Genomic DNA, 72,089 nt, shown 5'->3' with positions numbered 1-72,089 from the left:
GCAAGGCTTCACTGATCTTGTGTCTACCTGGGACACTGTCAGCAGTATTCAGGTTCAACCCTCTTTTTCTTATCAGAATGTTTGTCTGGTGGTGTTCTTGCAGATTATCTTTTTCTGCTGAATAACTTGCAGCAGGGCTGCTAATCAAGAGAGAAAAGAAGCTGCCTTTGGTGATGAAAATTGCTTTCCAGTGACTGATTGTGCTAATCAATCTTCTACAAGGGAAATCAGGAGTAAAAGATAGCCAATAATTGCAAACACTGCTGCATACATGAAGAAAAGTAACCGACGCACAAAGCACAGAAAAGCAACTCTTGCGAAAATGTTGCAGTTGGCTATTTAAAAAATATATGCATTGGAAAGCAGTTTTTCCCAGTTTAACACCTAAGCCTTATTTTTAATATGTAGGTGAGAACTCTCCCTACTTTACTCTGGCATTATAGTATTTGACGACACTTCATAAATGGCGAGTAATCTGGGATTTCTCATTTGCAATCTGAAAACTCATTGAAAGTTATAAAAATTATCAAGATTATTGATGCACAGATTACATTTAGCCTCTGATCATGACTTTTGTGTGTGATAACCACAACTGAATTAACAGCAGAAAATCTTTATTTCTAATGATTCCAACATGTCAGTGCAGCTCACAAAATGATTCATAGTATTTCAGTCTCTTTGTTTAGAGTTTGCTTGTAAATTCATTGTGATATCACAAGTACGAAATCCGACGTGATATTGACTCTATAGCTAGTTTTATGTAGACATTGTAAAGTAGAAAGTAAAACTTCTCTTCCCCACTAAAAAAAGCATGAATTGTTTTTCCAATCTGTTGTGCATTTAAACCAATTTTTTAGGACTCTATATAACTTAAGAGTCAGCTGTATAAGAGATCCGGAATCATATATGTGAGTAAAATGTGTGCGATAATACCTGAAATTTGGGAAATCAATTTTGGCTGCTTAGAAGCACATACAATGTTTCTTCAAAACTAAGAGATTACCAATTGTAAGACTCATTAAAACAATCAAGGAAGAAATATGTCACAAATTAAATTATGATATACTGCTTTAATGAAAGTCTGGCATGACACATCATCTGGTCACACTAGCCTCTTTTGCTTTGAAGTTTTCTCTTCTCTTTCCAAGTGACTTGGAAATTTCTCCAGCCTAGAGTGACATTACGTGGAGTATATTAGGCAATTTCAAAAGAATGTAACAAAACCTAAAACAGCAATGTCTATTTATGATGAGAATCTCTCTAAGATCTCATGAAACATTTTTGTAGTTCTTTGCACAAAATCATGAAATTGTGTTTAGTCCCCCAAAGATAAATATTTGCTTTAATAGCATCAAATTTGTGCCCTACTGCTGTATTTGCATGGCCAAGTGATTCTATATTTCAAACCAAATGATATTGTAATTACTGATAACATTGTAAAGCAATGACACTCAACATGTTTCGTAACAGAACTTGACTGAAATGATATTAAAAGCTATGAACCAGAGTGCATATGGGTAGACAATGAGAAGTACGACATCAGTGCTAGCTGGACAATGGTGGCTGTAAGATACAGACACATTCTGATTTCAGAGAAGTTAAAATGTGGGAAGTGTGCATCTTAGAATTGATAGAATACAGTAATATGTCACAAGGTGAAACTTTAGAGATAACAATGTCCAATTCCTTCATTTTTCACAGTCGCTCCAGGAGGCATAATGAAGAAAAGCTGTCTCAGGTGGTAGTAGAAACTAGACAACAATTCTAATATTTAGGAAACTTATACTCTGTTAATTCCATTTTGGTGATCTGCCCCTTTTGAATGATTTGTTACTTTATGATGTTCTCATTTTTCTTATGCACAAAGCTGTTATTTGATTGAAGACTGGTTTAACTCACCATTCTTTTTTCTTTTAAGATTTTTTTTTTTTCCTTTTTCTCCTCAAAGACCCCCGGTACATAGTTGTATATTTTTAGTTGTGGGTCCTTCTAGTTGTGGCATGTGGGATGCCGCCTCAGCATGGCTTGATGAGCAGTGCCATGTCCACGCCCAGGATTTGAACCCGTGAAACCCTGGGCCGCCGAAGTAGAGTGTGTGAACTTAACCACTTGGCCACGGGGCCGGCCTCTAATTTGATATTTTAAGTCCACAAAAAAGAAAAGTTGGGGGGCCGGCCCGGTGGCACAGTGGTTAAGTTTGCACGTTCCGCTTCTCAGCGGCCCAGGGTTCGCTGGTTCAGATCCAAGGTGTGGACATGGCACCACCTGGCACACTATGCTGTGGTAGGTGTCCCACATATAAAGTAGAGGAAGATGGGCATGGATGTTAGCCCAGGGCCAGTCTTCCTCAGCAAAAAGAGAAAGATTGGCAGTAGTTAGCTCAGGGCTAATCTTCTTAAAAAAAAAATAATAAAAAGTAAATAAAAAAATAAAGATACTTTGAAGTCCTGGGCATATTTTACCAATCAATTGGGTCTGTGCTCATCTGAAGGTATTTCAAATGACAGCTTTTCCAATCACAGATTTCTACTTTAAGGAACTAAATCTACAGTTATATTAATCCAGAATTAATGTATTGTAAATCTCACTTCACCTCTCCATACTTCCAACTTATTTTGTCAACGATGTCTGCAACTCTTAGAAAAACAACTTAGGTTAGGGAAGAAAACCATGACCTTCTTATTAAAATAAAGCATCCAATAATAATGAAATGAGAATTTCCCAGAGGGAAATCACCATTCTACATCAAAATTCCAAAATACTTTTTGAAATTTATTTTCTGTTTGTGTTTCTTGCTAGTTACTATAGAGACCACCATATTGGCCAGGGGTGGAAACGGAGATTGGAAGAGAGACGAGTAGGGAAACTCCCTAATAGCCACAAAACTCATCTCTGAATATATTACAGCTCTGCTGACTTTATTAAAGGTTAAAGTAGTGGTTTCAATTTGTCATTTTTAAAAAATTTCAATCAACACGGAGCTTCTCCAGATAAAGCAGAATCAGGGATCCTAGGGCCTACCTTCTGGAGGAGGGTCTTTCGAACGCCTAGACTTTTCCACAGAACAGAGCTTTGAAAAGACCAGAGTTAGAGGGTAACCAAATGGAAATAAACACAGAGGGAAACACAAACCTAGATACTCTGACTTACAAGGTGCAGTTTGCCTGTTTTCGATTTGAGGACTTGACTTGACTTTACTGAAAAGCCTCTCTATGAAACTCACGACACATTTCCATGAAGCAAAACTTGAATATCTGTCAAGAAAAAGAGCCCATGCATAATTCTAGATTGCTAAAGGTCTAAACTCAACAAAGCAAAGTCCAAAATGAGGTTCTTTTGCTCTTTTTGACCCAAATTTGACTTTCTTTCTAAGTTCTTCTTTCTAGTCTAAGGACTTAACACATCCCAAGCATTGACATAAGTAAGGCCCAGTCTCTGAAGGAAGGTTCTGCAGGACAACCTTTTTGGAATACACTGTCAGACTCCAATATTGCGTACCCTAGATCCACACCTACCATATCAGATATGGATTCCCAACACGATATTCCCCATCCCCTCAAAAGTCTAAGTGCTAATTTTGTTTACCACCTATTCTGGTCTATTGGGATTAGCTGATTAACAGAATGGTCATTATGCAAAATCACCCCATCTCCATTTACTAGTGTGGCTCAGTTTTGATTTTGCAGCACTCCATACGATGTAAAGAATGCCAGCTAGTGATTCTGTGTGGAAATACCAAATTATTTTGATGCTATCAGGACCTATTAATTGGAATATTTCCAACTTAACTGATCATCACCAGAAGATTGCACAAATATATTAAATACGAATGTGAGGAAATATTTAGAGATACTTTCCTTAGGAAATACTAAGAATGTTTAAAATTATGATGCACGATCCAATTTTAAGTTTTTTCCTTATATTCTCACAGAGCTCTTCTTTACTGTAGAGACTGGGTGTCTTATAAAAACGCAAACATGATCTTTTCATCTTCATTAATGTCAATAATTAGAATATTTTTACTGAGGTAAAATTGATATATATGTTATATTAGTTTCAGATGTATAGTGTAATAATTTGATATTTGTATACACTACAAAGTGATCACCACAATAAGTCTAGTTACCATCAGTAACTAGAATTTTTTCTCTTTTTTAAAGATTGGCACCTGAGCTAACATCTATTGCTGATCTTCCTTTTTGTTTTTCTTCTTCTTCTCTCCCCAAAGCGCCCCCAGTACAGTTGTAGATTCTAGCTGTGAGCGCCTCTGGTTGTGCTATATGGGACGATGCCTCAGCATGGCCTGATGAGTGGTGCCATGTCCGCGCCGGGGATCCGAACCAGTGAAACCCTTGGCAGCTGAAGTGGAGCGCGCAAACTTAACCACTCGGCCACGGGGCCAGTCCCTAGATTTTTTAAAAGGTAAAAATCTGTTTCAGTCTAGAGTCAAATCTGGAAAAAAATAAAATCTTTGTTTCAGTTGATATTTTTCAATATGAAATACCTATTTTTCTTGCCATCTTAAAGGAAATAAACATTGAGAAATGTTATTAACATTTAATGAATGATTAATAGCACTGCCGTTTACATAATAATTTATTATAAGAAGTGTTTTATCATGTTCAAGAGAAGTGTAAATAATTCTATGCAATGCCATTTATAAATGCTTTATAACAGGTTGATGGAACATTATTTAGAACTTGTTTCAAACATGAAACAGGTAAAAACAAGCCTCCTAATGACTGAATCTTAAAAGTCTGTGTTCTCATTAATCAAGCTTCTTAAATCATTCTAAATGTTACCTCAATTTAAAATGCAGCTGCCATTTCTTGTTCAGTTTCGCCCTCAAGTAGGAACAGAACAAATCTACGGCACTCAAGCTGGAGTGAGCACCGTGGCGTAGAATTGTTCGGGGGAGTGGCGGCAAAGGTTCCAGAGAATTGCCTGTCATCAAAGCCTAGAATATTGTTACTGATTTTAGACACAGTCTAAGTAAGGGATATAGTAGGAAGGAGTTTATGACATGTTTTTAGATAAACCTTTCAAACTAATTTACTGATACTAAATCTAGCTTTAATGAATGCCACCTATCAGTGGAAAACTCCGGTTTTCCAAATTTGGAAATTTCCAAATTTCCAACCATATGTGGCATTTTCCTCCTCTCCGGTCTCTTGGTGGAAACTTGATCTAAATTCTGCAGTTGCAGATCCATGGAATGTAATAAGCACTTCCAGAAACTGAGATGAGGAAAAATTCTCACTGGCCTCTCCTGGAGGTAAGAAGTCCAGACAGCCCTAGCTCAGCTTGGGCAGGTGGGGTGGAATGGAGGAGAGGGGAGCGACTCCTCAGAGGTTGATACCTCCTTAGCCACCGGTCAGAAATTAGATTAGAGGAATTTAAGACTATGTTTTCATTGTAGATCCTTTTCTTCTTCATGCCCTTCATCTGCTTTTTGGGGATCAAACCACTGGCTAAATTCTTGAGCATGTACAATGAGAAATACCACATTCAAGTGATATAGGAAAATATATTTATACACATCCAGATAAAATAAACAAACCAAAATAAATAAATAAGAAAATAATGAAACTCCTACAGTGCTGTAGTGAACACTAGTCCAAAATTTGACAAAAGAAATTTTACATGTAAAAAGGTCTATTTAATACTGTAGTTGCTGTTTTGTAAATAGAAGAGAGTTGTCTAGCAATGTCTCCATGCCTTGTGCATTCTCCCTTGGTTATCTCTTTACCATTGATCTTTTTCTCATCACCATCCCCCCGTTTGTATTTTGCTCTTCCTGCCTCCAGCTCCTCTCCTTTCCACTCTATCTTACACATATCTGCTGGATTCTATTTCCTAAACATGACACTGGTTCGGGTACTCGTCATTCCCTACATTAGCATGTCTCACCCAAGATCCTCAGAACGTATATGTCTCTGGACATGTTACATGGTCTTTGATGAAAAAAGGAATCTGTGACCAAATGTACGTGAGAAATAGAGTTGAACAGAGTAAATAAAGCCAGTTTCTCTACCTTCCAGAAACTTTGGTATCCCGAAAACTCCATGTGAATTTCCAAGTTAGAGCTAAGATATGAAGTAATTCTCAAATTAATTCATGAGAATCATTTTTTGCAGAACATCGTCCAACATCTTGAAGGACACTCAAGAACACTTTTGAGATATTGGTCAATAACATAATGACTCCATTCTAAATCTGATCATCCATGAACTTCACAATAGGGCCCGGTATTAGTTTCCTGGGGCTGCCATAACAAAGTACCGTAAACCGGGGGGCTTAAAACAACAGAAATGTATTCTCCCATGGATCTGAATGCCCAAAGTCCAAAATCAAGGTGTCTGTAGGGCCATGCTCTGAGGTCACATTCTGGGGTTCTAGGCAGTCATGAATTTTGAGGGTACACTATTCAACCTAGTACAGGCCCCAACCATCTTTGTAGTATTTTCCCTAACTATTCTTTTAGTATTTCCTACATTTCAACCAACAAGGTTTAGTTACTGCCCCCTACAGTATACCTTGTGCTTTCCTTCCTCTGTAGTTCAGACTTGCAGATTATGTGCTGGGATGACTTACCCTTGAGGCAGATCCTATATGTTGGCTCACTCAACAACTATACCAACTCTCTCACTTTCCTCTACTGTTGAAGCTAGAAAGGGAAATCCTTGACTTCTTAGCCACACTTGCAGTTAGAGGTGGCCGTGTGACAAGTCCCACACAAAAGTCCTTGGGGAAGGTTATCATCAAAAAATAAAAATGCAAATCATCATGAGAAGAACCTTTCCCTTTTTATTTTATACTTTTCCTGTCCTCCTACATGGAAAATGGGGAGACGTGATGGCTGGAAGTGCAACAGCCATCTTGTGCGCATAAGGGCAAAAGCCATACACAGGAAGACCAAAGGAGCTTGGGTGCTTGAAAAGAATATTGAGCCTCCCAGTAACATGGATTGCCTGTTCCTAGACTTTGTGTGTGCATGAGCCACTGTTTGGAGGGTTTTCTTTAGCTAGCCGCCAAGTATAATCCTGATTAATAAACCCCTTCCATTTATTAAATTTAAGTTCTATCTATTCTCTATGTTAAGACACTGCTTTTTACAACTGGAAAAGGACATTTCTTCTCTGAATTGACATAATGACTGATTTCTGGGATTCATTTATCAATTAACCCTGCCCTGCCAGCCAGGATTCTATTCTACTCGAACTGTTATTTCAATATTTGATGTACCTTAACTATTTTCGTATTTACCTATATAACTAAAGATAACAGTTGTCTCATATGACTCACAAATATATAACATGCTTAAGAGAAAGTATGGCTTCTTATATTTCCTTCTACTTCATAGCATACAATAGCTGAAAATATTTTATCAAAACATGTCTACTATGTTATTAAATTTTGGGTTTGTAACTCTCTGTAAAGACGTTGTCTAATATTGTTTTCTCAAATAGTCCTTTTTGCTGAATCTTCTGCTACATCCATCAGACTGTGTTACTGACATCCTGCTGCATAATGAACCTGGAGGCAAACATTGCAGATATTTTCTATAAGGAAGACTTAGTCTATAAATTGATTTCTTTGAGAGAAGAAATTAAGAAATTAAGTGTCTGGTACTCATAGGGTCAGTTCAGAGTTTGTTTTTTTGTTCAAACTATAACTTCTCTCTTCTCTTGGAACTTGACTCTTGGCAGAAAGACAGACGGGCCTAAAATGTTTTTTTAGGAGTCCAGAGAGCAGGAGCCAGAAAGGACTGATGCTGATGTTTGCAATAAACTTTGAAGAATTTGGTAAATGTCCCATTTGTCCTAAGATGACCTTTTGACAATCTTAGAGAAAACTCCCTTTATCATAATGGATTCTGAAGATAACTATATGTGTGTGCTTAGGCCTGGCCCCATAGCATAAACAGAGCCAAGCCTCTACTTAGTACTTTTGCTAGACACACACACTTTCATAAATATATACAAATACCCAACACACACATATACATTCATGAATATTCACATATACGTACGCAGACATTTATAAATACACACATGCACACACATTCATAAACAGGCACACATTCATAACACACATATATCTGTAAATACACACACACACAGACATTCATGCACACACGCAAACTCTGCACCAATCCTTACATATCTCAAATATGCCAGATCTTCCAGGTAAAATGGAGAAAGAAATGTCCACAGTGTTTTCAGGATAAAATTTATAACGAGAAGTTTCTGTTGCCTCACCCCTGAGATAAGGAGCACCATGAACTAGTGGCACCTAATTTGCTTTTAAATAGGATGAGAAAAACCCCAGACCTCAGATCCCTCAACACATATTGTTTTAAAAGAATGCCATGCCATACCCTCTCCCACTTAACCTATGTGAGCCGCCCACACCGTCATTTATTTAGTTCCTTAAATGCTCTACCATCTTCCTTCCTGATTCAGAGACTTTGTTCATGTTGTTCCTTTCCGTCACCTAGTTAACTGGTACCTTTCTTCCAAATTCCAGGGTAAATGCCCTCTCCTTAGGGAAAACTTAACTGGAACAAGTACCAAGTGAGTTCCTCCTTTTATAACACTGAGTATATTTCTTATATTGTGCTCATCAAAGGTTGCAATTGTACATTTATTTGTGTGATCATTTAATGAAAGATTGTCTCCTGCACTAGATCGTAAGCTAAGAAAGCAAGGGTTATCTAATTTGTATAATATCATCTCTCCTGAACCTAGTAGAGTGACTGGCACATACATAGTAGATGAACGATAAATATTTGTTGATTTCACGGAAGGTTGTCTCTGAAAGATCAGACAGCACAAAGCATCCCTGCCTTGTGTCAGAATGCATTCTGTTGCAAAAAGACAAGCTGAGTATGGCCCAAACAATAAAGGAAACTTATTTGTTTACGTAGCTAGAAAGTCCAGATGTGGGGTGAATTTTAAGGATGGTTGAATAGGTCAGTGGAGTCTACAAGAACCCTGATCCTTTTCATCTCTCTCCTTCTGCAGCATCATCTTAGACCTGGCTCCCCACCATGGTCCCAAGATGGCTGCCAAAAACTCCAAAGGTTGCCTGCTTTCTTGTCCATATTCAGGAGGAAAAAATATCTGCCACACTAAAAGAAAGAAACCTAAAAGTTCACAATGATTGGGCTGACACAGATCATATGTCCAGCAATGCACCAGTGACTGTGGCCAAAAAGAATGGAATATGCTGACTGAGCTAAGCCAATTCAACCTTACTTGTTGGTGCTAATGATCCCATAAACAGGTGGATATCTGAGGGAATATCTTGGTAGTCTGAACAAAGGGAAGAGACAAACGGTATTGAATAGACATCCAACTAAAATGTGCCATACTAAGGCTATGTGACAGTGCAGTACATATTGAGGTAGAGGACATCAAGAGGTTACAGGTCAGTGAAAATAGAAGTCATGGAGTGTTAAGGACTGAATTGTGTCCCCCCAAATTCATATGTTTAAGCCCTAACCCCCATAACTCAGAATGTGACTGTATTTGGAGATAGGGTTTTTAAAAAGGAAATGAAGTTAAAGTGGGGTCATTCAAATGGGCCCTAATCCAATATGACTGGTGTCCTTATAAGAAAGGGAGATTAAGACACAAACGACATAGACAGAGGGATGACCACGTGAGTTCACAGCAAGAAGGCAGCCATCTGCAAGTCAAGGAGAGAAGTCTCAGAAGAAAATAAACCCGCCTACACCTTGAATAGCTCTACCCTACAAAACTATGAGAAAATACATTTCTCTCATTTCAGCTGCCCTGTCTTTGGAATTTTGTTATAGCGGCCCTAGAAAACTAATAGATGGAGATAATGTCATTTCCAAATTAATGAGCCAACTATATAGAACTTAGTGGAAGTACAGTGATAACACAGGGTTCCTTCAGGGGTATCGCACATGGGCTTTTCACCGGAATCTGGGTTCCTCCATCATACACAGCTCCTTGTGGTACTCTCATGCAAGCAAATTCCTGTCAGAGTCTAAAACATTCAAATTCCTGCTTTTTTATACTCAGGCTTGTATATTACTGCACTTTTATAATCAGGCTTACATCATCCTCTTAGAAGACTTAAGAATCTGTATGTTTCTATTTAAAAGATGTTTATAAATACTAGATAGTCTTGTCTCTTGAATAAAACTGAACAAGAGCATGTTCACATTATATATTCAGCAAGAGAAAGTAAGGTCTTCCTAAACAGGTCTCCCGAAAAAATACCCAGGCCTCAGCATCCCAGGGTTCTGAAAAGCCAATAGCCCCACAGTCTAACTCCAAGGGCTATTGTCATAAATCCGTCTCTTCAACAGATGTTCCTGCTTCAACAATGGGACTATTAGTGAATGTGAGGTAGGAGCTGACATTTTCTGACAGTTGGGGAAAGATAGACAACTTCAGGGCCCTGCATCTACATAGACTCCACAGGGGTTATTACAGAGACTTCTGAAGCAGAAGAGGAAACGACTGCAGCACAAAACTACTGCTCTTGAAAGAATTGAAACCCAAATCCTCTGCTTTCCTTCTCTTAATTTAGGGTTCCTATATTAGACATGAACATAGGGCCATCAACTCAGCTGTGCCAGAATTGCAGATTTATTTATTGCTTTAGAGCTCATTTTAATTTCGGTAATGATCTTCTATTCTACTGCTGTGCTGATTCTACTGCTTTTTCCCCACCAGATCCCTTCTCACCTCTCCCCTGCTTGCTTCTGTGCCCCAGGAGGCTGACCTCTACAGACTGCATTTCCTAGACTCCCTTGTTCCCTGGCTTCCAGGTGGGTTGGGCCAATGGATTGAGAACGCAGGAGGCAGTCAGTTCCCCACCTCACTTCTTCGCTGCTAGGCAAAGAACCGAACAGGGTACAGGAACGTTCTGCTATGCCGGCTACACTTTCTGCCTTACCGGATTGTGGGGAAATCCAGAAATTCCCATGTAAGGATATATCAGGCAGACTGGTGCAAGGCAGGTGGGAGATCCACATGGAAGTTTGTGGCAAGAGGAAATGACCAAGTGGCACAGTAGTATTTCCAAATGTTAACAATCATTTTAGTTGAAGCGGTTGTTACTGACTGAACATCAGCCCTGGTTCTGCTCTAATCCATGGCCCTGCCTGCGGGCGTGAGTGGGACGCTTCTGCTGGACTATCCTGGGGCCTAAATGAGGCACACTGTTCTCACAGAATTATAACCCAATGTTCTGTGAAAGAAAACTACAATAAAACTTTGATTCTGTAATTTCAATAAAGAACTTAACTATTTTGAGCCTCAATTTCTTCAACCAAAAATGGAGATGGTATATACTTCCTAGGATAACTCTAAAGGTAAATAAACTCAGCGTGTGTAATATGCTCAGTATTGAGAATGACACCTAGTTTAAGGATGGTACTGGAACGACCAATCTATGATGTTAATGAGGAAAAGTGACATACACACTTTTGTGTGTGTGTGTGTATATATATATATATATGCATATATACACATACATATATATATATGCACACAGAGATGTATATAATATACATATTATATATAGCGTATAATTTATATCAATATATATATCAGTACTTTGAATTTGTAATCAATATAACAAGTATATACTTGCTACAGCAGTACAGAAATCATTACTTTTCAAAACAATTGGAAATACTTTCTCTTATCTTATTCTGTTTGAATTGATTTTCTCCATAGGAAAATCAGCATGGATCCATCCCCTCTTTGTTATAAGATAGAATTTTGTGAGGTTGTTCTTTCAACCTTACCCCGATCCAACCCTTCCCACTCTCAACAGTTGCACTTTTGCTGCGCTAGTTTTTCTCCTCTTAAATCAGAGAAGAAAATGCTTTCTTTTAAATTTTGGGAAGTCTTGAAATAGGCAGGAAAAATATTTTTACACTGAAATAAACCATCTGGCCACTTTATCCTGTTCTACGTCCTACATCCGGAGTTACTCTAACATTTATTTATTAAATTCTTTATTCATGAAAGTGATATTGCAACTACAAATTGCCATGAGTATACAGCTACTGCGTTTAATGGTTTCTTTTCCTTCTTTAAGAAAAATCCTCTTTAAGAACTATAATTAAGAAATGTTAATGAAGGGGCTGGCCCCGTGGCCGAGTGGTTAAGTTCGCGCGCTCCGCTGCAGGCGGCCCAGCGTTTCGTTAGTTCGAATCCTGGGCGCGGACATGGCACTGCTCGTCAGACCACGCTGAGGCAGCGTCCCACATGCCACAACTAGAAGAACCCACAACGAAGAATACACAACTATGTACCGGGGGGCTTTGGGGAGAAAAAATGAAAAAAAAAAAAAAGTAAAATCTTAAAAAAAAAAAAAAAAAAGAAATGTTAATGAAAATTAGAGTGTCGATTAAGAAATCTAGATCCAAACCTTAATTCTGCCATTAACTAATTTTGTAATCGCCAACAATTCACTCAATTTCCTCACCAGTCAAATGTAGGATTGGGATAGGTGATCCTTAAGGAATCCTTCGAATTCAATGATCATATCTTGGTATTTAAGGTATTTTTAGCACAAAATAGCATGTAATATATACTCAGCAATTATATCTTGGGCCATGAGCATGTGATAATCACAGCAACCCTACTTTGCAGATAAGAAACAAAACTGTGAGGTTAAATCGCTAACTCAAAATCATATAGGTAGCCAGTGGAAGAGTCATAGCTTGAAATGGGCATTTTGAATCCAAATCCTATAATTCAGTGAATATTACCTTATTTTTATTATGATTTTCCAAAATAAACTAGAAGCTTAAATGACTGGAAAAAAGTAAGGTTTCACAAGCAATCAGTCAGCCAGTAAGTAAATAAGCATCAGTTTTAGCAAATTTGAAAGACTGATAGGTATTCAAAATGTGTCAGTTAAGAAATGTGGAGATATTTTAAATCTATTTATAAATAAACTATAAATGTAATTCTGAATTTCTAGGGAACAGAACAATAACAGCTAAAAGAAAATAACACCCTTTTTCTGCCTCAATGGAACCAGGGGTGGTTTTACTCCAAGCGAATTCCAAGATCGTGGCACCTGCTGCCTATTTTCCTGCTGGGCTTCCTGAGCAGGTGTTTCTTTGCTGGGTGCCTGTGAAATTCGATGAATGGTTTGCTCATAATCTGCAAATCATTACTTACATATTTATTTTTATAGTCAGTAGATTGTTTCCTCACTAGATTATAAAACCAGTGACTCTGAAATTCCTACTGGTGGAAATTTCAAAAAGATTCACAAGTTAGGAGTGTTTTTAATTGTTTTATAAGTAGAAAAGACTAGAAATATAAAATAATCTTAAATGAACACTTAAAAATTTTATATATATTTTAAGTTAACTTAGTAAAAGGAAATGACAATAGCCATCTCTGTGGCAGTATCGCAAGGATGATAGGAATGATATTGACAAAACTTCTTTTTTTTTTGAGGAAGATTAGCCCTGAGCTAACATCTATTGCCAAGCCTCCTCTTTTTGCGGAGGAAGACTGCCCCAAGCTAACATCCGTGCCCAGCATCCTCTTCTTTATATGTGGGACACCTGCCACAGCATGGCTTGATAAGCAGTGCCTAGGTCCACACCCGGGATCTGAACCGGTGAACCCCAGGCTGCCGAAGCGGAACGTGCGAGCTTAACCACTGCACCACTGGGCTGGCTGCCAACAAAACTTTTTTTAAATGTGAGATGATATTGCTTTTGGTGAACTACTAATCTCATTTATAAAGTCTTTAATAGATATACCTTTTTGAGGCATCAATAACATTTCCCTTCATACTATGCAATACTTGTCTGCATAGAGTGCTATAAAAATTAATCTTTGAGGGGAGATAGAACTTGAATTTCACTTCTACTTATTGATGTGAAAGCATCAGTAAATAGAAACGTCAGTAATTAGAATCAGTAAATGCAAACGACACGTCACTTCTATTTGGATATGATCTGATGTCAGTTCTGACTCACTGAAATTAAATCTCAATGTACTTCTTCCCCTGGATAGAGCAAGAGAAAAAAAATTCACTATCAGTTGATCAAGATCGACTTTTACAACCAATGCTGGAGTGTCAGGGGCCCTGACAATTAGGCATTTCAAAACTATTATATCAGGGCTGGCCTGGTGGTGTAGCGGTTAAGTTCAAGCACTCTGCTTTGGTGGCCCGGGGTTCGCAGGTTTGGATCCTGGGCGTGGACCTATGCACCCCTATCAAAATCTCAATGGTATTTTTTGCAGAAATTGAAAAAAAATCCTAAAATTCATGTGGAATCTCAAAGGACCTTAAATAGCCGAAACAATCTTAAGAAAGAAGAACAAAATTGAAGGTATCACACTTCCTGATTTCAAAACATATTACAAAGCTACAGAATAAAAACAGTGTGGTACTGGTATGAAGACAGACAAATAGACCAATGGAATAGTACAGAGATCCCAGAAATAAACCCTCACATACATGGTCAAATGATCTTCAGCAAGAGTGCCAGGACCACTCAATGGGGAAAAGACGGTCTCTTCAACAAATGGTATTGGGGAAACTGAACATCCACAGGCAAAAGAAGGAAAACAGACCCTTACCTTACACTATATACAAAAATTGAATCAAAATGGGTTAAACACCTAAATATAAGACTTGAACCTATTGAACTCCTAGAAGAAAACATAGAGCAAAACTTCATGACATTAGACTTGGCAATGATTTCTTGGATATGGCACCAAAAGCACACACAACACAAGCAAAAATAGACAAATGAGACTACATCCGCCTTCAAAAGTTTTTGTGCATCAAAGGAAACAATCAACAGAGTAAATAGGCAACCTACCAAATGAGAAAAAAATTTACAAATCCTATATCTGATAAGGGATTAATATCCAGAATACATAAAGAACTCCTACAACATGACAACAAAAAATAAAATAACCCAATTAAAAAACGGACAAAGGACTTCAGGAGGCCCGCCCAGTGGCGTGGCAGTTAAGTTCACACACTCTGCTTTGGAAGCCTGGGATTCACCAGTTCGGATCTCCGGTGTAGACCTATGCACCACTTGTCAAGCCATGCTGTGGCAGGTGTCCCACATATAAAATAGAGGAAGATGGGCACGGATGTTAGCTCAGAGGCAATCTTCCTCAGCAAAAAGAGGAGGATTGGCAGCGGATGTTAGCTCAGGACTAACCTTCCTCAAAAAAAAAAAAAATGGAGAAAGGAATTTAATAGACATTTCTCCAACGATGATATATAAATGGCCAATAAGCATATGAAAAGTTGTTGAACATCACTAATCATTAAAGAAATGCAAATTAAAACCACAATGAGATATTACCTCACATTCATTAGGATGGCTACTATTTAAAAAATAGATAATAACACGTGTTATTGAGGATATGGAGAAATTGGAATGCTTGTGCACTGTTGTGGGATTGTAAAATGGAGCAACCGCTACGGAAAACAGTAAGGAGTTTCCTTAAAAATAAAAAATAAAGCTACTATATGATCCAACAATCCCACTTCTGGGTATATACTCACAGGAATTGATAGCAGGGTATCAAAAAAATATGTGTACCCACGTGTTCATTGCAGCATTATTCACAGAGGTAGAAGGAACTTAAATGTCCGTTAACAGATGGATAAACAAAATGTGGTATATACATACATCAGAATATTATTCAGTCTTGAAAAGGAAGGAAATCCTGTCAGATGCTGCAACATGGATGAAACTTGAAGACCTAAAGCTAAGCGAATTAACCCAGCCACAAAAACATATATATCATATGATTTCACTTATACAAAGTATCTATAGTAGTCGAATTCATAGAAACAGAAAACGAATGGTGGTTATCAGAGGCTAGGGGAAGGGCGGAAAGGGGAACTGTTATTCAATGGGTATAGAGTGTCAGATTTGCAAGATGATAAAGGTCTGGAGATCCCTTTCACAACAGTGTGAATATGCTTAACACTACTGAACCGTACTCTTAAAAATGATTAAGATGGTAAATTTCATGTTATGTGTTTTTTACCACAATTTAAAAAAATTATACCTAGATCAGCTCAACAAGAATATTGTCAATTCTAACCATCTTCTTACAACAGAATATAGTTCCTAACAACACTTCATAAGTTTCACCAACAGCAACAGCACTTGCTTAGCCTATGAAATATATTTTTAGAGCATTGATCAGAGGAAATGTATTTTCAAATGAGGAGTGAACGACTGTCACCCTCAGTGTGTACAGTAGAAACACAACAACACTCATGGTGATTATTTGGCTGTCAGTCCCACCAAAAGTAACATTCAAGCTCATTTTCCACACTATTTCAGCCATTGTTAGAGAAAGAATACTTGGAGTGTAGCACATCTTTGTCTCTAAGAAAAATATTTAAAAATTAAAAACGACCACTGTAATTAAGGCTACTAATCTTATCCATGGTTAGGTTTGCTTTTCACATCATGACAAAAATAATCCTCTCCTGCCTAAAGGGCCATTTATTCCTGGGTTGGAAGACTTTACCTGCCAAATTGCCAGTAAACAAAATACTATACTCCCTGCCATTGAACGATGTCATATTTTAGCGCTTTGGCCACAAATGAGTGTACCAGTTTCTTGGAAGAAATTAGTGCAATTCAGGGTTCATTTCTTTAATTATAACTGTGGGGATAAAATAAACTTCAGAAGCTTTTCTGCCACTGTTAAAATAAATGCCTCAGCAACACTTTATGCAATAAAGAGTTTTATCTTCTTTTAAAAATATTGCTTATAAACGTGCATCTTACTGTTAACCAATGGTAGAAATGTTGGAGTCATCCTTCACATTTTCTTCTCCCTTAGAAGAAATCACCACCGTCTGCTCACTTTACCAAATAATGTTAACAAATCCATTCTTTTTGACCAACAGCTGGTGTTGAGCTTGTTAAGAGTGTAAACTCTGGAACAAAATATCCTGGGTTTGGGTCCAAGCTCATCCACTTCTTAACTCCAATCTTCAGTAAAGTACTTAAACTTTCTTGGCCAGTTTCCTAGAAATGGGTATAATAATAATTCCTATTGATATAGTTTGTGTATTAAATGACTTATTATGTAAGAAACTGATGCATTGGCACATACTGACTGCCAAATAACATTAGCTTTTATCAGGATTGTCTTTATTATCACTGTTGTAGTTCAAGTCCTGTGGTCTCATTACTGGAGAGCTATAATGACCACCGAATTGGTCCACTTCATTTCCATCCTCCAAAAACCCTCTAGCATGACCAATCCAGAGTACAAATCTGACCACAGCACTCCTACACTTATAATCCATCCACTGCTTCCTGCCAGTGACAAGACAAAAAACAAAAGATCCTAATATGGCAAACAAGACCTTCTAGGACCGGATGCCATATTATCTTTCAGCCCTATCTCGTGCTGTCCAGCCTCTCACATTACACTTCAACAGCTGCCAACTACGGTAGTCTTCCCTTATCCACGGGGGATATGTTCCCAGACCCTTGGTGGACGCTTGAAATCAAAGACAGTGCTGAACCCTATATACACTATGTTCTTTCCTATACATACAAACCTATGATAAAGTTTAATTTATAAATTAGGCATGGTAAGAAATTAACAACAATAACTAATAATAAAATAGAATATTATAACAGTATACTGTATAAAAGTTATGTGAACGTGGTTTCTCTTTCTTTCAGTCCAAACCCGTTTCTGAATCTGTGTAACCATCCCTTACCTGCAGTAAATGGCTTGGTGTCACTCGTTTCAGGGGATCCCTTGCTGAACTCTTCACGTAGGCTCAATGCTTTCTGGCACAACACGTTGACACCAATCAGAACACATTTTCTGTTCATGTCTTCCACCCACAAATTTAATGCCTTTTCCATCTTAACTAAACACTTATCATGCACTGTAGCCATAATTTTTGCAGTTTGAAGTGTAACAGCAAAAGTAGTACGAATTTTCTTCTTCTTCTTCACAATTTCACACATAGAAGATTTGTTCTTACCATAGATCTTAGCAACCTCAGCATGTGATTTTTTTGTTCCTTATTAAGTCAAGGATTGCTACCTTTTCACTTAAAGGAAGCACTTTATGGCTTCTCTTTGGCATATCCAAATTGCCAGCATCACTACTCTTGCACTTTGGGGTCATTATTAAGTAAAATAAGGGTGACTTGAACACAAGCACTGTGATACCCTGACAGTCGCTCTGATAACCAAGACGGCTACTAAGTGACTAACGGGTGGGTAGCGTGGACAGCATGGATACACCAGACAAAGGGAAGATTCACGTCCCGGGCAAAATGGGGCAAGACAGTGTGAGATTTCATCACACTACTCAGAATGACACACAATTTAAAACTTATGAATTGTTTATTTCTGGAATTTTCCATTTAATATTTTCAAACCATGGTTGACCACTGGTAACTGAAACTGAGGAAAGAAAAACCACTGATAAGGAGGGGTTACTGTATTTACGGTTCCCAGGCTATATCATGTTGTAGTGTGCCTTCATACAAGTGAAACCATGCTGTGCCCACCTGCATTTCTTTAAGAGCTTTCTCTGGCCACCAAGGCCCATTTTCTCTCCCGTATGGCAGGCAAAAAGTGCTTGGAAATCAACACCTCCCAGGAGAACCCTGCAATCAGTGACTAACAGGAGCTGGTGTATAAAAACTCCCACTCCCTCAGCCCTTTGGAATCCCTTAGAAATAACTCTGAAGTGCGTATTCTACACTGCCCCTCAGAATTCCCCAGCAGGATCAAGCCCAAGTTACCCACAGCAACTGTTGAAAACAAACTTTTTATTCATCATCATCTCTTCACCATCTTACTTCCTCACTGGTGTGTCCTGGTGTTACCTCCCAAATAAACTACTTGTTCTCAAATCCCAGTATTGGCATCTGTTTTGGGGGGATCTCACCTAAGACCTTACTATATTAATCTAGGTAATTAACATTACCTGCAGCTATAGGCAGAACATCTCATAACTAAACACAATGTTTTTTTTTCACTTTTGTGAAGTCTAATGAAGACAGTCCTTCTCCATATTGTTGCCATATCATCTGGAGCACACAGTTTCCTAGGTCATGTCAGCAGCCAAAGCCGGATGGAAGAGGCAGTCCCACTCTTAACTGCCTTAGCTAAGAAGTGACTTATGCTACTTTCACTCATTGTCCATTGGCTAGAACTCATCACACGGCCTGACCTGACTGCAAAGCAGGTTGTGAAATACGGGTGGGATAATTAGTGAGCACCAACTGTTTCTCCCCTACCTAATCTCCCATTTTTTTCTACAAAGTCCATTATGGCTCAATACTTCAGCCCCATGATACTGGATCACAGATCTTTCCTATGTGATCTCATAATGCTTTTTATAAATCTCTATTCATTGTACCAATATAATTTATGTTTTTGTTGGTCAGGCTGAACTACAACCCAGGGAGTTTTTTAAACATAGAGATATCTTGCTTTTCTTTTATTCTAAACTCTCAATGGAAAATAAACTTCTCTCATCAAGGAGTTTATGAAACATCAGTATTTTATAAAAGCTTCTGATTTTTGATGGTGAAATTCCTTAAGCTTTTAAGAATATATTCTATGGTTGTCAGAATGGAAATCAATGACTAGGGAGAAATCAGAAAGAAGTTCATGGATTGTGTTTTATCCATCTCCCTGTCATAGCACCTGCCCAATTTCCTCATATTGCTGGAGAAAGTGGGACGAAACACAATATTAAAATAGAGGTTAAATTGAGTGGTTTTTGAGCCAGCCCTGATGGTCTAGTGGTTAAAGTTCAGCACTCTCATCACTTCAGCGGCCCAGGTTTCTTTCCCTGTTGTGGAGCCACACCACCCATCTGTCAGTTGCCATGCTGTGGTGTCGGCTCACATAGAAGAACTAGAAGGACTTATAGCTAGGATATACAACCATGCACTGGGACGCTTTGGGAGAAAATAAAAAGAGGAAGATTGGCAAGAGATGTTAACTCAGGGCAAATCCTTCCTTGCAAAAAAAATATAAAAAAATAAAAATAAAATAAATTGAGTAGTTTTAGCCTCTGGCTTTTAGACTATCAATTTAGAAAACAGTTGTTCACATTTGATACTAATAACCATGGTTTATATTTTGCTGACTTCCAGTAGACTTGGGAGATGATAATTTATTATGTCACAGGAAACTCTCCAATTATATTATCACCCAAGTCTACTTGGTGGGTGTTTTCCTGTGGCAAAAAATGTTGTTTGTCTCTCATTTCTGCCAACAATTATCAAATTATCAGGATTAACTCTTATTATCACAGTTTCTTCTTTCGTCACAGTATATAATTTTTTGGGAGAGGGTTAAAGTGAAACAATATATTTCCTGTTAACATAGGCCAAATACATAAAAGAGGAAAATAATATATATGAAGGGAAGGAGAGAATGTGTGAAGTGGTTTTTATTTGAAGCAGTGGGGCAGACTTGAGACCCTGAACATCTCTTCTAAGGAAAATAACAAAAAGTTGGATAAAATATAAACATCTTTTTTTAATGTTACCCCTGATCTGATAAGAAATAAAGAGTAGACAAATTACAAAAGAATAAAATGACATCAGAAATCTCAGGCTGTAAGAGAGAAATAAAGGTAGGCTTTATCCTCAGGGCATCTGTAAACGTTGGTGACCTTGAGCAGAGTATGCTCTGCTGCTATGAAACGCACAGGGACAGGAGCAGAGCCTAAGGCTTGCCCAAGGCTGGAGTCTAATACAACTCCCAGGTTAGAGCTAGCATCCAGAAAGGATAGACCTTGCATGTTATGGTAATGAGAAATAAACCTGGCAAACCAAGGGACAACAAGAAAACTTGCCTGTCTTGACATTCACCCTGTATGAAGGGGAAATAAAGTCTCCCCCAAGAATATTTAAACACAAGCTGTCCTCATATACGTTTGTAGCCCAAATTCACATAACCAGAAACCTCAAGAGGAGTGTTTACGATAAGTGCTCTGGACTCCTAGATGACTGGCAAAATGAAACAAATCCTTCTTGGGGGAAACAACTGCAACCCAGCCCTCAAATAATTCCCACAGATAACAATCAAAGGAACAGGAGATCACAGACAAAAATGCAAAAGCCACAAGAAACCAGTTACCGTAGCTAAGAGGCAGAATCTGATGTGCAAAGAATTCCAATGTTGGAATCATCAGAAATGGAACATAAAATAAGTATGGTTATGTATTTCAAAACATGAAATAGAGGTTTGAAAATTTAAACAAGAAATAAGAAACAACAAAAAATAAGAATGCAGATCTGAAATAGAATCAAAAGAATTTGTAGAGATGAAAACCGTAATAATTAAAATTAAAATTTTGACGGTGAGTTAAACAGCAACTTAGACAGCTAAAGAGAGAAGAAATAAATAAAAGATGGATCCATAAGAACTCTCCAGGAAGCAGCTCAGAGAGACAAAGAGGTGGAAAATGTGAGAGACTAAATAAAGTATGCATGTGTAAACAGCCAGGATAAACATGAAAAGAAATAGACATACAGAGTATTATATCTAAAACAATATAATGAAAAACTATAATAAAAAAGAAGAAAAACTGGCCATACTAATGAAAGGGATAAACAGTACAAAATGAATGCATGAAGATATCAAATTAATTCTAATATATCAGTAATCCTCTAACAAAGTAAATGGACTATACTCTCGCCCTGAAAGACAATTATTTTCCATACTGTACACAAAATAAAATAAAATCTACAGGGCCAGCCCAGTGGCATAGTGGTTAAGTTTGTGCACTCCACTTTGGCGGCCTGGGGTTCTTGGGTTTGGATGCCAGGTGCAGACCTACACACTGTTAATCAAGCCATGCATGCTGTAGCAGTGTCCCACATACAAAAAAAGAGGAAGATTGGCACAGATGTTAGCTCAGGGACAATCTTCCTCAAACAAAAAGAGGAAGACTGGCAGCAGACATTAACTCAGGGCCAGTCATCCTCACCAAAAAATAAAATAAAATCTAGCCATATGTTGTTTACATGAGACCTACTTAAATTATCAAGACACGGAGTGATTGAAAGTCAAATGTTGGAAAGATATACCACACAAACACTAACCAAAGCAAAGGTGTTGTCAATATATTTGAATCAAACCAAATAGATTTTAAGACCCATGTGTTATTGAGGATAAAGAGAATCCTACATAGTGATCAAAAGTTTCAATTTTGGGACTGATCCTGTAGCCAGGTGGTTAAATTTTCACACTCTGCTTTGGCGGCCTGAGGTTCTCTGGTTTGGATCCTGGGTGCAGACCTACACACCACTCATCAAGCCACGCTGTGGCAGCATTCCACATAGAAGAACTAGAATGACTTACAACTAGGATATACAACTATGTACTGGGGCTTTGGGGAGAAAAATAAAAAAGAGGATGATTGGCAAAAGATGTTAGCTCAGGGCCAATCTTCCTCACCAAAAAAAGCATACCTTTAAAAAAAATGTTTCAATTTGCCAAAAGATAATAATGATTCTTAACTCATATGGGCTTAATAATATGGCCTCAAACTATATAAAAAATAAATTGACAGAATTAAATGGGAAATTACAAAAGCTCTATCACACTGGGAAACTTTAACACATATCTGTAGTAAGTAATGGATCAAACAAATAAACACTTAGCAAGAATACAGAAGATTTGAACACCATGAACATTTGATCTAATGAATGCATATGTAACATTGTGTACAATGACTGAAGAATACATATTTTCTGCAAGAACTTGAGGAACATTAGAAAAATTGATCGCATTCTAATCTAAAAAGTAAGTGGAAATACATTTTTTCATCTTCTTGCTGGGGATCCCCTTTGTCCCTATTCAATTTATTCTCAACTCCACAAGCAGAATGATCCTGGGAAAACCTAACCTGGTCAAGTCATACCTTTCTTCAGATTTCTCCAATGGCTTCACATCATGCTACAAGTGAAAACCCAAATCCATAGTCATTGCAGCAGCCCACAAGACCTACCCCCTCACCCCTCCATCCCGCTTTGTCTCTCCCATCTCATCTCCTCCCTCTCCCTCACTCAGTGTGCTCCACGCACGCTGGTCTTTGCTGTCCCATTAACACACTAAGCCTAATTCAACCTCTGAACATTTTACCTGCTGTTTGTTCTGCTAGGATCCTACCTGCAGATATCTGAACACTCAATCCTTCATCTTCTTTAGGTCATTTTACAAACATTACTTTTTCACTGAGGCCTTCAACACCCTATCCATAACTCATTCTCTATCCTTCTTTTTCTTTTTTTTTTTTTTTTGAGGAAGATTAGCCCTCAGCTAACTACTGCCAGTCCTCCTCTTTTTGCTGAGGAAGCCTGGCTCTGAGCTAACATCCGTGCCCATCTTCCTCTAGTTTATACGTGGGACGCCTACCACAGCATGGCTTGACAAGCAGTGCCATGTCCGCACCCGGGATCTGAACCAGTGAACCCCGGGCCGCCGAGAAGCGGAACGTGCGAACTATTAAAATACAGAATCCATAGTTTAAGTTATCCTACCAAAACACACAGTAGAATCAGACTTTGCAGGAAAATTCCAGAAAACATGAAATAATGAAGAATTCCAATGGTAAACCAAATTTTCCAGTAGAGAAAAAGAAGGAATATTTCCTCCAACTCATTTGGTGGTGACATAATAAACTTTATAGGACTGGGCTCCATGAGGAAATGGCTAATTCTAGGACTGGGGCTGAAAATACACACAATGAGCCTGGAGTATCTTTTAGTACCAGAAAGAAAGGAAGTGTTCAAAAAAAACAATACAAAACAAAACAAAACAGCACAATGATTTAGGTATGCCAAAGGAACACAGAAGCCAACATTTGAGTAACAAAATAAATAAGGAAATATTGAATTATATTTCAAAGTATAAAATATCCATGAGTCCATAGCGATATAAATAAATGATTAAATAAATAATTAAGGGAGAAGAAAAAAGTCTGTGTAGAAGAATTCCAAATAATCTATGTAAATACTGCTTGCTCAAGAAGAGGGACATAAGTTTCCATTCCTTAATTGTGGACCGTATATAGTGACTTCCTTCAAAAGAGTATAGAATGGAAAATTATAGGAACATTTGATAAACACAAATCACTACTCATAAACCAACTACCAACAACCTGAATATAGTCTTGTTGACTAAATAAATAAATAAATAGTTACCAAATTGGTCTTATCCCAGGAATTATTTTAATATTAATATAATAAAATTCACTACATTAAGAGACTATAGGAGGAAAAAAAGACGATGTTATAAATAGATCAATAAAACACAGTTGATAGAATTCAACTAGTAAGAATTTCCTAGTAAGAATTTTTAGGGAACTAGAAATAAAAAGGAATCATTAACCTCTATCATTAGCTATGGAAGGCAGATGAGCAGTTGCCACGGCCTAGGTGACAGGGCTGGGGGTGAGGGGAGGAGGAATTGACTGCAAAGAAACAAGAGGGAACTTATTGGGGCGATGGAAGTGTTTTATATCATGATGATGGTGGAGGTTATGCAACCATATACATTAGTCAGAAATCATTGAATTGCACACTTAAAATTGGTGAATTTTACTTTATGTATATTTTGTTTTAATAAAGCTGACAAAAATCAAAAAGGAACTATTAGCTTGATAAAGGACACCTCCAAAAACAAACAACTACAAAAACTATAGAACTTATAGTGTACTGCTCCTGTGGATCAACTCAGTTCATCTCTGCAGCGGCAACCACGTCCATGCTGCCTTTAACGAGTGTGTTCAAGAGTTACCTCTCCATTGTGAACCTCCTAGATATCTCTTTCCCTCAGTTTCATTTGGCTGCCATATCCATGGATTTTACCCCTTGGTCTGGCACCTTGGGGTTGATACCCTTTCTGTATCTGCATTCACTGCACTTCCCATGAACAAGTAATGCTCTGGCCCAAAGTCTTACAGGGAGGAAGGGGCAAATGCACCTGCTTTAGCTTAACTTCATAGTCACATGATTTTTGTGATGCAGAAAACAGGTAACATGGATGGAGCTGAGTGCAAATCTTGGTCCAACTGCAATATCAAACGATGAAGTTAATATTGAAACTATCAAGAATTTTTATAGGATATGTACCCTATAAGTGAAATTATTGGATGAACCAAAAGCGAGAAGATAACCTTAAATTAAATGTAGATTTTATAATGCCTATTTATGCAAATCACAGTTTCTCTCAATCCATAGCTTTTTACATTTGCAAATTAGTGGATATTAAGTAAATTTATTTCTTGTCTTTGAAAGATAACTAGATTATTTTATATTTAATCTAACAATATTTCCTAAAACGGGGTTTAATACTTATAACCTTTTTCAATAGATTGAGACATAAGCAGTCATATCTCTTTTTCCAAATTGATTGCTTAAAACCTCACATGTCCTTATTAGCAGTATGTCCAATTTCTCCTTTTTGAGGGCTTTAGCTTGCATTAACCAGGAATAGGAGAGTTTACTTGGTTCAAAGAGATCTATTCTTCCCCCAAAATCTATCCACAGAGAGAGCTGCAAATTCTGGTTATCTAACACCATTGTGGTGTTGCCATAACGAGTCACAGTTGGACTCTGGTTCTCTGAGGTCTGACGGTTGCTTGTCCACCGCTAACGTGAAGCCTTTGGTGGTTTGGATCCTTTATGGGACACAGGGGTACCCTGGTCTAGGGGTCCAACTTTACCGTTGTGTGTGTGTGTGTGCACGCATGTGTGTGTGTTCTTAACATCACGCTCATATTCTCAATCCTTGTTCTTCAAGGTAGAATAGGACCTCCCCAGAGATTGAGCACCTGTTTACCAATCTTGTGATATAGGCTCAAGAAACTCCCTCTGAATAAGAGTCCCCTGATGGAAGTCTCCTAATATCTTTCACAAATAAGTGATTATCTGGTTTGGCTTTTTTTGTTTGTTTTTTGATTTTAAGTACAAAGGGAAGTTAGTCACTTAGGAGTCATTCTGGATTTGGACTGCATCTAGATTTTTTTTTTTTTGAGGAAGATCAGCCCTGAGCTAACATCTGCTGCCAATCCGCCTCCGCTTTATATGCGGGACGGCTACCACAGCATGGCTTGACAAGCAGTGCCTTGTCTGCACCCAGGAACCGAACCAGTGAACCCCAGGCTGCCGAAGCAAAACATGCGAACTTAACTGCTGTGCCACTGGGCCAGCCCCTGCATCTAGAATTTTGTCTGATTATTTCCAATTTTTTTAGCATTGCTTCTCCCGCAGTTAATTTGACTATTACCAGAATATGTGCAAGCACCATAAACAGGTATCATAACGAACACAGATCATTCTTGGTAAACATTCCTCTCTATGGTGAGTCGGCCTATGGTAGAAGAGCCTCTGGCCCTGAGTCTTAAGTATGCCCTGAGCATCAGTTGTTGGCTTGCTTTATAGAGACAGTGGAGAGTGTTAGTTAATTTGGTCAGTTGAATGAGTAGACATAGGTTTCTTGCATGAGATCATGGTACATTAAAATGACAAATAAAATATGATGGTACAAAAGAAATCTGAGCTAGGAGACACAGGTGTCCCTATATTTATTATCTTTTGCTTAAGATGCTTTCACTCATGTCTGGTTAATATAGTAGTCTTACAAAATTTTGGTTTGTATTAGTATTCAGACCATACTTTACACAGAGTGAGCTTGGCATGTGTTTTTTATAAATACTGCTTAGTCTGAAAGACTAAATCTCAAGGTGGAGACAAAGGCGATTAGCAATGTCAGGAGAAGAAAAAAGGTGAATGGAGGTCAGTCCCCAGCTGAAGTCTTGTAGCAGGAATAAAACAAAAGGCAATTAGCAGCGCTTGTCAACTCTTCTTCCCTCGGTATAGCATAGCTTTAAGCCTCCTTGTAAAAAAATTAGCTGAGAATAATGAAGCAATCTTGATGTTCTATCAATTTCAGAGGACATAAGAAAGAAATCTCAGCTTTACTACTTAATTGCGTGGCCTTAGGTAAGGAACTCAAACTTTATGCAGCTCAGTTACATCACCTGGAAGGCAGTGCTGGTACCCATCTCTTTGTGTGGTTGTATTCACTTAATAAATAAAAAAGCACGGGTAAAACACCTAGAAAATCTAGCAGTTGGTAAGCACTCAATAAACTATAGTTAATAATAATATTAATAGAATGATGTGCAATGAAATCTAATTTGGAGCTACTTTCATCCCTTACACACTAGGTCATTAATACATGTGTGTCATAACGTTTAAGCCTCTGACAGTCCTTGACCACTCATCTGAGTGATGGCCACAGTATCCTCTCTCTTTTCCAACCTTCTGGCCAAACTCGATGGCACATTGTAACAGAGTCTTATCGTGGAACTCCCTTGCCTCAAATTTAAATGAGGCACCAAATAGATTTTGGGATGCCAGAGCAAGGGTGACAGAAACTCCTTCCTCCAACTACTGAATTTGCAAAGAATACAAAGGAGGACCAGTTCCGTATGTCTTGAACCCCTCAGCCTGATCAGTAACATAAAAATAGACCTAGAATGGAAGCAGCACCCCTTAAGAAAAGAGTAGCTATTTTATATGTCCAACCTGGATGAAGCCTGAGCTACAAAGAAGTTTTAACACTAAGTGAAGTTCGGAGTTTTGATTAATATATTTCAGCTGGACCTTCTAATCGCTGAATTGAGATTGTATTTGCCACCTAAGGTGACCATGGGACACTGTTACCTGAAAGTGAACAGACACCCATGAGCTCTGTAAGAGATTTCAACAAAGAGTGGAGGAAGATTACCCCACGCTAAAAATGTTTAAAGAGACTTTGGAGGAAAGAAAAAAATTAGGTCACCTTTTTTTCTTCCATTTCTTTTTATTGTGGTAAACTATACATAACATAAAATTTACCATTTTAATCTTTTTTCTTCTATTTTTTTTTTTTTTGGTGAGCTAACATCTGTGCCAATCTTCCTCTACATTGTATGTGGGATGCCACCACAGCATGGCTTGATGCGCAGTGTGTAGGTCCATGCCCAGGATCTGAACTTGCAAACCCTGGGCCGCTGAAGTGGAGCGTGTGAACTTAACCACTACTCCACCAGGCCAGTCCCCTCATTTTTAAGCTTACAGTTCAGTGGAACTAAATGCATTCATAATGCTGTGCTACCATCACCACTATTGATCACCAGAACTCTTTTGGTCTTGGAAAACTGAAACCCTAAACACATTAAACATTAACTCCCCATTCTTTGCTTCCCCCAGCTCCTGACAACCACCATTCTACTTTCTGTAAGTTGTCCTTTGAAGCAGGTTTTTTCAAACAGACCAGTTACCCCTAAATAGTAGAATCATTTCCAACTCTTCACTTTTTAGTATCAGTGTACTTGGTTGTTTCCAAACAGGCTTTGCATTTTTTTTCCTCTATAATGCTCTTTCAAACTTTTTCTTCTTATGGAGTCATTGTCAAATAAATTATTCACAGTATAGTCAACTCTAACTTAATCTAGACTAATTTCTCTATTTCTGATCTCTTTCCATTTAAAGCACTATTAATGATTATCACCAAAACTATCCTCATTTATGCACATAACCTACTATCTTATTTTTTTATGATACTTTCCAGAAGGGAAGATGGGAAGGCAAGAAACACCTTACAAGACTAAATATTGCAGCATTAGTGGATATGATGAGAAACTCGGACATGGCTGGAAAATCATTTGGAAGAGTGAAGGAAAAATGGAGTGGTGACAAAGTCACTTAAATGCTTGGCTTCAGTAGTAAAGAAGTCTAACTGAGAACAGAGATCAAGGACAGAGTGAACATTTTGTACTACAGATTCAGCAAGCCCATGTCTGGATTTTGCAGGACACTTTTGATTTTCAATATTTTGCCTAGGTGTTCCTTTAGAACACTTAGTTGGTCAGACCATGTGTCCTATATTTGGGTTTGATCACATGCTGGCTGGCATGGATCTGGCTTGCTAATGGCAAAACCAGTCCCATATTCAGCAAAATGGCAGTAGGAACATTATCTCAAAATATGCAGAGAGTTTTCAGTTTGGTGAAATTGATCACATCCAAGTGAAATTTGACTATACTTCAGGGAAAGAGAGTTCTACATATTTCCTGGGAAGAGACAAAGATATTCACGAGGATTGGATGTCATACAAATAATACAATATGGGCTGCGTGTGTGTGCTGTGTGTGCGTGTGTGTGTGTTTTCAGACAACTTGGTTCACTGCTTGCTTATTCCAAAAAAAAGTCAGAATGTGGATCATGTGAGAGACTAAATATGACAACAGCAGAAAAAGGAATAAAAAGCAGTAAGATTTTTTAAATGGGAAAATCATGCACACATACTTTAGAAATGCCTTTTGATTGTTTTTACCTCTCTCTTTCTGTCTCTGTTTCTCTCACTGGATTTAGGGAATGGGAATAAACATTCGAAATCATCAGGAAAATATCATGAATTTAAAAGGATATGAAAAATGAAAATAGAATTAAGAAGCACGGAATAACTGAAAGCATTTTGCAGCAGGTCTATCAATAATTAAAGCCACACCCTTTAAAATAATTTCTATTTTAGTTTTGCTGACTCCAAAGAACAACTTTAATGTATTTTTTATATTATTTTATCCTGCACTCAGAAACTTTAGCAAAGAATGAAAACCAGATTTGATTTGATTTTTCTCCTAAAAGGAAGCTGATTTCTAAGAGAAAAATGTACTCCAAGAAATGCGTGAGCAACAGCAGTGCACACCAACTCAGTCAATGAAAAAAATACGTGAAAAAAATAAAAAGACCCAAAGCACACACAACACAAACAAAATATATGCTCTCTTTACTGGGCACACAAAGTCTCAAAACGTCTGACCAAAGAAGTGTCCAGGGATTGAAATAAAAGTGACAGTGAATTGGCAAAAAGATTCAAAACATTTTGAGAAAATTTGAAATAGATACTGAATAGAAGAATATGTTGGAAAAATGTACTTCTCTGAACGTGTTTAGGAATCTGCTTTATCTGGCTCCCTTTATCAAAATTGGCGTTATCTTGTCAAGAAATAATAAAGGGTTATCAGAAATCACAGCTTCACTTAGTTCACTGTAGGGCAATGGTGTCTAAACATAGAATGGTGATGTCAATCACCCTGATTCTATGCCAGCTATGAAAAATAGGTCCCTGAAAGGGTTACTAGCCTGTCCTCCAGTCCTAATTGTCAACTCTAGTAATCAATAACTTTTTTATCTTCTATTTATTTTCTCCTGACTGGCCAACTCTTCATGTATAATTGAGCTTTTATAATTTTTTTTTGAGAAAGATTGGCCCTGATTTAACATCCGTGCCCATCTTCCTCTACTTTATATGTCGGACGCCTGCCACAGCATGGCTTGATAAGCAGTGCATAGGTCTGCGCCCGGGATCCGAACTGGCGGACCCAGGGCCACCAAAGCAGAGTGCGCGAACTTAACTGCTACGCCACTGGGCCGGCCCCTGAGATTTTATAATTTTTAAAGTCAATTTTACTTGTCTCCCACTTTAGTTTTCTCTCCCTCATACTGAAAATCCTGTATCTACTTTCTCTATAAATAGTGTCCCCTGGATGAACTTTCCGAAATGCCATCTTTACTTCACTTTTGCTTCCACAGGCAGTTTCTCTTCTCAACACTGTTCACTGGTACAGAATTTTTTATTTGCCAATTAAGAAGACTATATATGAGTTTCCAAAATCTAATAACTGGGTTGGCTAAAGATAAGGAATTGAAAAGGAGTCGGGACAGCTGATGTCAAAGTGGCCAGAATGTGAAACCACAACAATGCAGCTTCATCCTCTTCCTTTACCTAGAGATAGCATTACCAGGCCTGTGACTCTCCGTATTTGATGGTCTTTATCAGTGGGGATTAGCTGCCCTTTTGTACTTTGTTCCATGATGCCCTTTCAGATGACTCAGATAACTGAACTTCTCCCTTTTACCTCTCGATCCCTAGCGGTCATTTATGTATTGTGAAGCCGCATAAAGGTCTCAAAGTGAATTCACAAGAAGCCAGGGGTCGCTCTTAGTGTTCCTACGTCTTAAAAGTTGTTTTTTAAGGTGCACCTAGAGAGGCATCATCATTTGTCCTCATTAGTCAATTAATACATTGTCAGACTCTTGCGACCCCACTGAGAATTACACAAAGCAAGGTGGTTTAGAAATATTGAGTCAAGAATACACCGATGCCTGCTGAAGTAGACAATGCTGACTAATCATTGCCAAGGGGACTCAAATCAGTGACAATCAGAGCCTGCTGAGAGGTGAACATGTAGGAAACACCATTCTCCTGGTCACCATGTAATGCACTGAAGATTGAGGAGGAAATGATGATTTTTAATTCTCAGCAGCCATTTCTTACAGCTACTGGCAGTAGAGGTTGAGCCCTGAGAGGCCTGAGAAGATGACGTAGATCAGAGCTTCTCAAACTTTAGTTTGTACACAAATCACTAGGGATCCCATTAAACTAAAGATTCTGATTCAGTGGGTCTGGGGAGAGGCCAGGAATCTACATTTCTAGAAAACTCCCAGGTGATTCCAGAACTGCTGGCGTCCTTGGACCACACTTCGATAGCAAAGATTTAGAGGACTGGACATGGAATCTACTGAATGAGCAGATGGAGAGAGGAGGCAAAGATGGGATGACAGAGAGAAAAGAGGGGACAGATGTGGATTCTAATGAGGCAAGCACGACACGGAAGGCTTTACTCTTCATAGGGTAGCACCCCTTCCTCATGACTTCTCAAGACATCAGAAAAGTTTTGTAAATTCAGAACTGTACGGTGTTATTTGATGTGTTTTTTTCCTGGAAATTGGTGAAGGGACTGACATTTGCACCTAGGTTGGTTAGGGGTAGAATTGAGCATTTGACTAGATGCAGAACCAGATACAGAGAAGAACAGAGGAAGCAAGGATTTGGGAAAGGATTTTGGACTCTGAAGGATCATGAAATTAGAGATTCAAATAAAGTTTACCTAAATCTCCCAGGGACCAGAAGGCCCTAGCTGACATCTGGATTATAATAATATAATAATTATGATTAGTGCTTACCATATGCCAGACGTTACACATTATATAAATTACCTCATTAATCCTCACAGCAGCCCGATGATGTAGGTATCACCCGATTTTATAAAGGAGGGAACTGAGGTTAATGGCATGCCCAAATTAATATATTCAGTAGGTTCCAGAGTGAGTATCTTAACCTTGGTCTGGCTGAATCAAAAGCAATTCCCATTCTTGTTTACTGAAGACCAGATAGCTTGAAAGGAGATGGGGGAAAATGTGAAACAGGTAGGCTCAGGAAAAGTTGAAAGAAAATGATTCAGGGAATGACAAAAAGCACTAATCTTCATAGTGTTCTGATATTCCCACCTATGTTTGTTTGGACCTGAACGAGCTGACATTTTGCATTTTGAGAGACTGCAGTCCTCTTCACTCACTTCACAGACAAATTTTAAAAGGTGAAATCTAGAGGTGAGAGCTACGCTGAAATACAGTTCCTAAGAGGATCTTTTTTCCACTAGCCTCAATCCCCTAGCATTGCTGACATTTAAGACCACCTTTTGGAAATTCCAGAGAGAAATGTTTAGCTGCATTCTTCTCCTTGGAAGTATGAGTATAAATTGCTTCAGCTATCCTTTCTACTTAATCCTTTTTAAATTTCAGCCTTTTCTTTAATTAACTTTGAACCATCACTATGCTTGAGATGTATGAATTTGGGGTTCATTTTTATCCCCATTGCGAATGTGAGTCCTTCAGGCCACAAAGGAGAGAAGGGGTTCACACTTTCTAATGAAAGAGAACTTTCTTCCACTATAGACATGGTCCCTATCAGGAGAACACTTGAGAAGGACCCCCAGCGATAACAATTTTGAGACTGTCCATATTACAAAAAATAAGCACATGGGAGAGAATACAATAGTGTCAATCAGCATGGATGAAACTGTTTTTGAGATGAGAAATGGACACTGCCGCAGTATAATTTGGGAAGTGGGAGTTCTAAGCAGACATTTCTTAGAATTTTTCCATCTAGTCACAAGTGTCTTCATTCAAATGTCCAAAGGTAAAAGGTCTCTATGACAACTCGCCAAGAAGTGCACAAAGACAGCTTTAGACTAAAATCTAAAGTCACAGAGGAAGCTTAGCTAACGAGCTCCAAAGAGAGCAACGGAAAGGGTGAGCAATTTCCAGGATGATTCCTGATGGTGATGATCCCATTTCTACCCTAACTTCCCTTGGCCTGTGTTCAAGTCAACACCTAAGTCGTGATTCAACACGAATTCCCTTCAAGTTCCATCAAGCATAAACTAAACCTGCTCACCCCACCAAAGGATTCAACTATTCAGGGTAACCACTTCTAAGGCTTCTAGTGTTCCATTTTCAATTTAGTCCTCAAGCATGGGGCACACAGGAGAAATGTAGAAATGATGCATCATGCTAATGGTGGCCAAGGATAACTGAAATGCCACCAGAATGAGACTATGTTGGCAGGTCTGCACTCGCTTCAGGGTAACCAGAAGTTTCAGCTTAATGTCGTAGAAGCAAAGAAACAAAAAGTAAAAATGCAGTCATGAGGTGCTTGAGGTGCTTACGCCTGGTCATTTCTCCACAGAGCTACAAGTGAGTACAAATAAAACATAAATAGAAAGGAAGATTTGTGCCTATAAGTGATTGTTGGTAAGGAAATAGATGCTTGAAAAAGACGGAATAGACATCTAGAATTTGTCCCACTGGGAATGTTCCAATTTTCCCTGTATTTGTACTTCCTGAGCATGTGACTCACACTTCTTTCATTACAATAAACACATTTATTTTAAAATTAACCATCCTTCAACTCCAATTGTCTCTTGTGTTTTCACTTCCATGATTTATTTCCTTTCTTTGTGGGTGAGTAAATTATTATGGTCATAGGTACTACTACGAAACAACAATTAACTTGGAATCAAAAATCAACACATAATGTGAATAGGGAATGTGCTATTATTGACTTAAATCTGACTGTTCAACAATATCATTCCTTTTTAAATTGGAAAAGATATTAGAAAATGATGGAATTTAGTTTTTTGGATGTGGAAGTCTTCATTTTTGTCAATGTTCTTTTTTTTTAAAAAAAGCAGAAATAGCAATTATTAGTCATAATTATTTGTGATAACTCTAAGCCAAGAACTTTGCCACAATGTAACAAGAAATCTCAATAATGCAATACAGAATACACCGTAACCTGGAAATCTCTTGGACCTTATTAATTATCATAAATAGCAGGCAGGCCTCATTATATTATGGTTTCACTTGCATCAGAATTCTTCTAGCATGGACCTCAAGAATGGAATTATAGTTCAGAAAGTAAATCACTGAAGGACTTTTTGTTTCTAATTTCTAAAATATTTTGCCAACATTATTGTCTGTCACTCTGGAAAAATAGTTGGTGGATATTCATCATTTTCTCCTCCATTCTATTTCTTCCTCTCTGAGAACAAATAGGTCCAATGAGTGCATGTCTAGATGTGATCTCAGTGCTGAAAGTCCACAGCATAGGAAGACCCTCCAGCATCTGGGAAGAGAAGCATGACTCAAAGAGCAGAGCCAAATGGCCGTGCCTCTGATGGACAGAGCCTACTCTATATGGACGGTGACCCAGATTCAGAAAAACTGGGTGACACCTCCCCACTGCCTACCTAAAGAAGGGGCACACGAGCCAGCCCTGATGGCCCAGCAGTTAAAATTTGGCACACTCTGCTTCAGTAGCCTGGGCCTGCTTCCCAGGTGCAGAACCACATCACCCATCTGTCAGTAGCCATGCTGTGGTGGTGGCTCACATAGAAGAACCAGAATAATTTATAATTATACACAGCTATGTACTGGGGCTTTGGGGTGGAGAGAAGGAAGAAAAAGGAGGAAGATTGGCAACAGATGTTAGCTTAGGGTGAATCTTCCCCTGCAAAAAAAAAAAAAAAAAAAGAAAAGAATGAAAGAAAAAGAAAATGAAATTCTAGATGGAAAACCATGTTTAAAAAAACAAAAAGGGGGGCGGGACACAGGACTGACATTGATCAGAGGCTGCTGTGACAGTGACAAGATTAGTGGCTTGAACAATGTGTGAGATTTGCTGGGCTCATTCCTGAAAACAGTAAATTATTTTTCCCTTCCTAGCTGATTAGGTCCCCTCTGGTTTATTCCAAATGGCAGAATCTTAGAAGCTGTACATTTCAACTGCTAAGGAAACGTAGAGATGGCGCCCTTGCTAATAGACTGTGAGCTGACAGGGTAACATTAATTCCTCTTTATTCTCTTAAGACATATTCAAAGTCTGGAACGTGCTCCTCCTCCCCATCTCTTCCACATCCTCCACCTCCCACCAGGACACTCTTCTACTTTCCTGATGAATCCTTTCCATCTGGCCTCACCTCTCACATTGCTGCCCCATTTTGCTGGCCTGACTGACTCAAGCATGGGGCTGATCTCTTTCGTTTACTTCAACGTCTAGGGAATGACTCCTTCTTGCCTTTCCCTGGCTACACAACTCACACAGTCACACGTCAGAATTCTGTGACTGCAATTTTCATGGAGTTCCTATACTGTGGGATAGAGTAAGCTGTTGCCCCCCTGAGGTCCAGGGATAGGGGTGAGCGTGGTGAGATGGTACCCCAGGCTAGGCTCAGGTGAAAGAGGGGGCCTCTGGCCTTTGTGTGACGCTGTAGTACAGGGCCAACAAAGTCATCCAAGTCATCGCTTCTAAGCGATCTCTAGTAAATTTTCCTGAGCTAGGGACCCTAGCTTTCTTCACAGTTCAATGTAGGCCTATATCATTTCTCAGATATGTGTGTATTTCATTGCCTGTTTCTATCCTCCTCCTACACACACCCCTTAGTTGTCACCTCCCATCCCACTTCCAGCCAGACACGTTTTTTTGGTAGGTTTTCATCCAACGTTTACTAATTTTTGGAATCCCCTGCTCTGCTTTTTCCATCTTTAGGGTAAACAGAGGTCCACTATCCCACAGGGGGTCAGCTGTGTTGAGGAATTCAGTCTTCTTCAGATTTTTGAAGGATAGGATAAACCAAAACGAGAAATAGCCTCACATCAGTTTGAAATTGGCTTTTCCACCAAATGAGTTTGCCACAATCTTATGAAAAGAAAAAAGAATACTTTTGTCTTGAGAGCTTTTTGCACTTTGAAAGTGAGGATTAAGGATGGTTGATCCGCATTATGTGTAAATTCTAGAAATGATTAACAAAGGAATGGAGTGTTTTAGGAGAATTTGGCTTTTTCTTGTTAAAAATGGCTTATTTTTCTAACTTTGGAGACAGTACAGAGACAATTTTGTAGGTAATACAAAGAAGGATGGAGTCACTCAAGTAAGCAGTTGAGAACAAGCCAGAAAAATGAAGCAAAATGAGTGGAGGTGGGGGGCTAGGGTGGAAGTGGAGGAGGAAAAAAGCCCGAATTAGAGGAAACGAAGATACAGAAAAATATTGGCTGACTAGAAATGGAACTTATTAAAGGGCAGGTGAGAGAATTTGGAGGAAAAAAGATTTCTTTATAATTTTGAGGGCATATCCAAGAAATTTTCTTAAATTTTATCTTCAAATGTACATTGTAAACCCATGAAAATAAATCCAGGGAAAAGAAAAATATCACAAGCCTGGTTGTCCCTATGACTCGCCCAGGTTTTTAATTTTTTAGTGTTCCATTAGGAACCGTTTCCAAGAAGTACTCAGGCTTCTGTCTCCTTGGATGGTTGGGAGGCCAAGGAGCCTATCGGAAGTTAGAGGTCAAGGAAGTCCCAGGGCTCTAGGCATTCTTTACTAAGGACAGTACATTTCCAAACGTAAGAAAACCCTAGGTTTTATTTCACATTGGGTTGGTTCTTATTCTCAAGTTATTTGACACTAACATGATTGTTTCTTGCATTCAAAATGTTACTTCCATCAAAATGTAGTCAGTCCTATGGAAAGATGTGGTTAGCAGCCATCCCTGTGGTCTAGTGGTTAAGTTTGGTGCTCTCAGCTTCTGTGGCTGAGCTGGGTTCCCAGGCACAGACCCACAGCACTGGTTCAGGGCCATGCTGTGGTGGCAACCCACGTACAAAATTAGAGGAAGATTGGCACAAATGTCAGCTCAGAGCCAATCTTCCTCAGCAAAAAAAAAAAAAAAAAAAGTGGTTAGAAGGAAAGAAATTATCAACAAAAAGTATGAAATCCTGCAGGGTTGAGGATAGCGTTTCATTAAAAGAGAGACACCATTCCTACATTCTTCGGATCTTAATCAGTATTTTGGGTTTCTCACCAAATTTTACAGATGGTGAAGGATCTGGGAACACCTCCATCCCCAATGATCTTTCAATAAATTGTTTCTTTTATAGAGAAAATGGAAAGTACTCAGAGACATAAGAGACAACCCGCCAGTTACAAGCTGAAGTAGTCAATTGCAGAATTGCAAATTCAATTTCAAAGTGTGTTTATTCCTCACGGATAGGGGAAAAAATGGAGCGTTTTCTTAAGAACAGGAGCAAGGTCGTATAGGGCTGAATGCTTAGCTGGGAGCGCACAGTAGGTGCTCAATAAAGATGTGCAGATTGACTATGTAAAGTTATGCCACTTTTCCTATGCCAGGCCCTGGGCTAGGTCTCGTGGGGCACAAGAACAGGTTAACGCCCAGGGAGGAATTTTGATCTAAACTGGCATAGAGCAAAGCCGAACGAACAAAGGTTTTAGCCAACATGCAAAGAACAGAGCAGCGATGAAGCAGGTGAGGTTTACTCCACATTTTGCGGGAGCTTTCATTCCCCTGTTAGCGTCTGCGTTTCCTAAGCAATCGCCCTTGATAGGGCGCGCAAAAGCAGGCGAGCCCAGAGAAACAGAAGCGGCAGCAGGCTTGGGGGGAAAGTTAGAAAAGAGGGAAAACTGGGGGGCTTCCTGGGTCCGAGACTGGGTCAGTCCAGAGTTTGAAGAGAGGACGTAGTGCCTTTTCTCACTTTTTCTCCTCCTTCCTCCAAATCCCTTAAGATGAGAAATTGGCGGGGCGCGGGGTCCGGGCTGTTACATCCCCTAGAGAGAGAATACCTCTCCTCGCTCCAATAGCCACAGCCCAGGAAACCTAGGAATCCACAGCTGACGCCTTCTAGAAAAGGACCCACCCCAGCTCACTAAGAAAAGGAAACCCACGTGACGGCAAAGGGGTGGGGGCGGGAAGCGAGGCGACCCCAGAGCGAGCTCGCACAGGAGGGGCCGGGTCCCGGTAGCTTCGAGGAATTGCCCCACGCCGCCGGGGGGGGGTTGAGGGCTCCCGCTGAGCTCCGCGCGCGCCGGGCACGCGGGGTGAGGACCAGCTCGGTGCGCGCCGCGCATCGGGGGCAGAGAGGGGGGATCCGCTCCGCGCCAGCCGGGCAGGGGCGGGGCGGGGTGTGTGCGAGCCTCTCGCTCCGGGTGCCACGAGCCGGAGCCTGACGCCGCCCGGCGCGGGCCGCGGCCCCTCCCCGCTCGGCACCGCCTCCCGCAGCCCGGGGAGGGGCGGGCCGGGGCGGAGCGAGCCGGGCGCGCCAGGGCGGAGCGCGCGCGGGCAGAAGGCGGCGCGGGGCCGGCGGCGAAGGTCCGCGGTGGGATCGGCGTCGCTGCGGCTGCTGACGACCCCCGCTCGGCCGGCCGCCCGGCAGACCCGCCTTCGCGGCGCGGCGGGAGGCGCGGAGCCCCGGGGAGCTAGTCCTCGCGCGGCGGCGGCGGCGGCGGCTGTGCTGCTGCCCTCCAGGGCTCGGGCTCCCCGCTCTCCGGACCCGCCCGGCGTCTTCGTCCCCGGCGGGCCGGCGGCCGCGGCGCCCGGGGCATGGCTTCGGCGGGCAGCGGCATGGAGGAGGTGCGCGTGTCGGTGCTGACCCCGCTGAAGCTCGTGGGGCTGGTGTGCATCTTCCTGGCGCTGTGTTTGGACCTGGGGGCCGTGCTGAGCCCGGCCTGGGTCACGGCCGACCACCAGTACTACCTGTCCCTGTGGGAGTCCTGCCGGAAACCCGCCAGCTTCGACCGCTGGCACTGCGAGTCCACGCTCAGCAGCGGTGAGGGCCCGGCGCGCCGCGACCCCTGCCTCCCGCCCCGACCGGCCCGCGCCCCTCGGCCGGGACGGCCACCGCCTCCCCCTGCCCCCGCGTCCCCTACCCCCGCGTCTCCTGCCCCGTCCGCCCCGCTCCATCCTGGCGCTTCGCGGATCGGCGGGCTCCTACCGCTCCCTGATACGCCCCCCTTCCTCTCCCCAGTTCTGGTCGCCAAACCCATGCGACGCCCCACGCCCTCTCCCCCTCCCGTGGCCGTTCCTCGGGCCCTGGAGTAACACGTATGCTATTTTGGGTAATTGTTCTCATTTAAGGCGGCGAGAACCATGTGGCTGTATTAAAAATGCAGCGCCTTCCACACCCCTGTTAAAAAAGAGACAAGCAAAAACGCCCCAACTCCACGAAGATGCTGTGGGTTCTCTGCTCCGTTTCCCCGCTCTCTCCTCTCTCAAGAGGAGGTTTGCTTGAGTTTCCCTCTTAGCGCCCACGTTTCTGCCTCACCTACTCCACTTTATCTGGGTTTCCCCAGTGAGTTTCGGTTTGGATTTGATTTCCCCAAATTTTTGAGAGATGTGGATAGTTGGGCGAGGGACAAGCTTAATTTCCTTTCCTTTTTTGGTTACACCGCGGTTGGTTGTGAGTTGCGCTTCCTTCTCTCCCCCTCCAATGCCGGCTCTCTCCTCCAGACCTTTCTTTCTCTTCTCCCTGAGCTGCGCACAGACGCCTGGAAAGTTGTGGCTTATTCAGCCAGCGCTGGAAACTGCAAATAGATGGTATGGAGGATGGAGAAGGAGGTAGTCACTGGGGCTCTAGCCCCAGGACGGGCTTTACCGCTTCTGCTTGACCAGCAGTTGCCTTCCACTGCGCCCTGGTTACGCCTTTAGCAGAAATCTGCTAACTTCCGATTTCTTGTTGCAAACCCTTTTCCTCGGTAATCTTGATTCTTCAGCCGCTGGTGTCAGTGCAGAGAAAGGGCAATAAGAGAAGAGGACGTGCCTGTGATTTTACACACTTACACACACACATTCACACGCACCTCTGAGAACGTCATTAGATTTCTTCATGACAATTTCATGTCCTCTCTGGGACTATTTATGAAGCTTTACTGGAAACGTTTCAAGTTCCAAGAAAGTTAAAATAGCACAAAAAGCCGCAAAATTCTGATTTACTTTTGTCTTTGGTTTCTTGTTATAAGAGATTAGTTCACTTGGTTAAGTTTCTTCCATAAATTTGATTTTCTGTTTACAAAAGGCTTTTTCTTTGCTCTTACCTCAAAATTCCCATTGAAGGGTTTCGTCTTTTGTTGCTTAATTCACTGTGGAGGGGACTGGTTGGCAGCAGGAGGTCAACATTTAGGTCTTTTAATTCTTTCAGGGTTTGTTGTTTACAACTAAAGATAAAATAAATCGGTAAAATGCCTTTCTTCAGTAACCAGGGGATCCAAATAAACTTTGGAGAAAATATCTTTTCTTTCCCCTCTCCAATAGAAATGGAAATTTATGTAGGAATGCCAGCTTCAGCATGTCTCCTTAGCAACGGGGATCTTTTGCCCCTTTCTCACTGTCTCCTGAAATAATAGCCTCCTGATTGCATAAAGACTTTTCAGATAGGTTTGAGAAACCAGCTTCAACTCCCCTTTTCTTTTCAGGCCCCTATCCTTTTCTCTTGGCCAGGAACGTGGGTAATGGGGAGAAGCCAGCTCCAGTTTGTAGAGCGGTATGCAGTGTTTGCTAATCTTTCCTTAATTGCCTCCATACCCATTTATCTCAGCTTTTTTTCCTCTCTAGGCAAGGAACTAGGGAGACAGGAGCTTACTGCAAATATAGTGATGATAGGACTCTGTGAGGTAAAAAATCAGAGGCAGGGACACTTTCTGATTTTTTCCATTAAGCCTGTTATTCTATCGTTTTACCTCATACCTCAGTATTTATTTTTCTTTGGGGTCCTGAAAATGAGCTGTAGTTTTATTTTGCGTCAAAAATAGTTTTCATCCCAGAAAAAGTATAGTTCATAAGCAAATGGGGGGGCATAGGAGATGGTTTCGTTTGAGGCTATCTGGAAGAAGTTCTTGACTTTGTTTATGTAGTAGCAGTTCATTTTTCTTCTCCAAGGTGGTGGTCGGGGGGGGGGGGGAAGGAAACAAAATGTGGAAAATTGCTGTATCTCCCCACTTTACAAAATGTGCTGTCTTACAATGTTCCGTGGACTTGAAGCTTCTGTTCCCCAGGGTTTTGAAATGAAGGGGGAAGCTCGAATTGAAAGGAGCAATGCTTTTCCTGCCTGTTCGAAGGGCAAGCAGCTTTTCTCAGTGTGTTTGCTGTGTGGAGTAGCAGGAAGCAGAGAGGGAGATGTTTTCTCGGAAGGTTTGAAGAGCTCCACTTCATTGTCTCGAAATGAATTACCTTGGGAGGAACCACCAAGGACAGTTTTACTGAAGGCCCTTCACCAGAATCTTCAGGGCTTAATTAAAAACCTTTGTCTTAATTAGAATTCAAACTGCCGTGAAGAGGCAAGCTTGTATTTACAGAAGGGAAATTTCAGGAATGTTTCTACTGACGACAATATGTCCTACTTAGGCCCAGTTCCTACGGAAACTTTCCCTTCAGCCGTGGTTTTTAAAGCTGCATTTTAATTTTGGTGCCAAATATGCGTCGTTGGCTGCTTATAACCTGTTTTATGGTTTTGAGCGAAAGCAGAACCATGCCTTTTGTGTCCTGGTGTATTGAAGGTTGCCTCAGCACTTCTAGTATGAACCAGTAATCCGGGTGTCAGTCAACCGTAATGCTTTTCTCCGGTGTCCCAATTCAGGGGATGAGGGACAGCCTGGCATTCATCTTAACCTATAAGTTTTCCAAAAAGACAAGAAAACGGCTAATTGTCATTCTCAGTGGAAACAAAAAAAAAATAATAAAGTGTGCTTGTTAGGAAGTTTAGAATAGGTGGTACTCACATGGCTGCCAGCCACTGCATTTCTAAGGATAGTTTGCCCCACTACAGATTTTGGCAGCCTTTTAATAGATCCGTAATCTTCTTCTTAAAAAAAATGATAGTAATGTTTTAGACTTCTGCTTAGTCACATTTAGTTTTGATCACTGTTTTTTAGAATGTGATTGTTAGGGTTTCCCCACCATAGCATTACAAGAGAATCCTTAGTGCAAATTGGATTACTCAAGTGTATACAGAAGGCTGACACTCTAAACTCGACATCAAACGTGCTGTATAACCCTTAGGGTGATTTTACTTTTTCTTCCTTAAAATTTGTAAATATTTAGCTCTTTTATATAAAGCAGATTGCTTTTTTGATGTCTGTGTGATTTATTGACTAAGCAAAAAGTCAGGGCATGCAGATGGCCAAATGAACACATTTTACCCAGATAATTTTGGGATAAACAAGTGCATGTATCCATCTTTTCCATCCACAAAATAACTTGATCAAATAGTTAGTGCCTTTTTCAAGGAATATTGTTAACATCATTTGTGCACTGTCCTAAAAATAGCTGCATTTGTAACATGAGTCACTGGCAGTTTTGAAATGGCAGTGCACCGTGAGCTAATAACAGGTGAATATTATTATTTTCAGTTGACAAGTGGTTCTTTTAAGAGTAGTTTATATGTAGCTCATTTTTTTAAAAACTATTATAAAAATCCTCTTTAAAAGGCATTGTAAGAAGATCTGTCTTAGGTGGTAGTTTAAGATAGCTTGAACCGCCTAAACACTGAGTCTTAGAAAATCTGAGAGACAGTGATTTCTGAGTTCAGATGTGTATCATCTGTGCGCATTTTGAATCTGTACCTTAATTGGAAAGCAGAATTTCACTGGGAAACCTCCGCAATGTGATTTACTCCAGGGAGGGTTCAGCTTGTTGCTTGAAATGAGTTGATATTGATGCATGTTAACAAATAGCAAGCCTGGAGGTCATGACAGTCACATCCTCCTCTGGCTTCTTGAAAAAGAACATAAGTAGAGCAAATGCAGTTTTATTTATCCTGCACAGTGTACACGTGTGGAAAATTGTACAAAGAGTAGCACCAAAACTTTCTCAATTAATAAAGCAGAGGAAACCAAGTATAACTTATTTCAAGATCTTCATGGTGATTTTCTTTGAACATCTCCTAAGATTTTCAAGTTCCCCGGATTGACTTTTACAAAGGACATTTTAATTTGTGGGCAGATATAATTCCTCTTTTGCTCACATTTATAGAATGATTGTAATCTCCGGGGAGCCATTTAGCTCAATCTTTTCAGCTAAGGGATTTGATGGGCGTGTGAGAAGCCTGGCCTTTGGTAAAACATTTCAAAACAAAAGCATATCTCAAGCAATAGATTTTAGGAATTTCCTTCAAGCTTCTGTTAAATAGTAAGAGCACTTAGCAAGACCATAGATTCGGCCAGTGCTGCTAGATATATTATTGAAAAGGATTGTAGATGCTTCGGAATAAGTCCCTGGCGTACATTACCCAAATGCCACAGTGAACTTCTATATGAACTATGCTAAATTAGAACGTAATCCTGTAGGAGGGCAGAGTAATGTTGTGGAGGATACGTCAGTCTTGATTCAGACTGCTCTGAACTTGGCCATTCACCAATCACGTGACCTCATACAACTTAACGGCTTCAAATGGTTTTTCCTGAAGGTTAAATATACACAGAGTACCTGCTCCTTAGGGTTGTGTTTCTTATTATATATTCAGAAAAACAAATGCCAAGTGATCTTTTTTCAATAATGGAGGACTTTTTTCCTCCTAAATGGTAAACTTCCTTTGCAGTGAATAATGAAGTACGTTTAGTTTCAAATTTAAATTTTGACATGCGTTACCTGGCATTTAACAATACTCTTGGTAGGTTATGATCACAAAACTATTATCTAATAGCTACCTTTTATTTAGTACTATTACAGGGCAGACATCTCAGTTTTTCCCAATGTCACAAGACACTTGCAAGGTAGCTAATGTTATTCCTATATGTTATTGAAGGGATTTTTGTAAACTTACCACGTTCTCAGTCAGTGGTAGAGCTGGGTTATTTCTGAGAGTGTTCCAATTACTAATGCTGGGAAACAAACCGCCCCAAAAGTTAGTGGTGCAAAATAACAATCATTTTATTATGCTCCTGATTTCTGCGGGTCAGGAATTCAGATAGGGCATAATGAGAATGGCTTGTCTCTGCTCCAGGACATCTGGGGCTGTAGCTGTGGGGGACTTGAATGGCTGGGGACTGGAACTTCTAGAACTGCAAGATCCTCTTCCAAACGGTTTCACTGGGTTTGGCATCTTGATGGGAATGGCTGGGAGGCTGGACTCAGCTGGGACTGGCCTTTCTAGCATGGTGGCCTTGGGACAGTTGGAATTCTTACAGGCTGAGTAGTTTTTCTGAGAGCGAGAGTCCTAAGAGAACCAGGTCCTGTCTGAACTAGCCTGGGAAATCACAGAGGAGCCAGATGGCCCGCCTGGATTCCAGGGGAGGAGAATTGGACTCTGCCTCTTGGTGGAGCAGCAGCAAGGTCACATCCTAGAAGAGCATGGGGTGTAGGAGATGCTGTTGAGCCACATTTGCAGCGTATGGTCTGACACTGGAGTCTAGCTGCACATTATTGCCTCCAAAGAACAAAGACAACTACACAGCTTCTTTCCTTAAGAACTTTGACTTGATTACATAAATAATGTTTGACTAGAGCAAAAACTGCCGTCAACCAACACGTGGCTTTAATGATTGGTCACTTGTATGAGGTTACTTTGCATTTGGAATCAAATGAACTCAAGAACCTAACCGGCCCACAAATAGAGAACTTTTTCCTCTCTCTATATAACCCTAGGTCATCTTTGGTTACAGTCTCAAATGACCAGGGCTCAAACTGATTGAGAATCTGGACTATAATCTGCTACTTTATGTTGCATGATAAAATTTTGGTCTTCTTTTAGAAAGTTTTGTATGAGTCTGATGAGGTGATTTGTATACGAACACTAAAATGTTAAAATCCCAGACAGGAGCCAAGTTTTGTAGTGCTAGAAAGATACTGGAGTTGCAAAGTTGTTTTTTGTTTGCTTGTTTTTCCTTTATTTTAATAACATACTTCTTCTCCTGATAATTGCCCATATATTGAATCACAGAATCATAGCACATTTGGAGTAGAAAAGATTAAAATAATCTTACGCAATCAAATTTATTGCATGGGTAAGAAAAATGAGGCAAGGCACAATGTTGAAAGACTCAATACCCAACTAGAAGGACCTGCAACTAAGATATACAACTGTGTACAGGGGGGGTTTGGGGAGATAAAGCAGAAAAAAAAAAAGACTCAATAGAGAGATTGTATTAGCTGTAGTATTTTTGCAGGGTGAGTTTTCAAAATTTCTTGTCACATTGCAGATAACTGTCTCTTGGTATTTGAAGGATTGTTGAATACTATCTTGTTATGGAACTTTGGATGAAGAGGTTAAGGACTACACATGAAATAGATATCCACTTTTTATAGGATTATTTACCATCCAAGATTTGATTTCACATAGAATTTAAAGAGTCTTCCAATAGACTCATATATGTTGATAAGTCTGTTCAGTTTTAGATATTTATTATCATCAAATTTACATTGTTAGCAAAGCTAGTCCTTAAAACTTAACAAAAACTTTTTCTTTAAGTTTCTCCATGATAGGGAACTTTAACACGACTGCTTGATTTTAAATTGAAAAATAATTCCAAATGTATGTGGAGGCCAGCCATGTAAGTTTCTTAAATTGATTAAATGAATATAAATTTCACTAGATCAACTTATTCCTGCATTCCGACTTTATTTTTTAAAGATACATTTATGTATCAAAAGAGACTGATTTTTTCCTTAAGCAGAATTTCATCCTTGCATGTCAAAGGCACTGACAGTGAAATCTTACCAGTCTTTTCAAAGTATCGGATCATCTCCCTTGAAAATTAGACAAGGACACCTTTCTTTACCCTTTTTTGCTCCTATATTTGTGTGAGATTTTGAGACACTAGTAGACTATGAATTTTTATTCTATTGTAGTCTTGCCTTTGGCACCAAAGACTCCCATTAAAAAACAAAACAAAAAACTACAAAAATGAGGCATCCATGGCTCCGAAAGAACCAGGAAAAAAATATCTAGGAGATCATTTTTGTCTCTACCAGCTTATTAACTGTTGTGAGATTTAAAATGATAGTTTAATGAGCCATGTTTCAAGATACTGTCATAAAAATTGATTCTTTCTTTTCAAAATATATGTTTACTGGCCAAAAAGATGCTAAAAAATAGAAGTTGGGACCCCTGCCGCATATTCTCTATGCATAAAAGACACACCCACAAAAGAACTCAATTTTCCTTCAAAGGGGGTTTTATTGCTGTCATGTTTTAAGGTCCCTAAACCAAATGTTCATCAAAATACTGCCCTAGTGTGTTGTGAATGCAACCTGGAGTCTATTCCTAGCACCGCTAGGTGACTTAAAGAAAGCTAGAAATGACCTCTCCCCTCTTTCCTATCTTCTCGCATGTGCCCAAGGCGTTAACTTCATTGAAACATCTTCAGTGATTTCCTAGCAGAGAGTAAGCGTTATCCTGGTACAAAGTCAGCCAGTCAGGCTGTGTGCCAGGCACTGTGCTAGGTGGTGAGAGTAAAGTGATGAATCAAACAAATGGTTTCTGTTAAATAAATTAATGAAATAATAAAAATGTACAAAGTTCTGTAAAGGAGGGAACATGCGTTCCACTTCTGCAGGGGATAGAAGAAAGGATCTCATCTAAAGAAGCTTGCGCACAGGGAGCTGGTTGGGGGCCCTAACCTGCCAATTTAGTTCCTCCATAGTTACTAAGGGGGTGTCTTAATCCTGATCATGAGTGACTGTCTGGCTGTCTTCTGTCTACTCTTTGATTATTATTAGCTTCCCTAAACCCATCACTAAAGCTTTTTACTTGCTTGGAGGAACGGCACCCACTCCTAGTCCTGGCATGAGTGGTGTTCTTCCTGTTTTTCCAAATAACCAAGTTTTTCCAAATTGTAAACTTCTTAGATTTTTTCCCAAAGAGTGGAGAAGGAACAATGTTCAAAGTAGCAAACTCATCACAACTTTATAGAAATACTAGGATTAGACATCATTATTGAGAAATACCAGTACCGATTAGATAGCATCAAATGCTAATGAAAGCTTTCTGCTATAGTGCATGGTACGAAACGGTGTCATTAGTGGTGATGTTGTCTTTCTTTTTGTCTAAATACTGAAACAATGCTTTAATAGCAGGGCTCTTCGCTAAGCACTGTGTACAATGGTTTTATTTGGGGGAAAATTACATTGTGGTATTTAGATGATAAACTGCATTTCTATCAAATTTTCTAAGATAGTATTTTGTGAAGCAACTAAAATGCCCCTTTATCTGTTAAAGAAAACAGGATGTGTATTCTTCTAACATCAACACAAAACAAGACACGTAGTTGTTTGCCTTAAATATTTGTTTGCACATGAAAAATGTTAGTTTTGATATTAGTTGTTTGAAGACAGAGGTAGTCGCTTTCATTATTGAAATTAGAATCCGAATTCTTCTTGTGGCCGCCTTTGTGTCTACATCTTGGGGAATAGTGGAAAATGAACGCAACGCTGACGGATTTAGGTCAGAAAGCAAGTTAGCCAAGAAAACAAAGTTTAAACTCCCTCAGTAATGGTTTTGGTTTTCTACTTCATTTGCTGCATGCAGACTAACTTAAAAAAGTTAAGTATGTCATTTGATGCCTCCGCAAATATTTCTGCTGTTAGGTCTATAGTTACCTTCCTTTTACCACGAAATAACAGCACCGTTGTGGTTTCTTCTTCATATATGAGGATATGTCCTTACTTTCCAGACTCAGAAGTATGTAGTGTTAATCTCAAAATAAATTCTTAAATTACATTTGATGAAGATAATTAAATGCCACAATTTCTGACAGAGTGAGCTAGTTGGGAAAAAGCCATGGTCTTCCGAGAAGAGAGGGATATCTTGGGGAATGTGGGTTTGAAATGTTATTCTGTAACTGAGCTTTTTTTTCCCCTGAAACAGATAGAAACCATCCCAGTATTTCCAATTCCTGATGATAAAATGGAATTGACAATACTGTTTGCTTTCCGAGATCTCACTGGTATAGCTAAAATTGAAATATTTTGCTATAAATATGTCCTACGAGTGAATAAAGGTATTTAGAAGACCTGAATGTTGGCTAGAGATGAGTGAAATATTCTAGTTCATGTGGGTGAATTAGGAAGGAACTGTAGGTGTCAAGATGCAGGAAAGATCACTATTCTGCGTTGAATGGGGGATGATTTTGGTCGCAGTGTGGATATAATTTTGGTTAATATATTTTTCTTTTGGAGAATTCAAAGGTGAAAATATAAGTGCCTGTCTGGCAAATTTGAGTGTGATTTTAAAAGTTATTAAAAATCAATATTTTAACCTGTGATGAGAAGTATAGAAAAGCGAGAATCATGCATTAAAACATTAGAATACACTGAGGTAAATACTCCCCACCGAAACTATGGGAGTTGAATTTATAAGGTTAAAAATATGTTTCATTGCTTTTTAATTATATCTAATTTCTTAGAATTGTGTGCTCAGAGATTTGCATACAGTAGAAGTAATCTCAGCGTATAAACAATACCTACAAATTAGCCAGTGTTTGACAAGTTAAACGTTTTGAAATGAGGTAGGTGGAGGAAAGCTTTAGGCACTGGTGTGGTACATTGACCTTGGCTCAAAAGTGTGGAAAATGTATTGTCATTAAGATTCTGCCTTTCCTGAAAATCAAAAGTAAATTTTGACCGTGAATTCCCTAAGGGAATGTGAATTCTCCAATTTGGCAGTTATAATGTGGCCCATAGAATTTTCATAATGGAGTGGCAATTTCAGACCAGTCTCATGTATTAGACTGTAAAGTAAGTCAGCACAATTCTGCAGAATACTAAAGCATTTATAGTCGTTGGAAACTCCGGCACCAGCTAATAAAAATACCTTGAAAGAGGACTTGAATTTAGTTCATGAGTTGCATATTAATGTTGGCCTTGATGTTATGACATAAGGACTGCCCAGTTTTTATTCTCTAACTGCAGGGGGACTTATAATATTATATATATACATTCATTCCTGTTATTTTTTCCTTTCTTTTTTTCTGTTAGAGGCAGCACTAGTGGAGCGCACATACTCATCTTAAGCTTTGGCTTCCATAGGTGCAGTGCCCAATGCCTCCAGTGTGTCACTGTGTCCATTTTGCCAAAATACTCTTAAGTGGAACCTGACATATACTGTAGCAGCCTCATTTCAGGTTTGACTTCAGATCCAAAACATTCTCCCCGGCCCATTTGAGCCCTCGGAGGTTTCTGGGCCAAAGATGTGCGTTGTTTCCTCAAAACTGACTATCACTTCTTCTCTCAGGTCTTAGAAACCAAACTCAGATTTCACATCAGCTGGGCTGACAGTGAACAATGCCCAGTTTTAATTGTGCGGAGCGCTGCAATTTGTAAGCCAGCACCATGCCGTTGATGTTCTGCAGAGCTGGCTTATCTTCACTGCTCCACTACAGTATCGTTACATCATTTATAGAAATGTGTAAAACGAATGCGGAGTAATAAATCTCGGCGAACTCAACACTTCATCTGACTAAATACTGTGAGGGCCATAAAATTGGGGAACTAAGATTGATATAGAAATTAACTGATTATGAGAACTTAAAATAGGTGATGTTTTTGAAGAAATGGGGCTGAAAATTGAGAATTTTATGACATTTTAATATGTTTTGCAAACACTGACTATGGGATAGCAAGTATTGGTGGCATGCAAACCTTCTAAAGGAAAAATCATTCGTATATAGACAAGTCTTCCGGTCATTTATTATAATATTACTGTAAAATTGTCTAAGTCCTATGGTATATAACAAAACATTTTATATGTATATAGTCTTGTTAAATCTACAGTTGGTAGTTAAGTAAATGTCTATCTGTGTAAACATGAAGCCCGGCCTCTTATTTGAATCGCCATTAGTAGGTGTCTATAAAAGTATTTTGCGCTTTTTTTATTCCTGCATCCTAGTCTTGTTTAGTAATTCAGAGGGAAGTGGCATCAGGCCGGTTACATCCTTCCTAACTTTAGCTCACCTGTAAGGCAAGCCCCAAAAGTTGGACAGTGGATTCTAACTGTTTACCGACACAGCCACGATGCCACATGCCCTATTCTCAGCTCCAAAATGCCTAGTGCTGAACCTTGAAAAGTGCCCTGGGCCTCCGAGACTATGGTAGCCATATCAAAGCACTTTTTCAGCCTCCTGATTGACGTTCAATTGGTCAGCGAGTCGAAGCTTTGGTCCTGGGCACCCTGCCTGAGTGAATCATTCCAAATGGATACAATGACAACAATCCCAAAACTTGGCACCGTCCACCAGAGATAGAGCCTCAATGCTTCAGTCTAAGCCCCAGCTTCTGGCCAGGATAGTGGCAGCCATGGCCCAATTCTAGTCTCTCTTGGAAATACAATGGCTTTTCTGTTTGAGCAGGCATAGCTCTGGTTGTGGACCACAGGGAAGGGTAGCGATATCACAACAGTGGTCATACTGGTGACGTGCCTTTTTGGCTTTCTATCTAGAGTGACTTTCTCATTAGCCACAGTCAGTACTAAAAATAAATACAGGACCGTTAGAAGAAAATCAGAAGTGGTTATATTGATTTACTTTTTAGAACTATTCCCATGCTGTTAGAGATTCCTTTCCTAATTAGGTTCTAATCCCCCTCCACCTTTTTTTTTCTTTTGCTGAGGGAGATGCACCCTGAGCTAGCATCTATTGCCAGTCTTCCTCTTCTTTTTTTTTCTTTTTTAATGTGAGCAACCACCACAGCATGGCCACTGACAGATGAATGATGTGGTTCCATGCCCAGGAACTGAACCCAGGCCACTGAAGCGGAGCGCACCAAACTTTAACCACTAGGCTGTTGGAGCTGGCCCTCTAATCCCGTTTAATAACTTTTATTCTCCTGGTGGCTTCTATTGCATTTTATTAGTTTTTCATATGAAATAAAGTATTGCTATTTTAAGGAAATTCAACATTGTGTGAGATTAGGATTTTTTGCAATTTTCTCTTGCTAAATTGGATAAGTATCACTTTGCACTCCTGTGTTACTCGTTTATCAAGTTGACTTCATTATGAAATTATTATTGTCTGAGAGGCCTTTACCTAGAAAAAAATTCAACATTTTAAAATGGTACATAAAATATAGACCAGGAGTCAGCAAACTACAGTCAGAGGGTCCAAACCAGCTCACCACGTGGTTTTGTAGATAATGTTTTATTGGCACGCAGCCATGCTCATCTGTTTACCTGTTGTCTATGGCTGTTTTCACACTACATGGCAGAGTTGAGTAATTGTAACAGAGACCATGACCCACAAAGCTGAAAATATTTACTATCCGACCCATTATAGGGAATGTTTGCCAATGTTTTTCCATCTTAGTCTACTTTTACAAAATGCGAATAAATACATGTATTTTAGCTATTCTTTGAGGCTATTTAAAGTAGAGAAAAATGATTGAAATTAATTCCTGTTTTATTTTGGGTTGAAAAATACAATTGTGTGGCATTTTATGCATATTGGGCTATGTGAAAGAGCTTACCAGATAAGAGCAATCCATTGCACTTTTAAGATATTTTTTAAATGAATGAATATTTAGTTGTATCTTAAACAAAATCGATACTTGAAAAATTCTCATTTATTTAAAATAATTTGGAGGAAGTTGCTAAAAGTAATAATGTTTTTATAAAAGGAATAGTCCAACTAGAAAGTATTCAGCATAGGCTCTCTTAAACAAAGTCTCCAGGAATTTTATTGATGGGTGGATGGATGTATTGATTTTATTATTTTCTTTGTACCCCAAGCACTTTGATATAATGAAAATTTGATTTATTATTCAGAAATTTCAACTTACAAGTTTTCAGAAAGATTTCTATGATGTTCAAGTACAATCTAATTGTGCTATGTATAAACTTTTTCAAAGACATTTAGAGACTTCCAATTGTAAGGATTATTCTTTTGGTTTTTTAATTCAAAGGTACATGCTGTTATGGAATAAAAAAGCCATAGTATTGACCATCCTTTTAAACTCTGGTTGAAAGCCAGATATACTTTTGTTTGAAGTTATATGGCTTTGTTACAAATAGATGGCATAAAAAATGCTCTGCACTTTCTTGTGATTCATCTTTATATTTTAAGAAGTGTGGATTTGTTCTGTTTTCCCCTTGTTTGTTTGTTTGTTTGTTTGTTTCCTGAGTGCAGTGCGAGTTCTAGTTCAGGGCCACTTACACATCTCGAATGTGTTAGAAGGAGAGGCTGTGGACGAGGATGCTTGAGGCAGGGGTATATAAGTATAAATAAAAGAAGAAAATCTTAGAGTGTTGTAGGTTCCTCCAGTCCTCCCTTATCCCACAGCGGCAAAGAGTGCTCTTTGGGAGCTTTCTAGAGGGATAATTTCAGAGTGCATCATCAAAACATCGTGAGTTCTTGCCTTTGGATAGATTACATTGCAATCTAACCATGGATTAAAGTCTGTTTTTATTTCCTGCACATACATTAAAGCGAGGGCCAGAAGAGGCAGCCTGGGACTTTGAAACAACCCCCACTGAAGAATGTTCTCCACGGTATCATTTTCTGTGATGCTTCCTAAGCTGGATAGTGCTTTCATCTATTTATTTTGCCGCTTCTTACAAAACATTCTACTCTTCTTATGGAATGGAAAATGGGCCAGTTTTCTGTCATACTGTTTCTACATCTTTATAAGAAATGATGAATACATTTCAATGAGGTTTACGTTTCCCTTAGGGCATGGGAGAATCTCAAGGTATCCATGTAGAGAGGCCTGCACATAGTAAGTGGTCAGTACTGTTGACCATGTATGCTGTTTCCATGTATGAATGAAGAAAGGTGCCGAGCAGCCATTCAGAGTCCATTCTGGCTCCCTGGGAGTACTTATTTTCAGAAACAGTCCTTGTGATGGTAAATACAACAGTACGATTAGAATGAAATGAGAGGAGGAAAAATCGACCAACCAACCACCAATCCTCCTGATGCTAATTTGCTGGGGGAGTTGTTTTAGCGAAGGGGAGGGGACGCAAGGCAAATAAAAACTTGGGAGTTTTTTTGTGCAGAGAAGAAAGCTTTCCAACAAAGGCAGCAATAAAAAAAAAGGAATGTATTCTGCCACATGCAACAACATGGATGGATATCAGAGACATAAAAGCTAGACACAAAATAAATATTACAGACTTAAAAGCCAGACACAAAAGAGTTCATGCGGTTTATATAAAGTTTAAGAACAGGCAAAACGAATCCGTGGTGATAGGTGTCTGTCGGTAGCCTGGGTGGGAGGGTGATTATTGACTGGGGAGGGACACAAGGGAATGTTCCGGCTGATGGAAATGTTCTGTATCTTAATCTGGATGGTGGTTACATGGGTATATAAATAGATATAAAAATTCATCAAGTTCTCTGCTTTCTATACTTAAGATTATGAACTTTGTAGCTCAATAGAAAATTAAGTAAATTATTAATAATAATGAAAATAGGTCATGGAGGGGGCACCAAGTTTAGCGTGAATGCTTAATAGAGGCCTTGGAAGAAAAGCATGGGAGGCCCCTGGTCTAAAAACTGCTGAGCTTAACATAGGAGACCTCTCTGTATAAGGACATTTAGAGTAATTTTTGTTGCAAGGCATTTTGAATCTCAGAGGATGCTTAGCCTGCAGTACAATCGCATCTATTTAGCTACAGCAAGGTGAAGGCTGCTGAGCGTAGTTCTGTTTTTGAGGACTTGGAGGACTTCTTGCTTAAAAGCAATGCCTTTCTCTTTTCTTGGCAGATTGGCAGATTGCTACTCTGGCTTTACTCCTGGGCGGTGCTGCCATCATTCTCATTGCATTCCTGGTGGGTTTGATTTCTATCTGCGTGGGATCTCGAAGGCGCTTCTACAGACCTGTTGCTGTCATGCTTTTTGCAGCAGGTAAATATATTCATTGCTTTCAAACCAGTATTAAAGTTTCATGAACCTTTCTACCATCCTCCCTTCTGCAGAAGCAGTATGTGGTTGCTGCATTACATACAAATTGAGAGACATTTGTTATATTTTAAGGTAAATTGGCTAAAGGTTTATCATATTATCAGTTTTCAGTGTGTTAAGCATTTCACAGAGCAAGCACAGTGGCAGTTTCTAAACTTCTAACTAAAACATGAATAAATAATAGTTCTTGACAGGGTTGTTGCCTTAGGAATTGCTGCAGATGTATTTACCAACAGCCTTTCTTCACATTCAGTTTTTTTCCCCCTCCTTTTACTGTCCCCTTGATGATCTTAAGGCAACATTATTTTTTCTGACGTGAAACTGAAAAAATTCCAGCATATGTACCCTTAAAGTTATAAATCTGGAAATAAACGTGGTTATACTGAAAAATCTTAATGTATAATTTGAGCCATCAGACAGTTCAGTTGCATGAGGTCAGTGGCATATTCATTAATTGAACAACCATTGTTCTCTGAAGCACAACTTGGATTAAATATCAACCAAGGTAAAGTGGAGGTTTTACTAAAAGTCAGGGAACTATTTAGAAAAGGGGCTTACAAGACTAAAAGCCCAGTACATTACTTTGTTATGTGTTTTAATTTTCATTTATAAGAATAACCTTGAATATATTGTTCCTCTTGACTCAATCTGAAACATTCTTGTGGTGCCTTCAATTTACCCTGTCAGTCAGATCTGATTTGCAGACTGCCAAATAAGCCCCTGTGACTGTCAGTAATGAAGACACTGACAGAACCATCTAGGCTGTTAGATGGGTTTTTTAAAACTGTTTAAAGATGGGGATAGATGAAATTTCTCAGGATTTGAAGGGTAGTTTGGGCTAAACATATAAACCAGCAGTGTTCTGCTGCCCCCTGCTGTTTGTGTTCATCTCCTTAGACCCCTGAAGGCCACCAGTCAGAATGTAGGTCTCATAAAAACGAAGGGCCAAAGGGCTGAAGGAATCTAGATGTACATCTAATTCAAATCTCTTAAGTGACTTGGTCAAGGTCACACATAGTGGTGGAGCTGGGGCTGGGAGGCTACTGAATCTTAAGCTAGTGGTTATTCAGTACTGACTCCCGCCCTCATTCAGCTGTTTGTTGGGTGCCTATTACAGACTGAACATTGTGTTAAGACACCTCTAAAATTGGCTAAATAGCACCACAGATACTTTCTCATTTTGCTATTACAAAAAATATTTTGACGTCTTAGGCGGTGACCATCGTATCATTATTTTGCTGCTCTCATGTGTAATAAAGGTCTCTATTGTGAATCGTTTAGTACAACAGGAAGATTCTCCTAAAGATTACATCACTATTCTGTAGTTTATTTCTTGTTCATAGATTTACCATGTTTTTTTTCTATTTTTAGAATGAAATAGCTTTGATATTTTAATTGTAGTATAACTTTGTCTTTGCATCTAGGATTTTTTAACAAATTGATTGGAAATTTTAATAGAATTTCTTGATAAATTGTTCTGAAATGATATATCATTCTTTAAAACTGGGATTATGTTTTGAATAATTTTTAGAATATTCAGATATTTCTGATTTTAGGAAGATATAGAGATATTCTAGATATTCCCTTATAAGTATACAATATTATTGTGCTACTTACTACCCCATTTAGCCTTTAACTTACCACATAAATGGCATACGCAGAATCTATAAAGAAATCCGTTGTTTATAGCACCTATTATAAACAATCTTAGAAAAATAACTGGAAGTTTCCAGTTTTTTCTAAAACAGTTCTGTATGTTTTTCCAAGTATAGCGAAATTTATGAAAATGTGAAACTAAGTACTGGTTGTAACAGAAAGCATACTTAAATGAACATAAGTTAAAGGTAATGTATTTGGTCAAAATAAAGGTTTTGATTTAGCTCTGCCACAAATATTAGGAAATTATAAAATAATGAAAGGAATCCTTACAGCGATATTCTATCCTCTGAGACCTACAATGAACATTATGCTGCTACATTTTAAAAATGTACCTGTGCTGAGATTTGACTTTACTCATTTTCTTTTGACACTGTGCTTATGGGAACGTTTTTGAAATAACCAGTAGTTTAGGGTTAATTTGCATATAAGCAAGGTAAAACTTGCTGATTATTTGAAACATGTCTTAAAAGGGTTTCTCTTTCCCATCTGCAAAAGCCATGAGAGAGTTGCCTATAGCTGATTTCTGGAAAAGATGTTCATTACACATAATAATCCATTATTGATTTGGGTGTAAGATTTAACAGAGTTGGGAAATCTGCCTACTTGAAACAGTGCTGGGTAAAATCACGGTTGTTTACTTGGCTTGCTTCTTAGTAAACATACTTAGTCTAGTGGTATCTCACTTGTAATTCAATTTAGTGATTCTTTGTAAATGTGTATTTAGGGCCATTTCCCCTTCTTACTCACCTTGGTCTGCTTGAAAATGGTCTGCGTTTCTCCCCTTTTCTCAAAATAGTTCTTCTCCAAATAATATCAAGCCTTATCTTGGTGTTCACACATGCGGAGAGTGGTATCTATCTCAACCAGGAAATATGCTTTCTTTTCTTCTGCTGAGGCATGCAGTTCATAAAATCAAAAGCGACATAGCACTACCACTTGGAAACATCTCTACGCAGGACTCCATACTTACTTACTTCAGTACCATGTGCTGTGCCTGGTACTCTGAGGCACTCAATAAATAGTTGAATGAGTGATGGAAAGATGACTAAGGCATGTGGCTTATAATCTGATAGAGAAAAACAGCCATGTAAAAAACTAGCTAACTGTAATTGTTTTCCTTAAACCATTTCTCTCTCTGCAATTTATGAAGCAGCAAGTTTCACATGATCACAAAGCTAAGACCAAAACAGCTCAAAAAAAGTAATAGTTATAAAAATGATTTTTTCATTTATTTAACAAGTATGCGTTGGGCACCGGTAGTCTGTAACTATACGATCTTGGTGTTAGATAATGTACTCTAAGGGTTTTTACTAAAAGCTGATGATTAAGTCTCAGAAAGACAGCCAAACAGATTTGAAAGGTTTTTATCTTCTCTTTTTCTCTGAGGTCCTTAATTTAGGGTGGGCTTGTTACTGCTTGAGTGGTTGCCAGAAGAGCTAAGAGCTAGCCATCACTGCAGCCCATCTAAAACATTGTCCTATGTTCCACAACTCTCTCACTCACTGGTCTTAGAAGTCTAGACTTCAGAATAAGAGATTATCTATAATAGTAATTTTGATGATGATAGTAAACTGAGCACCTACCATGTGTCACACTGCTAGACACTTAGCACATTCTCTCTCTGATATAACAATCTTAAGATTAGGTATTTGTTTTCCCTATATTAGCAATGAAGAGAGAGATTCAGAAAGGTTAAGTAATTCCCCAGGGTTCTCCAGCTAGTAAGTTGCAGAGCCAGAATTTCAATTCAGGACATCTATCTGACTTGAAAGGCCAAGTGGGGATTCACAAGTCATGTTTACTTGGGTACATATAAAACGTAGAAAAACAAGAGCAGAATCAGCCTTGAATTTTGAATTCAGCTGCTGACTGGGTACTGCAGTTGGAGTCCATCCTGTAACTCCAGTTACTCCATCTCTTGGGAGCAACCCCTGAAGGGAGTCAGCAACCTGAGATGTCATAAGGACCACAGACTGATCAGTGCAGCGTGACTGAACCATAGCACATCGTGAAAGCTGTGCATGTTTTCTAGCACAGCTGACGACAGCGTATCCCTTATCGTGTAACTGACCGTGATAGATAATACGTGATGATTGTCTGGTTTTGCAGATCTTTTTATGCCACTGGGACTTAGGGTGACTGCTTCCTTTTTTGTCCAAGGTCTTTAATATAAATTGCAGAAAATTCGCAGTCTTTTATAATTCAGATTTTAAATAACAGAATCCCCACTAATTGTATTCATATTAATGATGTTTCCTTTCTGTTACATCTGCAAAAAGCCTCCTGAAACTGAACGTTTATGCAGAATGGTAACTTTTTCTTCGGAGTCCTGCAGCTGCTTTTTATCTGAGCTATCGCAGATGAGAGGCTTCCGTTTGGCAGCGCTGCTCGCCATCATATAATACAGTGAGATGGCTGGAGGGACTTTGAGTCTAGATTTGATGGAAAAATCAGTGTCCAGCTTACATTTCAAACTAAAAAGGAGTTTTATTTACAGATCTTTATCAACATCAAACTACCCGTTGGCTAGAATAATTTACAGCATCAGTGCCACTTAATACTTTTAGTAGTTATAGATTAAATTAAAAAAAGACATTGATAGCTTCATATTAGCCCTTCGTGGGCAGATGTTTTTATTCTCAAATTATCATTTCCTTTATGTAAATTCTATATTTAGGGAATTGGCTGGTAAGTCCTATCAATTCTATCATTAAATTCTCTTTTAAGTCTGTAGCTGCTTTTCAAGCGGAACACCTCGGTTCCTAAATATGAACTTGCTTTGTTTTATTCTTCTCTGGTAACATCTGACTTAAAATGTCTATGTGGCTCTTTTCTTTCCCTTTCCTAGGTTCTGGTTATTCAATTTTTCTTTCATAGTCTTTTCTTTACACTCTCTGACCTTTCTTTCCCACTGACCCCACCTTAGTCATCACTGCGCACAGGTGTCCATGCATTCACTAACCTCCTAGGGGCCTGTCCTTCTCTAGTCTCCTCCTCGTTTAGTCTGTCTTGCACCAAACACATGAGGTATACTTCTGAAACACAAATCTGGTCTCGTCCCTTGTCCCTTCAGTGTCCCCAGAGGCAGAACCTAAGATGACGAATCAAGTGCAAGTATTTGATCTGGGAGGTAAAACAAGAGATATGGAAAGTGAGAGAGGGAAGGAAAGGCAACCAGTAAAGAAGTACATTATCAAACCAGTTATCACTGTAAGCAGCTGGAGCTTAATCTTCCCAGAAAAATTGTGGAAACCGATGTAGAACACACAGCTCAGAGTTATCTCGTGGGGTGGACCAGGGAACCTGGGATATTTATAAGCCAAATCCCGAGAGTCATTGGTAAGGACTGTTGGGGATGATGGGGAGACAGCAGGTGTTAACTTCGCAGAGCACCAGGCCTGCCCCACAGTCAAGCAAAGTAGCTTTAGTGGCCAGAGGAAAAGTCAGGTAAAGAAGTGCAGGTGGTGCCAGTTGGAAGTCAGGCTGACATACATAGGAGTGACGGAGAAAAAAGTATTTGTCTAGGGCATCAGCAGCCTCTACAATTAAAATAACCTCTGAGATGTCTCCCTATAGAAACCAGTCTATGATTTTTATGACACACTAAGCCTTTTATAGTCTGAACCAAACATCTCTGTGTGAATGTACCCTTCATTTTACCCAAGTGAATTTTCTATAAGCACACCCTCTTAGACCTCTAAGCTCTATACAAACTGCTTTTTCTTCCTAGAGGTCTTTTCATCTTTCTCTTCTGACCAAGTCCTGTCCATCCTTCAAGAACCAGTTCAAATGGTGCGTCCTCTTTGAAGCCCTCCTGGAATTCCTTCTCCAGGCAGAAGCGGTGCTTGGAATATCGTTAGAGCTCAGTAAACGTGTGGTGAATGGATTACAAGTGATCGTGCCTCTATTACTACTGTTGAACGCATTCATTTGTAATTATCTCTGTGTCTGTCTCCACCACAGAGTGTGAAATAGAAAAGGGCAGGGGCCATGTCCCATCTCTCTTACCCTTTCTCCTAGAACACAGTGGGCATCCAATAAACGTTGGTTGAAATATCCCCTTAGAAGAAAATGTTAGGTATTTCAGTATTGAATGTTTTCAGTATTTCACTATTGAAAAACATCCCCTTAAAGAAAGCTGGAAACAACACAAGAATTAGTACCTCCAAGTTCTCCTTGTGCTTGTCTTCACACAATTTCACGTGTGGTAGTTTTGTTGTCTCTTTTCAAAAAAGTGGGAAGGGGAAATAAAATGAAACTCAAATTTCTTTCAAATTTTAAAATGCTACACAATTTTTCTGATGTTGCCTCTGAGGTAGAGCAGAGAGAATACTACAGCCGATGACTATTATGTTTCCTTGATTGGTGGTAAGGTAGAAATAGGGTGATATCTTCTTGAGTTCTGGATTCTTTAGGTTTATTTTTTTCCTTTACAGCATCTACAAAAGGCAAGGAGGCATTTTTACCTGCATCTCTGTATTTTATTAAATGGAAAATTATTTACAAATGATTACAAATTCTTTACAGTTTTGCTATTACATGCATTTTTCTCCGTGATTCCAAAGTGAGTAAAATAATTCAGAGGCAAAAAGCCTTTTAGGGTAATTTTCATCTGGCTACACCACAATGAAGTTTTATCTCTAAGAAAGCTGCTCAGGAGAGTGTCACTGCACCCTGATGGAGTGCTATTTCCACTATTCCACTAAAGGGAAATTGTGTCATTGTATTGTACCACGGAGGCCAAATATTTGCTAAGCAAAACACATTGAAATGAATATTAAAAGCAGTCTAGGTAAACACCTGACTCCAGGGACTGGCTGGTTCACAAAAGAAGCAGTATAATCCCTTTAGAATATAATTCAGATCAGTTATTACTTCTCTGCTCAAACTCCGCTAGCAGCTGGCCATCACACCTAGAATAAAATCCAGGCCCCTGGCCGGGGTCACAGGGCCATCCCCGAATGGGCCCCTGGCTCTGTTTTCCACCTCAGCTCATGCCACTCCCTTGCTTGCTCTGTATTGCAACCATAGCCTTCTTCCTGATGTTCCACTGTACCAGTGCGCTCCTGTATCATGAGTTAGGGATTGCTCACCCCCGCCATATTGACCTGCACCCCTCAGTTCATTCAGGTCTGTGCTCAAATGACTCCTCCCCAGAGAGACCTTCTTCAGCTCTCCTTCTAAAAGAGCAGGCTGCATCCCTCTGTCTTGATTTCTTGCTTTCTTGTATTTTCATGTCTCTTAGCAATACCTGCCATATTCTGTATTTATTTATTGATGGACTGCCCACCCATGAGGGTAGTAACTTCTATTACCAATGCCTTAAACTGTGTGACTTTAGAAACATTCAAATATTTAGTGAATGAATCAGTTTGTTGAATGACTAAATGAATTGCTATTCCTAATTCACACTCATATTTCAGTCATATCCTGACAGGAGCTGCCATGATTTGACTAGTGACCAGAGTAGAGAAACCTAAGGAGAAATGCCTTTTTTAAAACTCACCTAGTAACTTTGGAATTTGTTTTTTTTTGTAGTTCCTGAGTTGATAGTAATTCGCTTGTTACTTTTAAGACATTAAAACATGAAAACACCCTTTTCCTCACAAAAGCACAGAGCCTGCTGAATTTCTTTCAATTAGTATACATTTAGCGCTTACTTGCTGCAAATGGATGAAGTGTGAGTTATATAATATGCTGTCAGTTGTCCTCACAATGACCTAAAACCTTTTCTGAGAGTTTTAAACTATAAACAAGGTGTGATTTCCATTTTGGATGTTGAGTGATTGTTTTTTGTTATGGACCTGTTTATCCATCCACTCTCAGTAGTAACATGGAAGCATGGCAGGCCAGTGCTGACCCAGAGCAGTGTTGAGCTACATGGCAAAAATGTTTGGAATTCTTATGTCTGGTTCCAGAAAGATCCCTTGACCCCTAGTCAGAGCCTTATGGAAAGTAATGATTCTGAGGAACCAGCCACTCATGAATTTTCAATAGTTCATCACTTTTATGCCAGATAGATGACTTAAGTAGACTTTCTAGGAACGTTAATCGTCTTGGGAATGATCTCTTAAAGGTACTGAGAATAGATGGGAGGTTTTAAAGCACAAAATTCCAGTTTAATTGAACACACTATCCATTCTATTCTTTTTTTAAAAAATGCAATAAACTGAATCTCTTTTTACTATATCAAAGTTTGTTTTTGTCTCCTACTCCTTAATTGTTTACATTTTTATTGTTGCACTTTTGGAATTTATAGTATTTTTAAGATGAGAAGTAATAGTCATTTTAACCAAAAATTTACTCTATATATCAGAAGTTGGCAAACTTTTTTTTAATAAAGGGCCAGATCGTAAATATTTCTGGCTTTGTTGGCCACGTGGTTTCTGTTGCAGCTACAGTTCAACCCTCCCATTGTGTCGCAGACACATAAATGAATGAGCCTGGCTGTGTTCCAAGAAAACTTTTTTCAAAAACAAACAGCAGACCAGCTTTGATAGGTTGCCAGCCCCTGTCACATATTACTGTACCCCCGATTTTTCAGGGAGAAGATTGTCTGTTTCTTGATGGTGGAAGCCTTCCTATAGTAGAGAATGAGACAGATGCATTCCACAAATTCTGGTTAAATTGATTTAAATAAAATAGAAATTACAGAATAGTTGATCCAATAGGAAATTAAGATTTTGAGTGGGAGACATCATCTCTTGTGTAATCCAGTTCTGCCATATAAAAATATCCACAGGATAAATACCACTTTAATTTTAGGCATTTAAAAAAAACAACCTTCCCCTTCCTGATTAATTGGTTGGTTTTATTGTCTTAGGTATGACTCATCACGTTTCCCCTTTAGCCCTGACTGAGAACTAAGATTTAAGGACTGAGAGCTAAGTTTTGTGCTCTGCTGAGGTGGCCATCATCAGCTTGAGTTTTCAGTACTGTTGTCGCCCATGTCTTCATTGACTTAATTCTTTTTTGAAAGTAGGTGAGGAATAAATATATAAATGTCATCTGTTAGATGTAATAGAAAAGGTATAATTGAGTGTGGCTTCTTGACAAAGATGACTTTTGAGCCCCCTTGTTAAAGATGAGAGGTATGGACTGGATGAGAGGAAAAGAATGAAAACAGTTTTTAATCAGAGTAGTATAAGCAAAGACATCAAGGTGGGGCTGGACTGCTGGAGTATTGGGCTGAGTTAGATGGTATTGAGAAGCGACAACAGCAAAAGCACATCTTGAATCACAGGTTGACTAGTTTCATCAGTACAAATGAATTCCAATTCTCCAATTCCTCAAGAGCATAAATAAATAACAAGGGTTTTAGCTAGTATTTGGGGTCACTACTCTTGGGGAGCTATTTACAGGTTTTGTATAGTGGAACAGTTTAGCTTAACTAGTACTACTTGCCATAATAGTGGTAATTGTATATGTGTTGTAAAGTGAGAATCACTACCTTCTATGCTCATATAAATGATTGTACTCATTCTTTCATCAAATACTATTATAATGATGTACTAATTATTAATAGAGTGATTCTTAATATTTGTGAAATAGCGTTAAGGAAAAAATTGTTAATATTTGAAAGTATATCATCTAGAATAAGCAGTGCTTCAAATGTTTTGGCTCTTATGTTTCTTTGACTAAAAAGTAATTCTCATACATATGTATATTTATATGTTATGTCATTTTATTTCCCGTGAATAACATTTTTCTAATTGTGCTTTGCTTTTCTTTCAGTTGTTTTACAGGTTTGCAGCCTGGTCCTTTACCCAATCAAGTTCATTGAAACTGTGAGCTTGAAAATTTACCATGAGTTCAATTGGGGTTATGGCTTGGCCTGGGGTGCGACTATATTTTCGTTTGGGGGTGCCATCCTTTATTGCCTGAACCCTAAGAACTACGAAGACTACTACTAGAACCGATAGTCTCAAGTTTTAAAAAAAAAACCACCATCCAACAAAAGGATTACGTCTGCATCTTTTCTAACTCACTATTTTCTAAAACCCTTGTGGAGCATCCAGCAGTTTGCTCAGTTGATTTAATATCTTTTGCCTTTTGGCTGTCAACATCATAACCAGCTTTTACATCCATTTTAGGGACCTGCACAAATTAAGAGAGCTGATTAGACATAGGCAAATGCTGCAAACTTCCAATATGTTCATGTCATTTTTCTTGACAAGTGAAGGGTCTATATGACAGCAACCATTGTGAGAAACTAGTTGGAATGAGAAATGCCTGAATCTCCTATTGCCTGCAGGGGAGCAGCTGGCATAAGCAACACTTAGAAGTTCCTTTGTGCTGACAAGGATTCCACTGTTAGAGTCCTTATCACCTGCTTATCCCACCCAATGACTACATTGGCCGTTGGTTTTTTGCTTGAGTGAGCTCTTGAAAAGTGAACTGCCCTTCAGCATCTAATGGGAGTTCTGAATGTAACTGGTTAATGGTACATATTCCACCCTCAAGAATACTCTTTTAATGGGAGGCTATGCTGTGGCAATCAGCATCTCCCTGGGAAGGGAGTCAAGACTCGGAGACATGTGCTTTTCATTATGTGGTTAGAAATTGTGCCTCAGCTATATCTAGAATGAGGAAAATTGAGAGTCTACTTTCCCTTGGGGCAACTAGAAAGAAATATGCATGAGTTGCTTTTGTCCTAAGTACCCTTTAAAGCATTTACCAAACATTACAGCAAATAACTGTGCATATGTAACAAGCTTCAATATTTTTATAGAAGGTGAACCATTAGTATAAATGGTAATAAGTTGTATCCTAGCCCTACACATGCATTTGCCTATTACACATAAAATTAATATTTGCTCTAGTGAAGTGATTTGAACACTAACCTTGTACACGTTGTTAAGAGGCTTAGATCGGTATTCACACTAATGTACCATACAAAAGTACATATACCTTAAAGCTTTTGCTCTATGTTCTCTACTGTTTCACTGGAAAGTTTCAATAGAATTGTATAAGAAGAAAAACTGAAATGGTGTTAATCTGAAAATGAATGATTGTTCTGTAAGCACCGTAGTTCAAAAGAGAGTAGCAATTAGGATGATCAGTTTGTTTAAAATTCTTTAAAATAGAAGGCTGCTTTTCTTTCAAGTATTTTAAATGTCTTTATTAAAAAGTAAAGAAATATTGATAGATTTATATAAATGTCTAAATGTCTCAGTAGAGGAGTAGAATTCATCTGGTTATCACCTGGTCCTCTGAAGTTACCGAATGGGCTAACTGATTTGTGCACACAATTATGATGGATTTATGTTACAGGAATCGTTTGTTGACTGTTCAGATGGAAGGAAATGTCGATAATAGGGAAGAAGTTTGCAACGAACCTCACACTGCAAACTTGTGTTAATCCTGTTTAATATACAAATTTGGGTAGTTTAATTATAAACATATTTTTATATCAAATATACAGCTCTAATATAAAAGTTATAAATAATTATTTTTGTTAACAAAGACATTAAAACAGTATGTCCTCGCAGGAAGAAACATTGGAAAAATCATTGAAAACGTACCGATGTACTGTTGTATTGCAAAATCTGTGAAGAGCAGGACCACATCAATAGTATTTAATAATTTGTGTTACCTCCCAAAGCAGAGTTCTGCTTTCAGTTTGTCTTAAGAACTGTTGCCAAAACAACAGAGGAAAAACTATTTTATTATTCAAATGCTTTAAAAAAAAACTCGTGACTTTTCTAGAGAATCACAGAGTAAATATGAAGAACCAGGCTTATTCTTATTTTAGCAATGACAGACAAAAGTGATTAAATGCATCCTAGAGAGAAACTTTTATAAAAGTATATGATTCTGTATAGAATCATAAGAAACTATGAGTGGAAATTTTCCAGAAAGATATTAGTATTACAGGATCTTTTGAAGCAATTTCCTTGAGAAATAGTAAAATCTGGGCCAGACTATCTTGCAGTTAATTGCATATTGTCAGAGCAGCATGAGAAATACCATATTTGTTGAATCGGGATTTCGGCTATTAAAAACTCTATTGTGAGAGAATCTCTTTATTCCTGAATAATAGAAGAACAGTACTTCGGTGCTGACATCAATGAGGCACTTCTCTTAGTGCTAGTAGAGGATGCAGTGTGCTGTTAGACCAATATCACGTCTCGAATCTTACCAAGTTTTCATTCTCTGTCAATATGACAAGCTGGAAAATGACAGAATGTTATAGGCTAAGGCACACATATTTGCAGTTTACTGAAAAGTGGATTTCTTATATAACTTTTCCCCCTTCCCAGTGAAGAGCCCCATGCTATATTTCTACCCTCACTAATATTTGAAGGTGTTTCATGACTGACAAGCTCAGTACAACATGAAAGGTGTTGTTGCTCATCCAAAATACTGTTTTGTCTATCAGAATAAACACAAGTGAATTTTTCACCTACGTTCACATTATGTCTTTGCAGCTTTAGGTTTGTTTGATGTTTTCTTACAAGCAAAACTGTTAACTATGAACCCGTTGTTTATCTTAGAGAGAGAGAGAGAGATATGCACATACACACATATAGCATAAAGTACTCAGCAGGGCTAGTTATTTGGGTTTCTTGCACAACTATTTAGCTTTTTGTAAGTTCAACATGTAAATTTTAAAGACATAAATATAGAGAGATCTATGTGTTTGAAATATAAATGATATATATGGATTAGCATGTACCTGTATATTATTAAACATGCAATGAACTGACTGGTAAGTGACGTCTAATTGTATGGCTAGCAATGTAATTTATTCAGACTGTATTTTTGTACAGAGCAGCGCACACTAACCTATGCCTCTGTGTCCTCTTTAATGCCTAAAACTGTGCCTAGAAATTTCATCTGTCTTAAAAAATAAAATATACTTCATGCTGTTTATGCTATTAGTTTCTCTACTGCTGTTCTATATTTATTATTTTTAAAAATGAGATATGTTTACTAGTTAAATATGAATTCACGGTATTCTGGTTATCTTTTCTAACAGTCCTCTGGGGGAAACCTGTTTATCACTCCAGTGGTTTTGAGTTTGCAGTTTCATGATCAGTTCTTCATTTCATGATTTTTGTAGCTGACATGAAGTTATCTATGTGGAAAAAATAAAAATAAAAGTGGTTTCACTGATGTGGTTTGACTTTGTGTCTTCTCTACCATGTAGACCCTTTAAAGGTTTCTAAATTACGTGTCTTCCGTTCGTTGTCTCCTTTATATCTTATTTAGAAAACACAGCTTAATAGGGCATGCTCATTTTGTGTACACATTTTTAAAACTATTTTTGATTTCAGTTCTCAAGATCCTTTGTCCTCTGCAGCTGAGTTATATGAACAAGAAAAGAAAGAAGTGATATTAAATGTCTTTAAACTTTTTCTTTTAAAATACACAGAAGGGAGATACAGCGTTGTCTGTTGTTTTTCCTACTCTCATCACACAATTAGAAACAGGAATAGTGAAAGGGTTGGATACTCTATTTTGGTTTTTGTTTAGTTTTCAGTGTTTGCAAGGTATGTTAAAGCCGGCTTTCCTGCATTATTTCTATTTTTTTAATTAGAGAGGCACTCTAAATTTTCAGTGCACATGTGCACGTTGTGTATAATGTGAAGAAATTCATAAAATTAAAGTCAAAATTTCCCATCACCTTTTGTGTATATAAATGGTGAGTATACTTGGAAAGAAATTTAAATTAGGCAATAAAATTCACTTGTATGATTGTCAGAATATTTTCCTGAAGATATAGGTAGAGCCATATATAATTGAGCAAACTTTCTTGTTGATAAAATCAATTTGAATATAAAATACATATTTTTGTTACGAAGATATCTTTTCATGTCTTATGTACTCAAATTTTGAGAGGTTCACAGTATATTTTTCTGCTAACAAAATATCGTAAATTATCTGCAAGCCTTTGGTATATTTAATATCAAACTTTAAAAAATTTGCATATTTAACAGAAATTCTAACATTTTCACAAATTTTCTGTCATTTTGGAAATTTTCCTTTTCAATGGCCTTATTCTAATTGGATGGAGTAGCATCATTCATTTGATATATTTTCAGCATAAAGTACTTTCATTTTTATACACAATTCTCATGAGCAAAACACCTTTACAAACATGTCCTGCCTGGCAATTATTCATGACCCAGTTTCTCTGAATTTGGAAGACATGGAGACATAACTTCACTACGATTTGACAAGGGAAAATTCTTTGCCTTCAGAGATTTCATTGTGAAGGTGAAACAGGAAAGCAATTTTAATTTGGCCTGTTAGCAGTTTGTTTTATTAAGTCGAGCCCATGCTATGTCAACACAATGTTCCATTTTGATGATTTTAAGTCATTTTGGTTAGAAAATAAATTGGTAGTGAAATTATTTTGTATTCTGTAGAATCATCCACTGAATATCTGGGTTTCTAATTTATCAAACTTTCATGTTATGACCTTCTGTTAATAGCTTTTCCAAAGTGTAACATTAAATAAGATTAAAAGAGCAAATAAAAATTAGAATTAAGTGCTTAGTATTTCCACAGGAAGCACTAATTTATTTGAATAATTTAACTTCTATGTCAAGTATTGGAACGTGGTATCATAGCTACTTAATGTCAAAGTTAAAATCTGACTAAAGAACAAAACTCCATGTAATAAAATGCCAACAAATTTTCTTATCTAAGGCAGATTTTCATACTGTTTGGGAAGTCCTCACATTTTGAACAACTGCTAAATGTTGCCATGAGCAGACGGTCCATATATCTGCACTTGGAAAATCTGTTTTCAAAGAGTCGCTAGCTAAGTGACTCACACATTTATATTCCAGCAGTAAGTCTAATGGTTCCAAAGTATAACTAAGAGAACAGGAGCGGAACTGTTCAAGTGGGAAGGATAATATGTGTGGTTTCTAAGCCAAGATTAACAGCACACAAAGAATGGTGTTCTTTGTAAAACTAAAGCTGTTTTGAGTGGTTCACCAGAGAAACTCAGTTTTTGGCAAGCAATTATTTTTCCAAGTTGAATGACTTCATAGGAATAATGATTATAAAAGAAGCTTGGAACAAGGACTGGAAAATCATGTCATCAAACCAGCAAAAACCTTGAATACTTCAATTTCTGCATGTGACAGGGATTAATGAAGAAAATAGTATCTAAACAATTTATATATAATTTGTCTAGTATTTCCCTATATGGATACACACACACACACTCGTTTTGGCATGGGTGAGGATGTGTCTGGGTGCCACGAAGGCGTTTCTTATGGAAGAGAGGCAGTCAGGCATGGAGTTAAACTTAAAACATTGCATATATGTGATGATGGTACTGAAGACTGCCCCTTGGTTGCTTTGAATTTATCATCATCAGGGTAAAATAAATATCATGCAGCCTATTTAAATTTTTAATAAACACGTCGTTTCAGGAAGAGTTCAAAGAAACTGTTTTAAACCTGAACAGAAGACATTGCTCTTAAGATTATTATGAATGGAAAGTTAAATTAAGAGTTAAATGGAGAAGAAACACTACTTTGCTAGTCTTTGATACTGTATGTTAACTGAAAAGAGAGAATGCTGTCACTCTTGGCACCCTCTCCTAGGCAAACTTCTGTGTCAAAGTGTTTTTGGAGAGTAAGTCCCCCTTTGTGGCCATATTGCTGTTCAGTGGTAATGTGACAACTCATCAAAATAAGGTTTCCAATTTTTAACTTTTAGGTGATTCTTTTTCTTAAACGTTATCTAGCTGTTATGGTTGTGTTAATTGAGTAGTGGTGTGTCTGAAAGAAGCAAAATGAGAAATTATAATAAAAAAATTAACACTTACGATCATGAAAAAGTATGTATCTCATTCAGCTCCAAGCTATGAATGCTATTCACTGTTGGAAGAAATTTGGCATAAATTTAGCACAGAAATCCTTATGGAGGCATAATGTTTCATACAAAATTTCAAGTTGTGTTTTCCAAAGACCATGATTTTTTTTAAGTACTTCTTAATGAAGCAGAATTTTGGAAAATACATTCTCAGAATGTTTTTTTGCAAACCTCAATATTTCTCATATCTTTGCAGCCAACTTTCAAGACATGAAATACTTTGAGTTACTTTCCGTTATTTTTTCAGGGATGGATAAAGTTGTTTTTTTTCCCTGTCTATATCAGAAAGTCAATAAACAATACATATTTAGCAAGGCATTTGAGCTTTAGGAAGTTCAAGTAAGATCCTAAACATGGCGACCTCCTCCTACTGCCGATGGTTGCATGAGATCTTTGAATCAGAAATGTTCCAAAAGTTGAGGCAATAATTCACAATTCTTCAAACCAAAAGCCCTGTTTGGCTTCGGTTGAGCTTGTTTGACTGTTGTGCTATTTGGATGGGGAAAACACATATAACATGCTGCTTTCCTAAAGTTAAGCTGGTTTTGATTTATTAGTGTGATAAATATGTACAAATTTCATGCATTTATATTCTTAGAATGGTTTGCATATTGTCTATTTTGGAACTGGAGCATTTTTAGAATGATTTACAATTTATGGAAATACAACATTAAACTCAAGAGTAAGGACTGGGGAAAATATCTACAGGAAAAGGAGATCAAACAGTTGGATCTTCCAAGTTTTACCATCTGGTCATAACTGTGTATATAAGACTGTGCAGTATGAGAGTAGAAACCTGACAGGTTGATGCAATTGATTAGCTTTGGCGTCTATGCCCCATCCATAATGATTTTTCTGAGAACAATGGAGGGCTTGGCAGGCAACCATATTTGCACTACATGACCCTGCACCCCTGGTCAGAGGTGATTACAGCAGAGATGGTTCCTGCCTTAAGCTAGCTGCCTGTTTCTCTTGCCCATTAATTTGGAATTGGTCTCTGCATGTAGCTAGTAATAAAATGCATAAACTATGAGGTTTTGGGGTGTGTGCAGGGATGCAAAGAAAAACTGCAGAGGACAAAAGAGTGAAATAGATAGGCAGAGAAAAACAGTGAAGAAGGACCATGTAAGACCCAGAGAGAATGAAAGAGTGGGTGGTCTCACTTCCTAGTAAGGTCAAGCTGCCTTCTGTTCCATGAAATACTCCTGTGTCCTTCCGGTAATTTCCTGTTTTGGTTAAACCAGTTTTAGTTGGAACCAATAGAACTTTTTGTTAGACAAAGCACCCTTTGTTAGAGAGTTCAATATTGAGGTTGTGCTAAATCTTCAGAAAAGAATTGAGAAGTACAGGAGGATTTCTTGACACACTTCCCATCCCACGCCAGGGTGCCCAACACTATTTCACCAGCCAAAATTGTTCCCAGTTGCCTCATTCACAGTAAAATGTAACTAAGTGAAAATATTTTCGTGTAAACTCTCCTTTCTGTGTGTATGTTTTTTCTAGGATCAAAGTCATATGCTAAGGGGGAATGATCAATAATTAGATGGCATGAAATCTGCCCTGGAATCTCTGAAGCCACTCATGGTAATTTGTCCCTCATCTTACACCTAGAATGCGTCGGCAATCTGCATTGGCCCATAAGAGCTGTCCCGCTGCTCAACTCTAGAAAGCACCATTCACATGTGTTCTCCAAGACTGCTAGTCCTACTGACTTTGCCTATTTGTTTGCCCTTATGGCTTCTCTTAAGGATTTCAGAGTAATGTCTCGCACACACAATACCATCAACCAAGGATTCCATTGCCTTCACTCTAGTGCTGCTTTGGGCTCAGATGTATCAAGCCCAAGCAGAATTGAGCATGTTGGAGTGAACTCGTTGATTGTACATGGTAAAAGAGTACTCATCCAGTTCCTCTGGAGACCTGATCTGCATGGCTGCTTAAGCAAGTATACCTAACGGTTACAGTTATTCTTGGCTCATCCTTTGGCTAACATAGTGGCTCCACACATGAAAAAGTAGCTATACACAGCACAGACAACTAACCCAAGATCAAGGACTTAATGTGCCCCACGTTTCTGTTCCCAACTCAACCTAGGAAAGTATCCCCTCTTCTTGTTATTATGTCCTAAAGGCAAACCTGTGTGTGTGTGTGTGTTTTAAGAAAGATCACTACTTGTTCATGAAAATCCACTGATGTAATATGTATTTCAATATCAGATGCACTATGACATAGATAAACACCTTTAAAAGGGGGATTGTTTTTTCTTGCAATGAGACCAAAAATATTGAAGTGTTTAAATGACATGCTAGGATGAGTTTTTTAGTTCTTAGTACAAAGTCTTATAGGCAGTCAAATTATCTGTCATCTCTACAGTTTTCATCCAAGGGCTAAGTCGTTCACTTTGAGGGGTTTTTTTTCCTATTTAATTTCAAAATAAAGTTCTCT

At 38.8% G+C, this 72,089-nt stretch overlaps 1 protein-coding gene across 1 annotated transcript; it reads left to right on the top strand.

The window, feature by feature from the left end:
* Nucleotides 1–38,589: 38,589 nt before the first annotated feature.
* TMEM47 (transmembrane protein 47) lies at nucleotides 38,590–66,923 on the top strand. Its single transcript, XM_044763654.2, has 3 exons — nucleotides 38,590–39,094; nucleotides 53,949–54,089; nucleotides 63,540–66,923. The coding sequence occupies exons 1-3, from the start codon at nucleotides 38,869–38,871 to the stop codon at nucleotides 63,716–63,718; spliced, it is 546 nt and encodes a 181-aa protein (XP_044619589.1). The 5' UTR covers nucleotides 38,590–38,868; the 3' UTR covers nucleotides 63,719–66,923.
* The last annotated feature ends 5,166 nt before the right edge of the window (nucleotides 66,924–72,089 follow it).

The sequence above is a fragment of the Equus asinus genome, chromosome X (assembly GCF_041296235.1).
Source record: "Equus asinus isolate D_3611 breed Donkey chromosome X, EquAss-T2T_v2, whole genome shotgun sequence".
NCBI classification, from domain to species: Eukaryota; Metazoa; Chordata; class Mammalia; order Perissodactyla; family Equidae; genus Equus; species Equus asinus.
This window is presented reverse-complemented; position numbering and strand designations above follow the sequence as displayed.

Bases quoted from the DNA above. Each gene is read 5' to 3' on its own strand.
- TMEM47 (XM_044763654.2), top strand. From the start codon at position 38,869: ATGGCTTCGGCGGGCAGCGGCATGGAGGAGGTGCGCGTGTCGGTGCTG. The intron at 39,095-53,948 runs GTGAGGGCCCGG...TTTTCTTGGCAG, and splicing joins CGAGTCCACGCTCAGCAGCG to ATTGGCAGATTGCTACTCTG. The intron at 54,090-63,539 runs GTAAATATATTC...CTTTTCTTTCAG, and splicing joins TGTCATGCTTTTTGCAGCAG to TTGTTTTACAGGTTTGCAGC.